Source organism: Neolamprologus brichardi, chromosome 4 (assembly GCF_056152115.1).
Source record: "Neolamprologus brichardi isolate AB-2024 chromosome 4, ASM5615211v1, whole genome shotgun sequence".
Taxonomy (NCBI): Eukaryota; Metazoa; Chordata; class Actinopteri; order Cichliformes; family Cichlidae; genus Neolamprologus; species Neolamprologus brichardi.
The window spans coordinates 9,966,618-10,027,565 of record NC_142107.1 but is presented as its reverse complement, the minus strand read 5'-3'; the positions used below and the strand labels follow the sequence as shown (position 1 = coordinate 10,027,565).

General features: G+C 39.4%; 1 protein-coding gene across 1 annotated transcript; it reads right to left on the bottom strand.

Moving 5' to 3' along the window:
- Positions 1-1,249: 1,249 nt before the first annotated feature.
- On the bottom strand, positions 1,250-47,771 carry fam20ca (FAM20C golgi associated secretory pathway kinase a). The gene is made up of 10 exons (XM_006791522.2): positions 46,299-47,771; positions 45,665-45,849; positions 42,061-42,139; positions 8,695-8,787; positions 6,083-6,198; positions 4,765-4,945; positions 4,522-4,631; positions 4,358-4,439; positions 3,477-3,536; positions 1,250-2,936 (listed from the first exon to the last, which is right to left on the bottom strand). The coding sequence occupies exons 1-10, from the start codon at positions 46,847-46,849 to the stop codon at positions 2,678-2,680; spliced, it is 1,716 nt and encodes a 571-aa protein (XP_006791585.1). The 5' UTR covers positions 46,850-47,771; the 3' UTR covers positions 1,250-2,677.
- Between the last annotated feature and the right edge of the window lie 13,177 nt (positions 47,772-60,948).

The following is a 60,948-nucleotide window of genomic DNA, read 5'->3' as shown; positions in this document are numbered from 1 at the left end:
TCAGCTCCCAAACACTTGTGCATTTATTTTTTGGATTGTGTTGCCACTTGTATCAAAAAAAGATAAAAGGAAATTGTAGGTGAAATGCTGCCGTCAAAAATGCAAATTGAATTGTTTGTAGTTGTGTGTATGGCCTGGACTCTGCTCACCCTTAAAGCTGCCAGCCTATATTATGGAAATGACCAAGTGGGGTCATTTATGATCCCACTTTATGAGCCATTAATATTTTTTAATGGTTCTATTTGTGTTTGTCAGTCTGTTTTCTTCATGTGACAGATATTCTATAATGTGCTAATGGTTCTAATTATAGTTTTCAATCATTTTTATGATTAGTTACTTGCCTCAAGCCTTCTGCAGCAGTAAATATTGGTATTTGAGGTCTGTTAGCTGTGGTTCACTGCGAACATTAAAATGTCATTATTAGAAATGATGAATTACAATTATATCAAATAACATAATGACAAAGAAAACAAACAAACAAAGACTCATAGATGAGCCACAGCTTTTCGTTATCTAAGCCACACCAATTTATGTAAAAGTAAAAATGACAACTTACATTAAAAATGTAAGTTGTTTTTTTTTTAATTTAAATATCACAATAGCCAGTTATTTATATGGCAATATCCTTATAGCTCGAGTCCTAAATGACACCACTTGGTAACTTGAAGGCTGAGTGATTAAACAGCCATGATGAATGTGCAGTTTTTTCATTTAATATTCAGAGGTTGAGCGAGTTTTGACTGAAAACTCTTGAGTAATCCCAGCCTCGTTTCGATGAGGATGTTAGTCCTCACGGGCAAACACATTTACATCCACCCATGCGTAAAATAAAGAGCAGTATAAATGACACATCTGCAGAAACATGCAAACACATGCACACGCTTTCATGATCCTGGTATCCGGTTGGTTTGGATCTTTCAGTCTTTTGGTTACTTTCTGTTTTGTTATTTGCATTTGCCTCCTTTGTGATTGGTCCGTCCTCACTGTTTATACCTGTTTTTAAGTGTCCCCACCCGTGTCTGTGTATAGTCTGGTCTTTTCCTGTGTTAGGATTTCTGCTTAGGCTACCTGAGTTAGTTAGCTGCTCACTCCATGTGGCTGTTTTACTTCTGCATGTTTCCTTGTGAGTTTAGTTTAGTTTTACTAATAGTTGTTGCTGTTGGCCAATAAGAGCTCATTCTGCTTCGTCCTCCTGCACTTCATGGTGCACTCTTCACCATTGCTACTCTTGACACACAGGAATTTGTCCTCACTTTTTGCTTTTATTGCACACTTAAATCATTTAGTAAACAGGTCTTCACAGTAACAATGCAAGAGCAGAAAACAGAAGCAAACCACTGTGCAGTGCAGCTTGATAGATCTTCAAAGTATTTATCGGTATTTACAATGAAAATACAAAAAAAGGACTTTGATGTCCCCGTGTCTATCCCTGGCATTTTAACGTCGCTATCCCTGCCAAGCGTTTTCCAAACTTGACATCAGCCACTCAGACTTTTGTTGCTCTGTGAATCCGGTCTGTACTGCCAACCCCAAAACATTCAAGTACTGTATTTCTGTCATTGCACAGATACTGGGTTAGCCAATACAGAGGACTCTTAGAAGGAAAGAGAAAATTCTACTGGTCCCATATCAGCAACTTGATTGGTTTTTCCTATCATTTCAAACATAAAAAATATACACAATGGCAACTTAAGTAGGATCCAAATGCAAAAGTATCCTGGTTAATAATTTTCCAACTGAATGCAACAGGAAACAAAACCAGGATGGAAAAAACAGGCTTTTGTGATGCTCCGAGAGCTATTTGGACACAAAATTTGTAACAAGTCTGCATCACAGAAACTGCGATGTTACATCAGGTTGCCCTCATGAATGGCTCATTTGATGTAGGTGACCATCATGTCAGTGTGGTGCCGAGTCTTAACATTTGAAGTTTTTTGGTAAATATCGTGCTGTTGTAGTGATGTGCTGTACGTAGTGCAAGCTTAACTTTCGTGGGAGGAAGGGGGTGACAAAAAATACACAAAGCTGAAATAAGGCAATGTGAAGGTACTGTTTGAACTACAGTGTGAAATACTTGCACTTATGTTGTCGAGCTTGTGCCAAGACAAAAACCTTATAAATATAGATTATTGGAAAACTTGATATTCTCCTGGTTGTCGTTTGTGCCAGGAATGACTTAAAACTTGAAAACATTCAATGTAAAACACTGAATTCTGACACATTTTGCAAAAATGAAACGTTTTCATACATTGTCATAACTCATAAAGCTTATTGTCTGACCATATATTCCCTAGTCAGTGTAGGTTCTCATTTGGTTATGTTCTAATATAATAAAACACACAAAGCAAACCGATGCCCTCCATACTCAGGCCAAACAGGACAAAGTCAGAACACAGCAGTGGTTCCTTGATGTCTCATACAACATCTGGTAGAACAAAAATACATCTGTATCTAACAAATACAAAGTGCTGCGTGTGGACAGTCTTTTGTGGTATTTGTAGACAGTTTCTTCCATATAAACACACTTAAAAGCAGTTTCCATATAGGCAATGATGGCAAGTCTTGGAATTCACTGAATTCAGCTTGATATCAGAAGTAGAATTTTTTTTTTTTGTGTGTGTGTCTAATCCCATTAGTTGAACAGCCACGGTCCATTGGTGTCAGCTCTTCGCACTCACTACCTGTGGCCAGGGCCCCTGTGGGTGGCCGTGTCCCCAACTAAATCTTCCTCCACAACATTAACATATCCTTCTTTCTCTATGCAGCCAGCCACGACCTGCAGCACCAGCCGGAGCCTGCGGTCCATGGCCTGAAGGTGAGGCTGAATTAGAATAGGGGATAGACGGTCACGCAGCAGCGACTCCTCCATCATGGAGCTCAGCTGGTACTCCTCTTTGGCCAGCAGCTGGAGACGCAGGTAAGTTGACTTCCTCATCCTTGAAATGTTGGAAAAGAAAAAGGGTTATTGTCCATCTCTTAAGAAAATAGAAACTTTTTGTGTTTAACACGATGATCATAAAACACATGAATCTAGTAAACCCACCAACTAGTACTTTTTTTAAAAAAAATTTAATTAAAATGAATTTTATTTATATAGCACAAAATCACAACAGCACTCTCCTCATGGTGCTTAATACTCTAATGTAAAGACCCTACAGTAATACAGAGAAACCCCAACAATGAGGTGACCCCCTGTGAGCAACAACTTTGGTGACAGTGGGAAGGAAAAACTCCCTTTTAACAGGAAGAAACCCAAAAACATGCTGTGGAAAAATAAAAGTGAAAAGTTTATTTTATACTAACAAACCTATTTGTTCCACGGGGACCGTTGATCTCTGGATTTGACCTTAATACTTGTTTGTTTTCATCCACAATATGACTTTTTGATGGGGCAATCAGCCTCCTTTAGTCCTAAAGCTAGGAGGAGAAGGAACCTATCAAAATGACTGTCATTCACTAACTAACTAAAACCTTACCTGCAGCACTGACTCAGAGGTACCAGGATGGAGAGCTCATCGTGAGAGTGCTTTCCAAACCTGCAAGTGTGGGGATAAAAAACAAAGAATGAATTATCACAACAGTGGATTTAGTTTGTTAGACAAATTTTGAGTTTATTTCCTTATTAATTGTGAAAATGTCCTCTTGAAATGGTTTTTAAAATACTCTATAATGAGAAGAACGATTATGAGGTAAGGTCACAAAGTTCTGCAGCTAGTAGCATAACAATAAAAACAAAACATACTTGATTTAAATCTTATAGGCTTTTCTACTCTACTGGAGCACTCAAAGCAATTTATACAACATGCCTCATTCACACAAGCACTATTTTCTATTCCCAAGTTCTTTCTATCTAACAGTCACACTCTGATGAATCCACTGGAGAGCAACGGGGGTTCAGGATCCTGCTCAACAAAAGTTTGGTATGCAGACCGGTGCCTTCCAATTACTGGATGACCTGCTCTACCTCTGCAGACACCCTAGGTAGTCACAGAGGGTGGCGCTGTATTGCTTCCACTGCTTCCAGTTTTCAGATGACTCCCTTGTGCACTTGTGCTGTATCTCCTTCAGCATGTATTCTATTCACTGCTCATGATCCAGTGAATCCAGAAAAAATATTGGAATCCTCCTCTTTAGGCTCCTGAGCTGATACACAACTGTCGGGTTTGGAACCTGTAAACTCGCATTGCTGTTTGGTCACACTTTATGGGCAAAGTTACATATACCACAAATTTATCTTAATTACTGATTATAATCTGCTACTAACAGCAAAACAATGATGTTTTCATCCATTTGGTGCCGAAGTAGATCAAACCTAAACTGGTTACCAAGACCTTTTAAATTAGTTGAATATCTTTACCCTCTTCCATTGTCAAGGTGAATGATGAAGGTGTCGTTTCCAAACTTCTCAAAAGTTTCATAATGATGGCGATCCATGTTACCTGTACAGGGAGAAATGGCACATTAGAAGACTCACAAATACACCTTTTTATCATTTTAATGTTTACTTGGTTTTCCCCTTACCCATTAAGAAGTCAAAGATGGTCATGTCCATGATGTCCAGCAGTCGAGTGCCTCGGTCATACGGGGGTGTTTGCTTCACCTCGTCACAGTAATCTGGATCCACCTCCCACCTGTGAATATGCAGAAAATCACTTAATACTTAATGAGTAATTGTTTTTAATGACTCATATGTTTGGACTGGCTAAAGGCATGACTGTGATCACAAACATATATGAATGTTGTGTCTCAGTATAGTTTTCTTACTCTGCTTTCTTGCGTTTGTGGTAGGAGCGCCTCCAGGGGTTTCTCCAGGTCTTGCGTTTGGCTAGGTTCAGATCTGGGAGGAAGGCTGCGAGTGAGCCTTCAATTTGGTCCGGTTTGCCACACAGAGCATGCTCGGTGGAGCAGTAGTAAGAGCATTCACCATAGAAGCAGACATTATTGGCTGGCAAAAGAAAAAGTGAAGGCACGGATTTAGAAATGCTGATTTAGTTCACACGGAGACACAGAGGAGAAAATGATTAATGGCGGCGATGAGGAACCGCTGACCCCGGTACAATCAAAGACAACATGCGAAAACTTTATTCACGCCCTCATGCTGAGAGGATGTAAACAAGCATAAGCATTAGACTGACAAATTAAAGGAAAAAACAGAACCAAAAAACACTTCATTTTGCTGGGTGACCAAACATCTGAAGTACACATGTGTTGCTTCTTTAATTTGCCTCATAAGACCTGAACAAGCTCCAGAAACTTATAATAGGTATTTAAAACGTAGACCGTATGAAGTACATGTAGTTTCCTCTAATTTCTCATTTCTGTTTTACACAAAGGTCTCTATGTTTACACTGTAAGTTTCATTATGATAGCTCCTTTCCAGAAGGCATCTGTGAATTGGTAGCTCTTGATCCACTGACACCATCTCAGTCTTCCTTGTGAAATTTCTTGAATTGACTTTTCTTTTCCTCTCCAGGCTGCATTCGTTTCTGTTGCTTGTGCATGTTTACAACCATGCTTTTTTCAGTCAGGTTTCCATTAACCTGGTTTGATATAGTACTTTGTGAGCACTGACTTCTAGCATACTCCAAACCTAGCTTACTATCTCAGAAAAGTTGTGTAATACTTGTCTTTACATGTGATGAACACAGAAAATGTGAAAGTTTATCTTTTTAAATGAAGTCAGAAAAACTGACTTTTTCAAGATCTTATTGTTATTAGATGCTGGAGTGTTTCTATAAAAAAAACCCCCAAAAACATCCTAATTCCTGCACTGATGAGGTTTGTGTGTTGTCTTGCAGTGCCACCATGTGGAGAGTTCAGGCTATAGCTTTATATGACTTTATTTTTTTCCACACTTGGCATTTTTATTACTTTAAAGAGGAGACCAGGGCACAGTGACTGACACTACCCTAAGCTACAAGTCCATACTCCACTTTGCAAATTGCAGTTTACAGTTTAACTGAAGTCTTACTAGATAAGTCAGTGAGTTAGGGTTGCTCTGTGCTGTTTCCAAGTTGGATTTATGATGCAGTCAAGTAGCTGCATCTCTCTGCTAAGCTGCAGAGACCACCAAAGTCTCTACCTGGTGAGATGAAGAAGGTCCTCCACAGCTTCTTATCACGTGTCAGGTCTCTGATTTCTCTCGTCATGTTCACCAGTCGCCCTGCTACTGGGGGAACTCTCCGGAAGTCAAGAATCCTATAGGGCAAAAGAAAGAAGTGCAGAAAAAGTGAATCATTCAGTATTTAAACACAAATGATGATGCACAGAAGCAGATTTTGCTATAGTGGCAAATTGGAAGACTAGGTCCACATTTTACTGCCTTTAAACCATCGGGCAAAATTTACTTTGTACTGAACAGATGATGCTACAGAGCAACTTCAGCCTGCAGCTCATTCTCCTGTGGTGCTCCAGGCAGTGCTGAGTATTTCCAGCAAAGCAAGAGAGCTCTGAACGTTGAGCACCTGCTTTGTTTTAACGAACAGCTTTGAACTTCCTCTTTTATCCTGCTTGCACTTTATCTTTGATACACGCACGCCAACAGAGGCTTAAAAGGAAATATTTTCATGTAAGAAGGCGTCATTCTGCAGATTAATACTATGCGCTCGATCAAGTAAAAAGGTAGGTTGAAGCATTTATAAACTGCTGCCATAAAACACATAAAAAAAACTATAATTTAATAAAACTCATCCAGTCTGGATCAGCTTGTGTGCATAAACGTGTAGCCAGACTCTTTCTCTTTCTCCGTGGCAAACTGCTGAAGGCTCACTCACACGTATTGTTTGCTTATGTAGGTATGTCTCGAAGAAGCAGACTCATATATATTAATATATAATAATAAGAAACACTTCACGACAGTTGTTTTTAAACACAACTGAGATGGGTGGTTAAAATGTGTTATACATGCTGTAAAAACCATTGTAAAAAAAAGTTCAGCTAGAAAGTTGTTACTAGATGTAACTCTGGTTCTACGAATATGCACAAGCTCCCTAATGGGCCTGTGGTTGTGTGGGGCTGACCAGAGGGTTGTGAGAGACACTCCATGGTTCTGCCCCTTCACACAAGTCCATTTGTGAATGAATAGAGACTGGCAAAGTGAGACATCAGGAGTTTTTCTGTATTTTGATATTATATTTAGTGACTTCCAGTTAAATTTTACACTACATGACATCATTTTTATGACTTCAGCATTCAAGATGTAGCAATAAATTATTCATCTTTACTGGACAATCTGTTTCCCTCTGTGAATGGCACCAAAACAAAATCAATTTATTTGAACCTGTTGACACCTTTTTTGTCTTTATTTAACTTCCAATACAAGATATACACAGACCATTCACATGGTCACGTTCTTTTCTCACCACCAGTATTCAGATCAGGGTTGTTCTATGTTCCTTGGCCCAATTCTTCCTTTCTGTCTCCACCTTTCAATATCTTCTTTTCTTATATTATGTCACATAAGGCACCTATTCAACCCCTGTTTAGCCTCTCCCATTATATGTTTGCCGTCTAATAGATCTTGATCTATTTGAAACTAAAGCTAAGCCTCCTGGGAGCAGACAGACACACACAGACAGGCTCAGTGGAACAGAGTTGGCGAAACTTAAGCCCACAGAGGAGAGCATTCAGGAGCGACAAAATGCACCGTCATTTTGGGCCGTGACGACAAAAGAGCACCTGTTCTTCTACATGCATGTGTGTGCCAGTGTGTAGTCTCTGTGAGAGCACACTCAGGCTTTTATTCATGTACACTCCACCTTTTACACGCCCTTGAGTCATGCATTGTTCAAAACAGATGGCACGACAGTAGGCAAAGAACAAGCGGACAAATTCCCCCGAGGTTTGAAAGTAATCACTGGAAAGCGGTTACTTTTCCTAGTATCTTCAAGACAGGGTGGTACAATTTGTAAGAAGTGTCTAGTTTTAGCAGGGCCAAACAACCTCCTACTCTGCATCAATATGAAGTAATATAACAGTAGTAGCTCAGTCTGGTATCCAGAGGCTGCAGTGGTCGGGCAGCTGCACTATAACTCACAGGCAGCCCCACATGGTGAATGTGACCTAAAAACAAACAGCTCTTTAGGGGTAACACAGGCACCACCTCCCTGCAGCAAATAACCATGTTCTCGGTGTAATGGCATGTTTGCGATTTTCCTATTTGGCTCTATCTGTCTACCCACATGAACATGTGTTGGCGATCTCATCTAAAAGAGAGCGCGATTGCGTGTTTGTGAGCATGTGTCAGATAATTACCGCACCCTCAAGAAATCCTAAAATGCCCAGTAGTCCATTTATCATCCTGTCCCAGAATCCCAAATGATCAAATCTGTGTGCTCTTCTGTTGATATATTTTTCTACCTTGTCAGCTTAAGTCCTCAGAGCCAAGGGATCATGCTGAAATCAATATACTCAGCACCAACTAGAGGAGATGATCCCTGCTTTTGGCGTGTTATCTAATCCCTCGTGTACTTAATCCCTTTCAGATTTTCACAGTTTAAGTCCATTATGGCACACCTCCGGTTTATAATGGGGTAAAAGTCGCGGTCGGTGTGACCTGTCATTCTTTCTGGAACAGGCTGTGAGGGATGATTAGAAAATGGGCGAAGTAGGGAAGCACATGGGTCACATTCTGGCACCACATGTATGTTTCCTTTTCTTTTTTTATAGTTGAGTGGTAAAAGATGGAAAACTCACCGATCCAAATGAAAAGCAGCGATCTCAGCATTGTGCCTCTCGAAGTCGGAGAAATAGAAGAAATCTGGAGGCGTTTCCTGCTCCCGCGTCTGCCTGAAAGATAAAACACAGCATAAAGCACCGCATCAGTAGGAGAAATCAAAGCAGTTGCTTTTTTAATGTGATTTCCTTGCATATATATATATGTCTACACACACACACATATATTTTATATATATATATATATAATTACTTTTTGCTTAGGAACATGACGATGTACATTAAAAATTCTGAACGACAAAAAATCAACCCCTGCTTTCATTTCTTTTCAAGATAATTCATCAGGAGGGTGATCTTATAAACAAGTCATTTTATGAATCAGATGTGTTTTAATTTGAATTATGCAGCCTTTTGATTCGTGACATTCTCTTTCTGTCTATGCAAATCTTTTCAACTTTCATCAGATTTTTGCTTCCTGCAGGGCCAAACTCATCTAAGCCTCTGCATCCTTTTCTAGGCCAGAATCTGACTCATACGACTGTAAAGCCTGTGTGGACAAGGCTGCTGAAGGGAAGCTGCACGAGATTCTCCCTCGCATCCTTCAGTTCCTCTCAGCAAACACAAAAAACTCGGAATCTCTGCCAAGCAAGCCATGGATCTGAATCAGGAAATGCTAGAAGCCTCTTTGTGCCGGTCTTTGTCTTTGGCTCTCACTGTCTGCTCAACCGTCTGGGAGAAGAATATTATCTCTCCACTTTCACTCACTTTCTTTGTTTTTCTCCCAAACCGCACATATATTGACGCACCTGACAACAGCCTGTGCTATAACTCCTCTGCTTGCGCAATCCACACATGCACATACTTGTGAATGCTAACACTTTCTGCTCTGCCCTGCCTTGTTGTTTTTTCTCTCGTCTCGTCTCCTCTCAGACTTAAGGGCAGAGTGTCACATTATCCCCACTCCACCCTTTCTATTTTCTTGAAAATCTAAAGCGGTGACAACAGAAAATGACCTGTCCTCCTTCTCTTTTACATTTCAGGGAAGCAGCCATTTACCCATAAATCAATTGCTGCCATTGTAATCCTTTCTTTCCAACCCAGAGGAGGGAGGGGAGTAATGGTGTTTTCATTTTCAGGGTGCAGGGTGGGGGATAAAAGATACCGTGTAAGTGGAGAGGGAGCTGAATAAAGAGCAGCAAGAGTCTTGGATTTTAAAGGTGACCCCGTGAGTCATCGCACTGAAAGCCGCTGTGATTTCAATGTGACATCAATTAAATAGTTTGCAATTGAGGCGGACTTAAATGACTTGAATGCACTTAGAATTACCAAAGGGAATAATATTATTACCTTTTTTCTGGCATTAGACAATTGCTTTTCCAAAAGTATTCATTTTCAATTATACTTAAGTGTATATTCTGGTTGTTTCTGTGTTCGGATGGGTATCCATACACTTACACTACTGTAAAAGAGATTTTTAATCTCAACAGTTTCCTGGCTAAATATGGATTAAATAAAATCATAGATAATCAGGTTTGTGGACACAGCTTGGGAATCCAGAAAACTGCGCTTCCGAGATGTAAATGATAAGTTTTACTACAGTAAATTGCTCTGCTCTATCGGCAGTCAGCGAGGGAGCCTTTTGTCTTCTGTCAGTAGCCGTGCAGATATATTTTGCTCCAAGCTTTTTAAGCATGCATAATATTTCTGCTTCTGCTTTCATTTTCCGCCGTGTGTAAAAAAACGATTGTGATATAAACCCGACTGTTGGGTATTACTTCATCGCCGAGTTGCAAAACCATTTCTGATAAAAGGCTATGGTAGGTGTGTGATGGAAAACCTATAACACAGGGCACAAATACACCGATACAGATCTGCATACGCAAACAGTATTCAAAATCTCAAACAAATTTCCTCTCACACTTGTGTAGACCCTTTATCAGTGAGTGTCCTTGATAATAAAAAAGGCTTTTTATCTGAAGCCTTGTGTGATTAGGCTACAGCAGACCTACTGTATGCAGTTCAGCAGAATGTGTGAGCATGATGAAGCTGAACTGCTTGCCTATGTGGACTCAGTTTGTGCTGACTCAACCGTTTTAATGCTCTTTCATGAGCTTAGGCCTGCACAGTGGAGGGTTATATTAGAGGAAGATGGGAGAGGGAGGGGTGAGAAGAACAGCTGTGTCCCAGACTCTTTTTCCACACACACACACACACACACACACACACACACACACACACACACACACACACACACACACACACACACACAAAATTTCATATTTTAGTGAGGACATCTAGTTGACATAATGCTTTCGCTAGCCTGTTACCCCAACCCTAACCATTAAAAATGAATGCCTAGCCTAACCATAACCTAATAGAATAATTAAATAACCATAACCTAAACATAACCCTGACACTAAAACCACATTTTGAGCCTCAAAAATGCCTTCAAACTTTTGGCCCCATAAGAGACTGATGGTGCCCACAAGTATAGTGGCATGCCATTTTTCTGTCCGCATGTGTAAACATGTACACACATACACACGCACACACATGCACACACACGCACACACACACGGACAGAGCCAGGCTGATGATGCATGTTTGTGACAGACAGAGGGCAGTAGAGACAAACCCACAGACAGAAACTCAACCACCTGGAGCACCATTAAACTGATGAGGAAATAAACAGCTCTGTTTATATTTTCCTGCGAAATAAAGATTAAAGAGTTTTTAGCTTGTTTTTACAAGCCAGGTGTAGGCAAAGTGAAAAGGATGTTTAGGGATGATTCATCTTCATCACTTACCTACAGATAGAAATAGAAAAAAACCCACATGCAGCCACAATCAAAATTATTCAAACTTGCATGTGTAAGGCTTTACAGATACAGTGTTTTCTAAGAACATTAATAAATGGGCATTAACCTAAGTTTGCAAAATGGCTATGTCATGATTTAAATCATATTTATTACAGCTGTTTTTTTTGATAACTTATGGGTATGTGAAGCTACCGCAATGTTCTAAAATCAAGTTAACCTTTCACGATCTGAATTGTTTGAAAGGTATCTGGAAGCTGAAATAAGAACACGCAAGATGATTCACATTTATAAATAAAAGATAATATGCAAGTGTAGGACTCTTGGCATGAAAGAATGAGAAATTTATCAAAGGGGAATCAGATGTTTGAAAAGAACAAGTGAGAAAAAATGGAAGGTTTCATTGAAGGCATGAACAAAAAGTACAGAATCATTAAGAGACTTCAGATTGCAGAAAAAGTGCTTAAAAGTTGATGAAAACATAAAAAACTGGGATAGATTTAAGAACTTTTTGAGTGATGAATGTTTCTGTGAAACTATTTATATCCTCCTGAGGTCTGCACTCTTCACTGTGATGCATTTTTAATTTCTCCTAGCTATTTGGGATTAACTGGACCTGATAAAGTTTAAAAACTAGGCATGACCTTTTTCTAGAAAGTAGAGCACAACACAATAATGCCAGCACCATATAAAGGATAAAACACTTTTCTGAGCCCAAATCTCAGTTCAGAAACTGTTACCTGAACAGCTGAATCACACTTTCTTTAAAGCAGTGAAATTCAAAGAAAGTAGCACATAAATCACAGAAAATTTAATAAGCTCAAATATTTTGCACATAAACTGTCAGCTGGCAAAGTGTGTGAGAGGCTGTGAGACACATATGAGAAAATCACTTAATCTAGGTATTAAGGATATGTATGCTTTCATTACACAAACATGAGTTAACTTCACATTAATAACTTGCCTGTATTTACAACTGCAACAGTTACATATACCCCCACTAATCTGGTTTTGTAATGTTAGCTGGATTCTGATTCAAAATAGAGAATAGGAGAAGGAGCAGGAGAGACAGAGGGAGGATGGATGGGAGATCTCTCATCTATTGGTAATCCACAGCAGATTTCAGCCCTCCTCTGACAGGCTTGTTTGTCTGTCTGTCTGGCCCTTTGTCCTGTGGGTAGGTGGCTAAGAAGACATGGACGGGGCTTTGCCATTGACACACATTGTATAATATGACGCTGGGATTAATGCTACAGCGCACACATATTACACTGAATGCAATGTATGTATGAGTCAGATGCAAGCATTTGACAGCATCAGACTACAAACATTCATAGTAGTTGGATTATATTTGAATCAAAGGTTTCACTGGGTGTTAAAGTTACCATTTTACATCATATCTGATCCCAGTGAAAAGTGATCATGGCATTAAAACATACAAGGACACAAAATAGAGATGCAATGTTAAAAAATGTCATAATACTCCAATATTAATGTTTAATAAAACAGAAATTTATGTGGCTGTCAATTATATTACACACTTGATGTCTTGCAGAGCCCAAAGTAAACATTATACTGTAGGGCCAGGGGCACAACACTGTAGATTCAAGAGTAAAACTGTGAGCAGACAAGTAATGTGCATACACATGTTATTTCTGGTCATATTTCTTTAAATATGGCTACACATGCTTGGTTTTTATGATTCTTAATCATCACGAATTTGTGTCCATATGCACAGGCCTCCCCTCTTTAGCTATGAATGGAAATAGATGCTGTTTACATCACAAGTTTATGAGACATGGCGGTGGGAAAAACAGCCCAACATTGCCAAGTATGCAAAGCAGAGAACCGTGATTTAATTCTGGGGTTTTCTTCTGGACTCACAAAGAAAATAAAAACTACTGAATGGAAAAAAGTTAAAGAGGCTATACACTCTGGAAGTTCAGAGTGTATGGTTCGTGCAGAAGTAAAGAACAAATGGTCAGATTATGAATGAGAGTACAAAAGTATCAGTTCACACAGGAAAGGAGACTCAGTAGGTACGTGTGAAGTTCAAATATCTCACATTATTTCTTTATGAATAATAACAGTTTATGTGTGAGGAGACGAATCCCTTTGGAGTTGTGTCATGAAGGACATCCAGCATGGTGGTGACTCCTTGTAAATAAGGGAGCTATATTTTAGCAATAAAGAAAACTGGAAATATTTTATAAATTGGTACAACTGTCTCTGTAAATGTTCTACACCACTGGTTGGAAACCTTGGTGTCATCATTGGAAACCTTACTTTCCAAAGCTGCATCAGCAGCATATTTAAAAGTTGTTAAAAAAAAAAGCTCCTTAAGCACCTCAACTTCTGTTACTCCACAAGACAGCTATCAGTTTTAGCTTAAATATGATCATACCACATCTGTACTGACTAATTATATTGGCTTCCAGTTACATTTAGAATTGATTTTTAAATTTTAAAGGTCATTTTTAAAGCTCTGCATGGTTAAGAGATACTTCTTACATCTATCTATACAATAAGCTAGATCCCTTTGGACCTTAGTGTTCTGTGGGTACTCAAAGCACTTTATACATCATTTCTCTTTCACTCTAACATTCGCAGTTCAGTGAAAGCATCAGGAACTCAAAGTTCTGTATCTTGCCCAAGGATACTTTAGCATGCAGACTTGAAGAGCCAGGGATCAAACCACCAACCCTCTGATTAGTAGATAACCTGCTCTACCTCCTGAACCACAGCCAGCATAGTGGCTGGTAGTCTAGTTCGTAGTCTTAATTATCATTACATTTAATTTCTGTTTGTTTTATAAATTTTGGTTTAGTTTTGAAAGGTTAACATGTTCTCCTTGCATGCAAAAGAGCCCCTGGGAGACATAAACACACTCTTAGGGGGTGTAAGCTTCTGTTCTCCTACTGCTCTTTCAAGCCAGGTTAAATACATCAGGAATGACATCCAGCGTTTCATCTCTCTCAAATATGCGGACCTCTTGGGAAATAGGGGAGCAGCCAAAACTACATTTCTAATTTTGTGGTTATGATAAGTAGTGGTGGTGGTGATACTGATTATTATTAGATTTAATTTCTACTTCTTTTAATGGTTTTAAGACCTGTATTTTCACATTTTTGCTGGTCTGTTATTGGTTTTGATTATTAACTCATTAGATTCCTATTTGTTCCATGGATTTAACTTAATCTTATTGCTGCTTTTTGATTGTTTTGTGTGCTTTCGTACTTACTATGAAATCCTCAGATAGGGATGTGCAGTAGTTTAGTGGATATACTAAGAAGACTAAAAAACCCGAACAATCACTTCACCTAAGAATGATCTCAAGTGCTTCAAAGAAGAAAAGTAGAAAGAAGACCCTGCTAAGTGTTTTCTAACCTGCTTTGATTTACCAATTGTTTGGTTACCATGCAGCCAAATCCAATTCCCTCTCGCTATCCTGACCCTACTTAACTCCAATTATCAAGGATCCTGCTGCTTTTCTCCTTTTTCCTAACATGTTTTTTCCACATACACTTCTATGGTTTCATCTCATCTCTGCTATTTGTCTTATTGTCTCCTCCTATTTTGATGTTTCACAAGCAAATTTGAACAAATCACATTTATTTTTCATCCTTCTTGGGATTATGTTTTCAAAAAGTGCTGCATTACAAAATGCCTAATTCACTATGAAAATAGTCCACATAGAGTATTTTTAGTATACGAGGCTTTTCGAGGTATACAAGTGATTAGCGTGACGTATTCAGGACACTCCTGGGTAAATGGCACCTTGAAGAGTACTCACAACACCTCTCAAGGTGACAGACAGGTGGAAGAATGTAGGACCAGAATGAAAGATTGGGAGATAAAACCTCTTCAGCCTGGTGATTTGTGTCAGAGTGTGCTCGTCTGTCAGCAGCACTGCACACAGAAGAGAGAACACTGTCGAGGCTCTGTGTTTGTTCTTTACATCTGCAAACAGCAGCTTACTCTGTGGGTATATATACATTTTCTGTGCATTCTTGACTCAGTGTCTGCATTTTTCTCTTTATTTTCCTCCACCACCGCTATCGGCGAGCGATCTAAAGAATCGGCCCAGGGCGCCAAGGTAGCTGTCTAGATTGAATTTCAAATCAATGTTACACAAGTTGTGTTCCAGCCTCAGCTATTTTCAACACGCAGGGTGAGACACTGCCAGGAGGGAAAGGCAAGTCATCTGCATGTGTGGGAAGTGGTATGTGAGGTATTATCATAAGAATGCTGGGGAAAAGACTTGACTTGAAGAAGATGGATGTTAGCCTGAAAGCAGTGCTTCATTTTTAAAGTTATGAGATACTAGCAAGGTGGGACAGCGTGGAATTAACACAAAGACTGAAATTCTCAGTGATCAGGTTTCTGGAGCCCAAAGTTTTGATGCAGGGTTAGAGGTTATTCAAAAAGTGCACATTTTATTAAACATCCACTGAACTACCAAAAGGAAAGATGCATATTATTTGTCAAGTTGTCCAAACTGGCATATGCCGTTCACCGGGAGGAAACCCAATGATTAACAGTTACATGTTTGCTTCTTAAAAAAGTTCTTTAAATATATTACAGGCATGTTAAATTGACTTGTTTGCATGCACAGCATACTTTCACCCCCTTTATGCTAACTTTAACGGTCTTTTACTCTACTCAAATATGCATCACCATCTACTGCAGAACAGAGTTAAAAACTGGTCAAAAGCTCCTCAGCCTGTGGTTTACTAGACAGAGTTTAAACCTCAGCTGTAAAAAAAAAAGGTCATTTATTAAGATTTTTTTTTTTTTATATACATTTGTCAAAAATTCTTGCAAGGAAGTCATATGACTACTAATACCCTAATTACCCTAGCTCTGTATTAGCAGTGATGATTGATCAAACTCAATATTTTTGCTTCCAAGCCATTGTGATTTCAAGCTGTGTATGTGTTTGTTTTTTTTTTCCTTCTGTTTTTAAATGTAGGGAATGTAAAGTTGATCAAGCAGCAGGCCCGAGGGCAGAAATGAAGCCAGTGCATAAGTGCCAAAAAGTGCAGTTTCTCTAATGGCCACTTAAAGCGGGCTCTATTCCCTGTAGACCCAAGTGTTAACATGCTCAAATGCACAGCATTTACAGCCGGTGGAAACAATGGTTTGGCCTATATGCATAGCTTCCCTCTTTATAACCACTGTTTGTGGGGTGAACTCACCTGTTTGGATACTTGTGAGGGTTAAAAACAGTCATGTGACAGGTGGACAGAGAGCTGTACCCTTACTTCTGCTAACTGGATTATGCAACAAATAATACTGCTTGGTTATGGCGTTATTTTTGTGCCACTATTCTGAGCGCACGTAAAAAAAGTTTGCAGGTGCAAGTGTTGCATTTTGAGGAGAAATTTATTTTGAGCGAAGAAAAGCTGAATTTGAGTGAACAAAATTCATTCCTGCGTGCAAAAAATGTATTTCAGTGTTTGCTATTATCCACACACACACACACACACAATAGCAGCCCCTCTCGCTCAGTTTTTGCATTTGCGCTCGCTGGCAATGTGTTGCTCGCGCTCTCAACATTTCTGCCCGTGCGCGTTCAACTCTTTTTCTACACCGTTATAGTTGTGCCACAAAACCAGCCAATCACAGACTTGGATGCAAAAATATCTGATTGGCTGTTCTGGTCTCCAATCAGCTCGAAATGATGAAATGCAATATCCCAGAATCCATTTAGTCCAAAACTCAAACGAGGCAGTGGCGGAGGAACACAGAATGGTGGAGTTTAAAATATTACTCTTTCTGGGTCACAAAATAAACTTTTAAGATATTTTCATGCGAGAATGGTGCTGTGTAAACTTCAAATACCTGCTCGATTCCTCAAGACATCACATATTTGCATAAGTGCTCTAACGTTTTCGGAGATGCCTGTTACCCACCAGCTGACCGGGTGGTCACTCGGGTTAAACATAATATATAAGGCTGAACTGACAAAAAATCACCAACTACACCACCAGGTATTATAGGAAAAACCATAAAGCCTTTGAACTAAAACAAACGCTGTTGTGACAGTGACGTACACTGTCTTGTTGGTATATATGTATGATTTGTATCACCTTCATTTCCAAACCGATATCATGAGCAGCACCTTTTACAGCTGTGGCTCCAGCAAACATCGGCTGATACTAGAAATTAATTTTAAATAAATTTTAAAATTTATTTATGTGGTTTTGTGGCACAAATATAACGGTGTAGAGAAAGAGTTGAGTGCGCACGGGCAGCAATGTTGAGAGCACGAGCAACACATTGCGAGCGACCGCGAATACAAAAACTGAGCGAGAGGGGCTGCTATTGTGTGTGTGTGTGGATAATAGCAAACACTGAAATACATTTTTTTGCACGCAGGAATGAATTTTGTTCACTCAAATTCAGCTTTTCTTCGCTCAAAATAAATTTCTCCTTAAAATACAACACTTGCACCTGCAAACTTTTTTTTTACGTGCGCTCAGAATAGTGGCACAAAAATAACGCCATACTTGGTGTTTGGTATGGGTTGTGCAAGAAGTTTGTGCTGGTCTGGTATTTTCTTAGTTTGTTACTTAGCAGGCATACATGTCTGTCGTAGTTCAGAATACTTATAAGTGCTCAAACGACATGCTTAAAACATTTCTTAAAAAACACTGAGGTGACTGAGGTGATTTGAAAAGTAAACAATTTCTTATCTAAAAGTATGTTGTTAAAGTATGTTACTGAGTGTCTAATTAAGTATTAAGTTTTAAAATGTTAGCATGACATCTTAATGCAACCTTTTAAAGTTATAGAGTGTGTATTACTCTGTGTCTTCACTTTATCTCGTGTCTCCTTCCTCATTCTTTCATCGATGTCTGACCTTCTGTCTACATTAAAAGCTGCAAGCATGAAGTGAGCCCTTGAAATTATTCTCTAAATGTGGGGCTTTGAGGGAAGCTGCATAGCTCTGGGCTAGGTCACTATCTGTGACCACCAGAGCTCACTGGCAACCCTTGAGATAGATGACAGAACCCCTCAGAACCAGTGTAAATCGTGTCTGTGAGTTAGAGGGAGCGTGTGTGTCTGCACGAGTGTGCGGTTGAGTCACGACCAAGAGTCAGGGAGTGAATGCGTCTGTCCGACTATCTCATCTGACCAGATGACTGCAAATCTCTGTCTGTGCAGCCCTTTGCAGACCGAGGATATGTAACATCGCTGGCTTCATCACTTTATTAAAGTGACAGCATTCGATCAGTCGGACGTAGGTCACTGTCACGTTAATGTTCTTGACATTTTCATTCAGACATTCCCGCAAGATTGAAAGAGAGAGCCACTATACGCAACGCAATATGTGACAAATGTGCTACAGACAAGTACACCACATTTAGTAGTCTGCACATTGCCACTAAGAACCGGGTCATTCTGTATGTTCCACACAACGGCTAATGTCTATTGCAAATTAAAAAGAGATTCGTTTTAAGGGCATTCTGCAAACAATCATGTTGTGGATGCAGTTCAGACATCAGTGTTGAGCACCGTAGACGAAAACACCCATGTGTAAATCTTTGTTCCCGTGTAGGATAATTTACTGACCTAACAAGCTATCTCAGATATCATGCTGGGCAAATTAGTCACGTGTTGCTATTTTTTTTCTACATTAACCGCCGTGAATTACAGGCTGCACACACTGATTATATAATAGCATATATTATCCCAACTATTAGTTCTTTAAAATAGCAGAAGGTGTTTTTTAGGGGTGGCTGTGTGCTCAGGTGGTAGAGCACGTTATCCACTGATCGGAAGGTTTGTGGTTTGCTTCCTGGCTTCCCCTAGTCTACATGCCAAATATCCTTGGGCAAGATACTAACCCCAAATTGCTCTCTAATTCATGGGAGTATGAATGTGTGTGAATGTTAGCTATGAAGCACTTAGAAAGATGTGCTTGTGCGAATGGGTGAATGCACAAGTTGTGTAAAGCGCTTTGAGTGCTCAGATGAGTAGAAAAGCGCTATATAAGAACCAGTCCATTTACCATTTATTTTCTTGCTGACCTTTGGCTTGTCCTGGTGAAAACTTTACACACCTCTGTGACTGTATCGGCAATGATGGACTGATTAAAAAGTTTGACCATATTGTTCAAACCTAATTGCTGATTACTGTGACTTTTATGGAAAAGGCTGCTCATTTAGACATTAAGCAGACACATTCAGTTGCTGCCAGATTAATAGAAAGGAGTGCATCTCTGATAGGGGCTTATGTGTCAGGGATCGCACCATGGCTTATAGGTCTGCTAAGTCCTGCTGCTTTCTAACTACTTTCTGGCTATTCATTTCAACAAGACAGGCCAAACATAGTACAGATGCGTGCAAATAAAGCACACAAACTATTGCGTGAAAGACTCAGAATCAGGGTTAACCACAGGAGTACAACTTTAATATCTAACAAAAGCTCTTAACAAAATTTGACAGTCAATGATTGAAAAGCTTTTAATGCCCCGAGGAGGATTAGTACACATACAATAAGGGCACATTAAGCACATTAACAGCAAAGTACTTCATCAATTTAAAATGAGTTTTATCATAATCCCTTCCTACAGTTTCTCTTCTCAAAGACTTTTTTTTTTACAGTGAAAGAGAGAAATGGTGTACATTTCTCTCTTTCACTGTAATATGTCAAATGGAAACTTCTTTGCATTGAGGTTTTAGAAAGGAAAATGTTCCAGAAACATCAGGGCATCAGCTTAAAGTAACTTAACAAAAAAGCTAAGCAGTTGTCCTGCTATCGGTCACATACCTATATTACTTTTGCATCTGATATGTATTTTCCCCCAAATTTCTACTCCATCATCATCTTTGACCAGGTCAGGTCTATGGCTAAGTATTCTTCATTTCAAATATCCATTCGCTTCCGCTTATCCTTAGGGTCGCGGGGGGTGCTGGAGCCTATCCCATCTGTCATAGGGCGAGAGTCGGGGTACACCCTGGACAGGTCGCCAGTCTGTCGCAGGGCTAACACACAGGGACAGACAACCATTCGCACTCACATTCACTCACACATTCACACCTAGTGGCAATTTGGATTATCCAATTAACCTATCCCCACAAGCTGCTGCATGGACGGCGGGAGGAAGCCGGAACCCGGAGAGAACCCACGCAAACACGGGGAGAACATGCAAACTCCACACAGAAAGACCCCGGCCTGATGTCGGAATTGAACTCAGGACCTTCTTGCTGTGCGGCAACAGTGCTAACCACCGTGCCACGGTGTTGCCCACCCACCACGGTGGGCAACACGGTGGGTGGGTTGTACCAACTTGATTTAACAGTTGGTACAACTGTTAAATCAAATATTCCACTGTGAAGCCCAATGCGTCATGCTTCACAGTCACGTCAGTAGTGATGTGTCGGTCGCGAACGAAACGGCTCTTAGAGCCGGGTCTTTGAAATGAACGACGCGAGCCGGCTCCTTATTGGGAGCCATGTTTTTTTTTCTTTCTCTCACCCTCTCTCTCGCACTTTTTTTCCGCTTCACTCCGCAGGCGAGCATTGTGCTTTGCGCTGGGAAGAGGGGGGAGGGGCGGTAGTTACACTCGCAGTAGCACAGGAACAGAGCAGGAGGGAGAGACAGAGAAAGAGCCAGGGACAACAACGTCACATTAGAAAGGTATAGTAATCATCCACAACTATTTTCAGTTGCGGATGATAAAGGATTCAGAAAGTGTATTCCTGCAGGCCCATATGACAGAGAATATACATCTTCTTTTTGTTTTCATATTTTAATTTATATTTAATTGTGTTGTGGTTTGCAGTGTTTTCTGTTGTTTCACTTTAAATTTGTTTAAAAGGAAAAAGATGAAAATGTAAATAGTTAAAAATTGAAATGTGAATAGTTGGTTTTTGTATTATATGACTTATTTATTACATTTTATGTGGAGTGAATAAATAAAAGTATATTTACGGTGGCCCCTACAGACAAAGCCGTACGAACTCCAAAACACGTACGAACGTACAAAACACAACAGAAGTGCTCCAGAATGCTAGGCGCAGTGTTGAGCTTTTGTTACCTAGTGGCTACACAAGCCAGGAAGTACCAACGACCGTATTTGGTGTGTGGTAGTAACAGGTAAATTAACTTTTTTTTTTGATTATTTGAATATATATGAGTGCTTGTGTATAAATACACAAACAATACACATATGCTATCAATTGTGTAATTTAAGTGATCTAGGTAGCTCTGTTTTGGAAGTTCAGTTAACGCTAGAAATGTGTTTTGGAGTTTGTACATGCTTTGGAGTTTGTACGTGCTTTGTCTATAGGGGCCAATGCATATATTTATATATAAACATATATAAATAAAACCACTTTTTTTTTACATTAGTAATTCCTTTTGTGCATAATTTTATATTATGGTTAATAATAAATTAATTAAAGCAACAAAACAACCTGAAGAGCCGGTTTGGAGCCGAAAGAGCCGGCTCTTTTTAGTGAGCCGAGCCAAAAGAGCCGGAAATCCCATCAGCCTCCCTGCTGGAGGTTTTTTCCTGTTAAAGGGAGTTTTTCTTTCTCACTCTCGCCAAGTGTTTTCTTGAAGGGGGTTATCTGATTATTGGTGTTTTCTGTATTATTGCAGGGTCTTTACGTTACAATATGAAGCGCATCAAAAGGACTTTTCTTGTGATTTAGTGCTATTTAAAAAAAAAATTAAAGTGAATTTCAAGTGTTCATATTCGTAGGGAGCTAAATTCGAATCCAATAATAATTGTACAAAATCACTGTTATGTTTTAATGCACCAGGTAGATGGAATGAAATCTTCATCTTAATCGATGTAAGTGGCATAGATTGCACAGAGAGGACATGTCTGATCTGCAATGCTGTTACATTTGAAAAAGTCAGCTTTCCAACTTCCTTATTTTTTCTCCCTTTCTCTACCAGCGTTTGGTTTGTGCATTTCTTGTAAAAACACACAATGCTTTCTAACTGGTTGATTTGTAGTAAGTTTGTGAGTATTGGAAGCAATGTGAAGTCAGTTTGGTTGATATTCTTCAGCTGGTCTTGCACTCTAATCCCAATTGGGATGTAGCATCACATCAAAAACTGAACTGCAGATGGGCAGATGTTGACACTGTTTCCATATATAAGTCAGGCACAACAACAAATACCAATCAGGTTATTACTATGAACAAGTTAAAGGCATGTCTGTTTTTTGTGATACAATCATATTTGCTTGACAGCGAATCTGGCAGCTAAATGGTTGGAAAAAGCCACACATTGTTTTCTCCACATGCTTGTATTACCAGATCCTATTTTTCTTAAATACAAGCAACATTTCTTAGCCATTTATGCTTATTTATGTAAGTGTTTTAATATGTAATATGTAAAACTGTCAAAAAACTGCACCTTGCTTGCTTCTTTTTCTATCAAGTACAATATTTTATTTCTTTTTTTCCCCTTTCAAATCAATAAAAGGACAATATGAAACAAGTCTTGAACACAAACTTTTTTCCCCAAAAGTCAACAAGGACACCAATAACAATGTTCAAAAAGGTTGCTGCAGTAGACTTTGTTTTGTTAGTCTATAGTAGACTTTCTGTGTTGATGGTGATGTTTGAGAGACCAGCCTGCTGCTCTTTGCCACAAAGATGGCCTTTCTCAAAGTTTAACCAATCAGTAATCTTACATCCTTTAACATTTTCTAGGGTTTATTTTCCTCTAGGGCTGCTTTCTCTAGAGTATCGCAACCTTGGGCTGGTTAGAGGGCACGTATGCCTTGATGAACCTGAGCGCTATACTGGTGGGAGCCTAGTGCTCCTGGTAGGGTCACCCATGTTGGACAGATCCGGGGGGAGAGGCCATACTAAAAATGATCCCTGAAACTCCAGGTCAGGGGTTCAGCTCACGGATAACAACCGTGTGTGGTTAAAAAACACCTTGGTAACAGAAACTGGATCAGAAAAAAACTTTGTTGCTGTACTAAGGTCCAGTGGGTACGATAGGGGTACCAAAACTACTTCTAAAGTTTGTAGTGTTGAAAAAGGTCCTAAAAAAATTCATACCAAGACAGAGGTTTGGATTATTGTGAAACAGCCAAATAGTGTCTGGGGTGGAAAATGGCCTATAGAGGATAACGAGGCTTTCCTCATGTTCTTAGTCTCTGAGTCTCAGCGTCTACTCTGCTCCACATTACTTTTAGAGCTATTTTTGAATTGGGCATGAGTTATTTTTTTAACTGCCAACCTTAATTGACTGGCACGACACATTCAGCCTTGTTCCCCTGAGCTTACTGCTTCATAGAGCTTCAAGTGTTTAAAGAGCTGAAATCACCAAAGAACCGACGCAAAGCTGCAGAATTAAATCTGAGCATTTTGGGATCTCTTCCCTACTATCATCTTAACGGGCTCCCCTGAGTTGTAAGCAGACTTGGAACATATATGGAAAAAAAGTAAATCTTATTAGTATCACTTTGTTATTTTGGTTTTCATAAATCCGTTTTAAGGGAACGCTTCTCTGTGTCAAAATGAAACTGTTGTACTTGTTAATGGATAAGTATATTCACTGGTGCTTTTCAATAAGAAACACCACCAAATAGCAGCTTCGTGATATCAGTGGAATAAATGTTTGATGACTCAAATGCTTCAGTTGCATTTCATTCGCTCAGAATAATTTATGTACAGTTTTTTTTTTAATATTAACACAGCTCAACATCAAGAAGATTTAGTTTTTGTTTTTTCAGTGACAGATATCGGAGATAAAAGAATATTTTTGTCACTCAGAAAATATTCTTTTAATTATAAATTATAATTATAAAGCAATAATTGGCACCTTTTTCTTTCGTTATATCACTTTACATGATGAATATTAAACACCAATTTTTGCTTAACAGATTTTTACAGCTTTTTAGAGATTTCTTAGTATCTAGTCAAAGACATGTATTTGAACACATGCCATTTTCCCTTTGTATCTTTGGTAGTATCTGAAGGATTCCTTCTTTTCTTCTACGCTTGAATAAACTGATTGAAATATGTATGAATGTGTTTGTCTGCTTACATGTCAGAAATGCTTCATGGGTATTAGTTAAATGTAGCAAAACGGCTCATTAGTGCCCCTTCTAAAACTTTAAAGTTGAACTTATAACCAAATATACCAGTTTCTACAGGAACATGAACCATTTCAGACTTACAAAAAGACTATTGAAGTCATACTTCAAGCCCCACAGAAGCTTTTGTACATTAACAGATTTATCCCAAAAACTGAACCAGAGTAAATTCAAATATATCATTTATGGAAATTTGACCTTTTCAAAACTGTTAATGTTTTTACTTTTCATTGTGGAGATAATGAATTTCGAACTTTTGCTTTGAAAAAAAAAGAAAGAAAAGGCAGGTGACATCATCAGATTTACGTAAAATTTGCATGTTGTGTTGTAGGCATGATGCACGGCATCATGACCTATAATTAGGAGGTGAACACAGCGAGAGATATGTGGTGTCTTTTTAAAACATAAATCCAGGCCTGAAGATACCTCCATGTGCAAATTAAAACCGTCACTGTCATACAAAAAGGCTTTATTATCATTGAAATACCATGGCCTGTTTGTTCTCCTGTTTCAGATGAGAACAACAGATGTCACAGTACTAGAAATTGAGTAGTCATTACGATTACCAGCAAAATTACAGTACAAAACAAAAATAGTACAAAAATGTTAAATGTTATATTTTGTTGACAGGAAAAACAGATCTAAACCTTAGAGTGGTTACTGAGTAGCCGACTAATGTTACTTCAAGGTATAATGATATTTGCATTACATCAGCATTAATATTTATATGAAAGTACTTTCTTTTTTTTTCTTCATTATGCAAGCATAGACTAGAGATATATGTGTTTGTTTGACTACATTTTTAAACGTTGCTCCTTTGCGAGCTAGCACCAGAAATACCCAGTTGAACAATGCTATTTTAGTAATATACGATGGCAGTTACCAGTTTAAAGGTGTTACACCAACCCTCTCTTACGCACTGTCTGTGAATGGAAGTTATAACTCAGGAAAAAAAGCAAACAGATGACAGCTGTGTTAACCAGCGCTGTTCTACAATTCTTTAAAGAATTACCACCTGTATGTCTGCTTTGTTAGAATAAATTGGAATGTAACCAAGCAGATGCGTGACCATGTTCTGTACCGGCCTGTGGACTACTGCTGCTAGCTTTAGCTAGCGTTTTGCAATTCTGCATAATTTTAAAAAGTTTAAATTTGTTCAGTAGCCTATTGAACAACAGAAATGAGGCTTTCTTTTCGGGAGTAAGTAAAAGGAAAAAAACAGCGGCCGATAGAGCTGTAAACAACTGTAGACTTGTGTGTAACAAGCAAGCGAATAAGGAAGAAAACTGATTTTTAGACGGGAAACTGTTCTTGAAGTACAGAGAGAGAGAGAGAGAGAGAGAGAGAGAGAGAGAGAGAGAGCTGTGCATGAAGTGTGATTTTTATCAAAACAGCAAAAGTAAGGAATTCATGACGATGTTTATGTGAAGCGTAGTTTAGATCTTCTTTTGCTGCTGCTTCAGTCAAATAGTTTGGAGAGATAAAACCTGCAGCTTTAGAATCAGCACAAAAAGGGCGTAAACACAAACGTAACCACAACCACACGTAAACACAAATCCACCTGAAACATCAGAATCTGTCGACTTTCAGCCCCGACCATGTCCGTGCCGTCGGGTGAGAAAGGCGACATCTCACTGATTCTGATCTGTCAGCGGGTCCATGCTTTGTGTTTACGTCTTTGTGCAGAATCCGTGTACCTGCTCTCATTTAATGTTTTAGCTGTTTGGTGGTTGTAGAAATTTTGTGAGGTTTAACCTGAGATTCTGGTGTTTGGGCAAAATAAATTTATATTAAAAAAATCGATTCAGGATTTTAATGAATCGATATCACGTTATCCAAGCTAGAATTGATTTTAATCGATAAATCGATAATCAAAACCCACCCCTACTTTACGCTGTGTATACTTCAGTAACATTTAAAACATGATTGAATTTACTAGAAACCTAATCAGTTTCATATAGCTCCAATTTCTTTAGCTAACATTTGGTTGTGTTTTTTTTTAATCCATTTAAAGTAAATGCGCGTGCTTTATATGTGTTCTGAGAGTTGATTAGTCAAGTCATTTTTTTCTCTAGTTTGCATGACTGTCAAATTAGTCACCAGAAGAAGAATTGCAGCCTCTGTATATATGCTGCTGACCTATTAAAAACAAGTACTGTTGCATTTTCAGAATTTTGGTGTCAAAAAAGAAAGTTCTAGTGACAGTCAGTGGTATCTGAAAGAAAATCAAAGAGAAGCTGTAACCTAAAAGACAGATAAAGATCATTTCTTCAAACCTTTTGCTGTCAGGAATGAGCATTAAGCTTGCAATAGTACAAACAGTGCACAACACACAACTGGTCGATGATGACTGACAGTAAACAACCCACAAATCCCACAAGAAAGGCAGTTTTATCAATATAAACATAGCTTGTAACAGACAACTTGTATTGTTTACATGAGGTGTAGTTTGGACTGAAAAGGCCAAAAGCTGAGGGAAACGACTTTAAAATCTAGGTGAGACACTGAATAAAGGGCAACACAGACTTTATTGCCCACAGAGGGAATTTGTGTATGAAACGTGCTTTATAAAATACCCGGATCTGATCAGTTGTCACATTCAAATTGTATTCAGAATTTGCTCAACAGTTGTAATGTTTGCATCCTGTAACCATGTCCAAGTTTTGTTATGGTTGAGACACCCTTCCCCTCATTTCTTGGAAGTTTATTTTCATAGTTGTTTTAATGGAATAACTGACTAAAAGGACCAAAAACTACCTAAATACAACTATCATCTGTGCATACGTCTTTAAAAACAATATAAAGATTATAAAGAGAAAATCTAATGGCGTAACATGACATTTACTCTGCTCTTACTGTAGATTCATATACTGGAGTAAGACTGTTTTTGTTCATGTACACTATGTATGTTGGCTGCGTATTAGCTATGTGGATTATTTACTCAAAGGACAGGTCTTTATGCTTATAGTTACATTTCGTTTTGTCCCTCTCTTCCTCTCTCTCCCACACCATCACCCACAACAATTCTCAACAATCAGCAGTGTTCCAGCAGCACAGGGCCACACTTCGCTATATTTACATATCCATCCACGGTGGATTAGCTCTTTTCAATAGCACAAGTCTGAGGCAATCCTTCACGGGGTGTGCAATTTATGACAGGCTTTGCACAGAATATGAAGTATGAATTATGCAGAACATACACAAACACCAAGGGTATTCTTGGGTCAACAGTGATTAGATGTCAAAAGCATGAGCGTGGGAAGGTTTAGAACAATAAGCTTCAAAATATGCCAGAGTATTTTGATATTGCATACTGACAGTCTGCTTTTCACCTTCATCTGTATGTTTTTTACATAAATAGGCTTGCTGAATATTGAACGGCAGCTCCAAAACCACCTGTTTCAAAAGCATTTTCAAGACGCTGACAGCTATACCTAACTGCATGTGTATCCACCATGACATGATTTATGTAAAGACTGACTAGGAACAGTAAAAACAGTCCCTTCACACCACTGCAAATATCACGCACACCCACACTCTAAAAAGTCACAAAGAGCATTCTTACAGACCCTTCACAGTCTTCCAGCAGAAAATTCCCACTCAAGCCTCTACCAGTTGTCTCTATCCCTCAGAGCTTCAGAAATTGTGAAGAAAGAGGCGATGAGAATAGGGAGGGACTGAAGCTTCAAACAACTCTGTGATGTGGTAAAGTCTTGACACTCTGGTCTTACTAAAGAAAAAAAAAGGTCAGCTAACAGCAAAGTCCAACATTACTTCTATAATCAAAACAAACTGGATAGCCTGGTGGGATCGATGAAGATTTTATGAGCTTTGCTTGTATGCATGTGTGCGCAAGATTTTGTTTATGCTGGCAACTAAAAAAGAAAAAAAAAATCAATGGGTATTACCAAGTCTTCATCTCACAGCGAGTGAGTAACAAGCCTCAGTATTCAGCATGACATACGAGCTGGAGCTCTGAAGTCTGAGAGTGTCAGTAAGGTGCAGAAACTGCAGAGTTAGCAAAAAGAAAGACTGAGAAAGATACAGGGAGCAGCAACAATTCACCATGTGAATTATCTCCTATTTACTTTGCCCGATGCTGCGTCTTACTGGAAAGGTCTTGATGACTGCATGTCAGCATTCATAAAAACAAATTGAGGTTATTTAAGGGGAAAGAAAACGTCTCTGACAGAACAGAAACGGAGAAAATTCAAGGCAGAGTCCCTGACTGCAAATTGGCATGTGACGGAGTCAGAAAAAGTGCAGTGGAAGGAATACGTTCCAAAACCATATAAATCATCCACTTAGAGGCAAGCTGGTCCATCCTCCTGAGTAGCCTGCGGTACAAACCATTAAGAATTTATTTGATTATTGCTAAGTAGTTGCTCAACAGCAAATGTCAATTAGAGAAAATTATGTTAAATCTTGGGAAGCATTAATTTTCAAGCCACACAACCCCATCACATTTGTACAACCCCCTCAACAACATACACACAAACACACATCCACGCACGCACTCGCTCATCTAGGACATGCCTGTGTGGCTTGGCCAAGAGAAGTTAATTGGATTGTCTAAGCATTTTGGATGTCCACTATCTTATCATCTGTAGGGGTGAATATCTAGAGATGTCCCATCCAAAACAATCTCATTATCTTGACCCAAAGATAAGAATACACACTCATACTCACTCTTTGTATAAAATTATATTTGATATCACCTGCTGCAGTTGCAGATCTTCCTTCAACTGCCCCAAAATGATCTTCCTCTCTACTGGTTATCAGTCAAAGTGCAAAATTGATGACCTTAAAGGGTAATGAGTTTACTCCAACTTGGCATAACCCACAAGATATTATGGCTCTGTGGGTCTCGCTAAATTTGAACACACTAGCTATGCTGGCTCAATAGCCACATGCTGGTGGTGGGAAATACACTTGGGTTTGAAATAAAATGTAATTATCCTCTAAGGTGCTCTAGCTATTACCCAAATATCCATGTATCCACAAACACATCTCCATCATCCTCTTCTTTTTCTCTTCATCCTCCGTCTTCTGATTTTATCCTGAAGGACACTGTGGCTGCCGGCCAGTCACTCCCTTTCCCATCTGTGTTTACTTAAACTGAATGTGAACACACCACAAAGATTGTTGGATGATAACATATATACACACACTAAAACAGCCACAAACATGCATGCACACAGCAGCAGACCCACAGAGAAACTTGGCATCGGTTTATTTTTGATCATCTCTGAAGACTTTGGTCTATAATAGCTTGAAGGATTTGGTACTATTTCTCCTAATTAGTCCAATGTGAGGTTTGTTAGTGATGGATGACCGTGATGTGATTTGATTAAGTAGTCCCATGGTTTTTTTCCATGTTTTTTTGTGTTTTTTTCAGTTCCCCAATGAATGTGACTGTTAATTACTCGAGAAGCTTTGGGGGATTCCCAACAACCTGTTCTGTTCAGAGCTAAAAGTTACAAGCCCCAACAGTTCATCCATCACAAACAGCTCAGTTTTTAAGGGTCCTATCAGTCATTTTCAGTGCTTTCTCCACCATAGAGTGAAACCTAACTACATAAAGCTAAAAACTTTGATACCTACGCCGAAAAAAGCAATCAAAAAAGTCTATCCGGAAAGCTATTTTGTGGGCGAGGCCCCCGATTCGAGCCAACAGTGTGCGTGCTTTGTTTTTCCCACAGCTGAACTTTTCTATTTAGACCTGTCAACAGTCTTGTTGTGCTTAGTGGTTTGTGGTCAGATGTCGTTTCCTAAATAGAAACCATCTATCAGAGGCTAAGTGGTGGCTGAGAGATGTCATTGTGGTCATGAGTGGGTGACAGCGGCAAAAGAGGAAGTGGGGAAAGGACTGGAAAAACAGTTCCAAGGGCTGCATTTTATCCTTGTGTACGAGCTAAGTGGGATGACCCAAATCCAAAACACTTGAGGATAAAAAGAGTTAATTTATATGTGAAAGGAGTGAGGCGGAGATGTCACACTAAAACCAAGGACACGTTTCAGGTAAACCCCTGTATATTCAGTTTCTAGTGAAAACATTGCTCAAAGGATACACAACAAAATATTTAAGTGCACCAATGAGACATCGATGGGTTTATGAGACTAATAAAAATGAGAAAAAAAAAGAAGTGGAGGACTTGGTCAAACATAAAAATGAAAGAATTACAGCAAGATATTCTAAAACTTTCTTTTTTATTTATTACTGCTCATGCATCATATTGCAAGTTGTGTTCAAATGCAACATCGAGTGATAATGATGTGTTCTCTGAGCATTAATTGGTCTTTCTTGTCTATATAGCTTAGAAGAAGGTACAAAAGATCAGAACAGATCAAAAGTTGGTGCTGGCTTTATACACTCAGTTCAAAACTCATGGGGATTGGGCTTTACGCTTTAAAGACTCCACTGACTCTTATAAAAAGCATCTGAAGAAATGTTCTATACAGAAAAGCTTTTCATTTGTTGTTTTATGTTGTATTCTGGTGCTTTAAATTGTTAGGATATGTTATATCTTTATTTCTTAATTTTATTGTGAAGCACGTTGTGATTTTCATCCATGAAAAATCCTATATAAATACATTTTTCTTACTAACTTGATAACACAACCACCAAGCACCAAACCCCAAAACACAGCCTTTACTAAGTTCAATAAAGAACCCTGCTTTACTTCTCTCGCAGGCTGAAAAAATACTTTTGCACAGATTGCAGAGAATAAATTACAAAATTTATGGCCAGACAGACAGCAAAGTCAATCAACTCCTCCATAATCAGGATTTTTCTTCTTTTCTTTTCTTTTTCTTTTTTACATTTTTGTTATTTAAGAACTACTCAATACTATTCCATGAAGGATAATAGGGAAACCCAGCAGAAGGTGCCTAAAGGAGGAATCCTAATCACTTTATCCCTGGATTCTTCCTCAACTACATCCATTATAAGCGGAATGTCCACATAATTCCACAGAATTCATAGTGAAGACTATTACTACATCCTCCGGGTGGACTCAGTTTCCTTTAGCGCCATTATAAGGCAAAATATGACCTTCATCAGCCACTGCTGTATTGTTTTGTTTTGTGCTGGTTACATAGTGTCTTTATTCAAGCTCCATGCCATACTTGCCAATTATCAGCAGCTTATGTCAGTATCTTATGATGTCAATATGAGCTTGTTAGGATGCTGACATGGCTCAAAGCACCACTAGCTGATGGGTCCACTTGGAGGTCAGCTGTCATGTGAAATTGTAAGTCTGCCCCCGTTTGTGGATACATCCAGTCTCTGTCTATATTTACTGATGCTCTGTTCCCCAAAACGTTGTATAACATGAGGAGATTAAACAGATGTGAATGTTATTTTCTCAAAAGTAAAATAAAAAAAAGTTTTACGCATACACAAACATCAGAGTGACTGATCTCAGATATCTAAGGTTGCAGTCATTGTGTGAATAATCTTTCTAGCAGCAGCAGCAGCAGCAGCACTGCCTCAGTCTCCCTACACCTTTAGCACAGAGACTCCTCTGTTTGCATCACCGCTGCCAGAGCTGCAAAAAGGAAGGTAAGAGGGTGAGAAGGGAGGAAGAAGCCCAGGAAACCCCTGGATCAAATTCCTGCCTCTTGGTGAAACCAGACCTGGCTTCAGCCCCTCCCACTTCCTGCTCTGACAATGGGCAAAGGCAGGGAGAACCCTCTTTCCCTCCTCTAGTATAATTGATAAACAATGATTGCGTTCTCCTCCTCTTCTCCTGACCTCTGTCAGTAGAACAGAGGAGTCACACATGGTCTATTTGCCACCTTGGATGGCAGAGACCCAGACAAGCACAGGCCTTACCCACTATGGATGCATTACCTCTGTGTGTGCTACTACAAAAGGCCCAAGTTACAGAGCTACAGTGCTTTCTCTCTGTTTCTGTTGAAGAACTGTTTCATTCATTCAGTTCGGAGAGGCATTCAGCTGGACTGTGATAGATCTATCTGGGAAAGGTCGTTATCTAATCACGGTGCTCGGTTGTAAGGGGTGGTGCGATGCATGTGGTCCCATTGTTAAAGGGCAACAGTTGAGTTAGTGACAAAGTAAGAATGAAACAAGTGTTCTGTGTCATTCACCAACAGCTGTAACAAAAAAAAAAGAAAACAACAGAAGAAGAATAGTCCTCTTTCTATCTAAGCCTGAACAATTACTCCCATTAGAGCAAAACCAGAGATTAAAAATGTTAAGGCTTGGAAGATTTTATGTCACACAGTGAGTGGTTATCTTTTGTGTTAAGATAAATGCTGGGTCTTAGTCACAGATTGTGGAGTCACCAAAGCATTTAGGTGACAATCAGCTCTTGCAAAGCTCCCTCAATCAAACACCATGCTCCTGCATACTCATTAAGATAAACAATGCAATTTTGTGTAATTTCAACAGCTATTCCTGCTCATAGCACAATAAGCACCCCAACAGGAACTCAGCACCTGGCCTGCTTTTCTTGCTTCACGAAGAAATGTTTATTTGGAATGTCTAGAAATCACCTCCTGAAGGGAAATGAATTTCCAGCGTGCCAGACAAATGCGGCAGCGACATTCCTAGCGGGAAGCTTAGGAATTCCCCCCATCTAGTATTTTGGACTATAATGATATGTTAGCACACATGATCAACATTGCCATGCACAGCAGTGGCAATGTCAGGAGCCACAACAAGAATACATAATTACAAAAATATGATATGCTTGTATGTGGTATAGCACATACACTGGCTGAACCTAGAGGCAAGGATGCAGAAGTACTTGTAGTAGGTCTGAAATTCAAATATTTACTTTCTTTTTAAAAAAAAATCTACACATTAAATTTAAAACCTATTTGTCAAAAATGAGGATCTGTCTCATGAGGAAGTGTAACAGTGAGTAAATGTGTTCACAGCGTGGCTTTGGATGATGGTAATGCATTGTAGTCACTGAGTTAACTGCTGACAGCTGAGAATGTGCCAGCAATGTGGTTAAAAACAACAACAACACATGACCATTTAAGCAATCAAACATCAGTCATCTCCTGCAACTCGGCTGGCCTGTAATCGCATTACGATTAGGCTACTCGCAGCTCTGCCTCATTACGCTGTGAGTGCCTAAACACTTGTTAAACAGAGAGAGGGAGAGAGAAAATGGAGAGAACCTAAAAATACAGAGCAGCGAGGCTCTAAACAGAGGCGAGTGACAAGCCGAGGATTAGTACTGCCTCGGCGAATCAAACAAACAAGTCCAAAAAGGAGCGCGGATGGAAGGTGGAGACAGAGAGAGGGATGGACAGGGAGGGAGGGAGAGATGGTGATGAAAACAAGACTTCCTCAGGAGTTGACCTAGTAAAACATTCATGAGAGAAGTCTTTATGTGAAGTGTGTGTGCGTGAGCAGGGAGGACGTGAAGGGGAGGGAGTTTAATACTGGGGAGTCTAAAATAAGACGGTCCTCTGCATTTTAGTATCTGTGTTGGGAGCCTACAAGAGTGTGCCTGTCAAAACAAATAAATAAATAAATAAGTTACTTGAGATTTGAGACGACATGCAGGCCCGCTTGGCGCCAGCTGCTACACTGCGGACCTCTCGAATCGAGAATAGACACCGGAGTGAGACAGAACCCAGAAGTAAGCGAGACACGAGAAGAAACGAGGGACATGAAAAGAAGTGGATCCTTTTGAGGACGTCCAGCAAACAAATGGAAGACTAAGTGACTCAGTGGTAATTATGCAGAAAAGCCGCAAGTGCTGTGGCACCCAAACACTTCCTTTATTGGTGGGACATAGTTAGATAATAAACAGAACACACAGAAATGATTGACACTTCAATCAAATCATTTCACAGTAAATGTTCTGCTAAGACCTCACTAAGCTATCTTACATTCCCAACTCAAACAGCACTTATAGTGTGTGCTGATGACTAGGAAAATGTGATAAATTACTGAAGGCAGGTGGCTGTACAGCTGTTAAAATACAGCACTAATTAACCAGCTCATCTCACAGCCTACAAAAGGTCAACCTATCAAAGAGCCCACACACTGATTACACAGCACACAGTCACACATCGAGAGAGAGACTTTGAATTTGAACGTCTAAATATAAATAACCCACATTTTCTGCTTCAACACAGTGCGTAGCTGAGAAACTGAGAATTTCTTTAAGGGGTTTTGCTTTCATAGAAAAGAAAAATATGAATCAGAGCACATCTGAGGGCAAAAGAAAAATACTGGAAATGTATGTATGAGATAGAAATCCGTGTTTAGTATTAACTTTTATGATAGTATCAGCCCGAAGCTTGACTACACAAAGTTTTTGATACAACATCTAATGAAGAAAGGGCGGATAGGGGATAAAAGAGGTGTATAGAGAAAGGTAAAGCAGAAAAAGCCTCTGTAATATAAGCAATCCTGAGCCACATTAAAACGGCTTAAAGAACAAATTAATCTTAAAGACCTACAGAAGGAGTCAGACATGCTCAGAGCCTGAAGAAGAGCCGCTGGGTTCAGGCCCTTGCAGGCTGCCTGGCTGCGAGTACAAAGCTGCATGAAAAACAGATGTTGTGAATGCCTGACACGGTAATACTGAGCGTGTATATCTGTGTGTGTGTAGACAATGAAACATAAAAGACAGTTAGAACCCTCCAGATAACGTTTGATAGCAGATGTCGTTTGCAGAGTACAATATATTTCTCTGTGTTTGAGTTCCCCAGCTTATGACACAGAATAATGTAAAGTTTTATAACAGGAGAAGAAATTACAAGTACATTTACTACTTCAGTGGTACTGCTATACATTTAGACAACAGTCACTTAAAAAGTACATTTTATTCCAAGTACCGTTGCTTGTTGTGCAAAACCTGGAATCTTTTTCAATGTCCTATGCCATTATTTCCTAAATGTCCATATATACACTCAATGGCCACTTTGTTAGGTACACCTTTTCAACTGATTGTTAGTAATACAAATGTCTAATAGGCCAATTACATGGCAGCAGCTAAATTTATTTAGCCATGTAGACATGGTTAAAATAGCCGGCTGATATTTAAAGTTAGATAAAAGATGATTTAAGTGACTTTGACATGGTTGGTGGTGCCAGGTGAGTTTGAGTCTTTCCCAAACAACCATCTCTAGGGTTTACAGAGAATGGTCAGGGTGGTATAGAAATATATCCAGTGAGCAGCGGTTCTCTGGTGAAAATGCCTTGTTAATGTCAGAGGTCAAATACCCACTCATTATAACCAGGGTATGCAGAAGAGCATCTCTAAATGAACCTTGATGGAGTTTTGCTACAGCAGCACAAGACCACACTTAGTGCCACTTCTACAGTAGATGGCTGCTTGCAGCTGGAGTGATACCGCTGATAATACCTCCAACCACTAGGTGGAGCTTTGCATTTTCCTTCCAATTTAGTGCTTGAAGTGGGAGAAAGTTGATCAGTTACTTGTGCTTTTGATTAGTGAAGAGCTAAGTGGTTTTGTGATTATGCAAATGTGCCAGAGGGCAACACTGTGATTGTTGTATTTTATTATGTTGTGTTGTGTTGTGCCTCTTTGTGGCCAATTATACAAATCAGCAAGAGGCAAGCTGATTTATTGCTAAATTAAATGGAACTTTGATCATACACAAATTGGGTAACATGCATCGTTAAATCTCACTACAGCAGACCCTAAGTGTTAAAATAGTTACTACTGTTTTTTCAATCTGTTTCAGAAGCTAGTTCTTGCCTAATACTTGCACAATAAACCAGAACAATGAGATTCAGTGCTTTTGATTTTTCACTTTAAAAACTAATCTACACTAATAGCACTCCAATGTGTCTTAAAAAAACTAACCAATTTCACAACATTACAAAAAAAGCAATGGCGTCAACATGAATGTCAACACAACTGAGGGGGTTTCATCGGAAACATTGCACAACATATAACCGTTTCTTTGGCTGGACACAATGCAATCAGGTTTTCCACATAAATCTTACATTATTTGTCATAGTGTTTCTTCTGGCACACACACACACACACACACACACACACACGCACACACACACACACACACACACACACACACACACACACACACACACACACACACACACACACACGGTTTGAATATCAGTTAGTTCAATATTCTATATATGCACAATGAATGAATTATAAACTCTTACATTAAAAACAATCCAATCACAGACACATACACACACTTAGCAAAGAAAGAAACCTCCAAAACAAACTACATAGTGGGCGTACGTCACACTTCACTTGAAATTTATAGCCTCCTCTATTTCTGTTCCCTTATAATCTAACCACAGTAGCTCTTTTCAGTTTCTCATTGATTGCAGCATCCCAGTCAGACAAATTACTTGGCATCCCAAGGTGCTGCTCTGTCCCCTGGCACCTAAGACAGTGCTGCAGGGGCAGCTGAAAACCTGATGAATCCCTCCCCGCCAAGTGCCCTTCATATGAAAGGGCTGATGAAGCCACTAAATCATGCAGCTAAAGTTTACATAACCTATCAGCAAGTGAAAAGATAGATTTGACAACTCAGCTGAAGCTTTTCATAATATGCAAGATTGAGGTCAGAATCATCATAGAAAACTTCATCACGGACGAGACGACAGGGGTGTTAATGTGAAAAGATTTGACGTTTCATCACATTTAAAGTCTCTCTTTGCGCTTCAAGGCTTTTTGACTTGTCACAGTGAAAATCATTAGGGGAGTGCTAAATGGTGAGTGGTAGGAAGTGAATGAGCTAGTTTTCTTTTGTGTGTGCAGGCAGAGTGTGGCCTTGCAGTCATCACCTTCTCTGTAATATACCCACAGCTCTGAGTGAGTGGCTACAGCTGCAGCTTGGCTCACTGCTCGCGGATTTTCCAGTACCAGCCGTCCCTGATGGCAGGAGCACGAACTCTATAACCCCCACAGAGTCCTTCTCTTTGCAGCTTGTCTGTGTCTGCGTACGTGCGTGTGTGCGCGCTACAGCTATCTGAACATCTGTCTGTAGTAACATGCCTGATTTGTGTTTGTTCATACAACCTTGAGCTCAGATGGCACCTCTCAATATCTGTCCATCTTATTAGAGCCCAGTATTCTCGAGCCCACAGTGGCTATGTTTACAAAGGAACAACCCAAGACCAAGAAAATTTGATAAGATCTCAGAAATAGTTTTTGCCTTTTCCACCAAAATTGTGGAAAAGGCTTCAGTTAAGTCATGGTGTTGAATTACAGATGTTTTTTTTGTGTTATGCTTATAGTTACAGGTGTGCACTTTGAGTTCATGCTTGCAAGCATAAACAAATCTATTAACCTGCATTTGTTGAAAATACTTTACCTTTTCAGGAGCTGGACTGCACCCCCAACCCCCCCCCCCCTTCTAGGTATACGTCTGCAAAGTCCTACTTGCATTTACACCACACACCCCTTTTCTTGTTGTTTGCATGGTCCCCTCTTCCTCTCCTTGTTATCAGATTGTCAGACTCTCTCAAATGTATCAGGACCTGGGCCAGATCCTCAATGAAGCCTTTCCCAAACATCAGCTTCAGGCCTAGCTCTTTGCAATCATTATTAAACTTTTGTCATCCACATCTGTGGTCGGAGTCCTTGCTACTGAACTGTCAGTTGGTATAAAGATGCTCATTATCTGAGTCAATGAACATAATTGTTGTCTCTTTTTGGTTTAAATTACAGAAAATAGCTATAATAGCTATTAATAGTTGGGTTTGTATAAGGGAACTATTTGTAGGCAGTGCCCAGCATTAAACCTCCCACAACAATGACAAGCCATCTGTTTTTGAACAATACCCTTCAGCACTTTACAAGAATACATGTAAATCAATAGTAAAATTATTCATCTTTTGCAGTCAAATCAATAACAAGAACAGCAAGAAGTTTTTTTTCTTTAGAGGACATTAAATGGATTTAGCCCTAATAGAATTCTCCATCTGCAGAGAGGATCCATAGAAAAATATAAGTTATAACATAACAGTAGGCGTACAGCAGCTATGATGATGATGATGGCCTACAATGAACCTGTGGTTATAAAACAGCCTTTGGATGATAAAAACCAAACAGCCTCTTGGGTGTTGCAGCTATGAGGCTTCCGAGCCAACCATGTTGGCTTTACTAACGCTAAGAGCCAAAGCTTGTCAAATTTGATTCAGTTCACGCAGATGAGGACATATTCAGATTCCCTGTGGTTGCTGAATGCCTGTCCTATATACAGTATCCTGTAGCACATGTGTTGACATGTAGTGAAACTCATGCCTTCATAAAACAGCTCTCAACAGGACTGAGGTTTGTACATTATCAAAGGTAATCAGTATCATTCTTGCAATTCTGAAACCATTCTGAAATGTGAGACTATCAACAACATCAAAGGGAGGGAGTCGAAACAGAGCTGTCAGATAGGATGTGAAGGAGAAATCAATTCTTTCTTTGCATATCAGAGGCTTTTACCTCCTCTCTCAAACTTTCAAACCTCCATTTGACAAATCTATTTAGCATTACATAAACATTATAGCTCTGTATACACACTGTAACCGGGATCTTGACAGGGAATAGGAAGGATAGGCACCAGGGACATAAGCCAGACAGACATGGAGGTTTGGCATGGAGTATTTTCTTTCAGCCTGTAAACATGGCTCTAGCTGGAGGACCCAGTTCTTTGACAGGTTGGCAGTACAAATTCGCCCCAACCCTCTGGATTACCACAACTACTCATTTGTCTTCCATTGTCAGTACTCTGTCTTTTCACAAGCCAGTTTCCCCTATTTCCATAACAGCCTTAGAACATTTTATCTTACAACCATCTTATATTCCTAACTTCAGTTTCTTTAGTCTATTTTCTATCAATTTTCACTGGCTACAGGAAAGATGGCCACAAAGTTACACCACCAGAATTGGACTCTTTTTGACTCATACATTTCATACTTATTTGGAGACATGTCGGTTTGGAGACAAATATGTCTTGAATATGATAAAAGACTAAGTGTCGATCTATTGTTATCAGCATTTAAAATGACTGATAAATGAAAATTTAAAAAGTAAAGATGAGTTGGTAGAAACACCATTCAACCACGTTATTAGTGCTGACGTTGCAGAGTTTGTCCACCAGGGGGTACTCTGCAACTTGCCTGGTATGCTACTGTATAAACACAACAACCAGCTGAGCAGAGTCAAGCAGAGTGTAAACAAGTAAATAAATAACTACACATAACAAATGTTACAAAAATCTGTTTATGTTTTAAAGAATAAAATATGGCCCAATGTGTTGGAATCACCCAATACTGATATCAATATCGGCCTTAAATATCCGGCCTTAAATATCCGTTTTGCTCTAGATATGATTTACAACAACCCAAACCAAGGACATCTGTACATGCTTGGTAATGCAGGATGTTACACACATTTGTCAAAGGTTCTTGGAAGGGAAAGGTAATGACATCTTTTTGTGGGGAAAAACAAATTGTAGTTTGAAGACTAAATTAGCACCTTCTACTCCAATCTGGGATCATACTTTAAATCATCAAACATAATTATAAAGTCAGTATGACAGATTTAAAAAAAAAAAAAAACCTCTGACAATTTTTCTGCACAGGAAAAAAAAATCTTGTGGAGGTGTCTGGCAAGCTGTCAGCTTGTGCAAGCTCCTGGCCTATGGCAGTGTAGAAATTTGCATTTGGCTCAAAGGAGGCCTGAAACATCAAAGTCTCTCTGATGCACCACTTGATGCTGCACAAAGGGACAGGTGAAGAAAAACAAGTCGACACAAGAAAGCACTGAACTACTGTACCCAGAATGCACTGGTTCCTAAAATAAAAGTGGGACACATCAGTGCACTGACAGAAACAACAAAATGCCACACCGTGCTTGAACAAAAGCAGAGACAAAGGTTATGTTTCTACATTACGACTCTCAGTAAGCACTGATATTTTTGTATTTTCGCTCTGTGGAATTTTGTATAACATCTGTAAACAGTTGAGACAGTTTTCGACAGTCAAAGCAAGAGGCTTGAATAAAAAATATGACAGGCTAAATAAGGAGCCGTGGGAATCGGTAGCATGCGATTCCAAAACTGTCAAAACTGTTTCTGATGGCAACTGACTGCTTTACTTATCTACTTTAAGAAATTACAGATTCTTTAACATTTTAAAGTTTGGTAGATGGTGTAGATATTTAAGCTTCCCCTTTCCTTTGACTTATTTCTTCATTAAACTTAGATACTACCCATGCAAGTGCCCGTATTACCTAGCAGCAGCCCCTGAATGATTAGACCAGTAATATCAGATTTACCCAGCCAGACACATAGAAACCCAGGGTAATCACCGAACTTAGTTTACTTGACTATGACTAGATGATCCCTGCTGGGTGTTGGCTCCTGCTGTGTTTAAAATACATACTCAGACCGCTGTGCTTTGAACCACATATTCTCTGAGGCTAATTTTGCAAACAGTGCCACATGTTCTAAAGTTTATCCACTAATTGACCTTGAAATAATTTGGCAAGCTGGGACACAATGACCAGTTGTTTGAGCACACAGAGTGCCACTACCCTAATGTAAAAAGAAGACAAATGAAGAGTTTGAACACCTGCACTTGCTGAATAAACTTTGAAAACATGTTGCAGGCTCTCTCACCATAAATCAGTCCAAAACAGTTCCAAACTTTTCACAGTTCATTGTCAAGCTAGCACTGCATTCACATGTCTGCTTTCCTAATCCTTCACTGTTCCTCTTATTTATGTGACTTTGGTTTATTTGGTAAAGGGCTCGGTACAATTGAAATAAAGAACCATCCCGAACTACACCCGTACGGTTTGTTGAGTTATGACAATATGAACTTGTAAAGCTTTACCTCTCTCCCTTCCTCCCTCTATCCCTCTCTCTCTCTCTCTCAAAATCTAATACTCTCCACTGAGGCTCTCATGTAGAAAACCATTCAGCGTTTCATAGCAATCAAACCTGGCTCGTGAGCAATTACTTCTGATCGCAGCCCAGTTGGCCTGGACGCTGTTTATCCATGTCGTCATGGGAATTCATTGGGCAAAACTCAGACAGCTGAGGGAGGGGGGTGGGGGTATTTCTTTTTCAAATGCAATGTGCCATTGCCAGTATGTATGCCTCCCCAAAGACGCCTTCACGATGGCTCAATGCTCGTTTTAATTAACACATAAGCCTGCTGATGTTAATTAAAAAAGAAGACAGACAATTACCCATCAGGAGAAGATCGCAAAAAAATGAGGGAGGAGGGGAGATGTGTAGGTGAACACGCAGCGAGATGCGATGACAGTGCTTGGCACTTATTCATCTGAGACTTGCCCTCTTTAAAACATATGCAACCAGTAAATCAAACCGAGTGTATCAAACAGACTTTTTATAGAAAAACTTGTATAAGAGTATAATCTGCATTTAGATGTTTAATAAGAAAGTTCCAGGAACAATTGTTACACCTAATGTATATAAAATGTAGTTTACCTGTGTTGTCATGCAGTCACTTCATGTGTTACTTACTTCATAGGCTTGAACAGTGCTTGTCCATAGTTCTGGAAAGTCATGATCAGCTTCAGCTGGGTGCCTCCAGATTTCATGGCTGGGAGGAAAGAAAATGAGCTGTTAGATCAGCATCTAAACTAAACTGTCTGAGGCATAAGCATACATGCACAAACACATGGATGCACTCAAAAAAACAAAACAAAACAAAACATGCACAGCTGTTTTGTTATTTGCCATTATGGAAAAATGTAATTTTGCATGAATGCATAATAGAACTATCACATCTGCTGGCCAATTTCCTAGACACTGTAAATGCAATCGTGCCAGTCAGGAGCTGGGTGTGACCGAGAGCAAAAAGTGGCATGAAGAGCATCTGCTAAAAACTCTGGCTAGTTCTGGATTTAACAGAGGGTTGAACATGAAACGGACAGTTTATCTGAATGAAAAAGAGCGACTGTGTGTTCTCGCAGCATGCATGCAACTTTAGAAGAACATGGTGCTCTGAGAATGACAAAATATCAGTGATTGAGGAAAAGAAGCCCCTTCAATTTTAGTACATAAAGTTCACATACGCTGCCTCAACAGGAGCACATTGTTGAAAATATTTTAGGCACATAGCACATTATTATGGTTTGACTCCAGGATGCCTGAACCTGTTGTTCCATATCAATCGACCCTTCACTATCTGTCTGTTTGTCCAATAAAGTGACCTAAATGTAGACTTCCATCCATGTGTGTTTAGCTACAAGCTACATAATATAAGAAACATGAGTCTCACCAGATGTTTGTCTGTAAGCCTTCATGAATTGAACGCATTGTCAGCAAGTTTCTTGTGCACACTGGATTCACTGTAGCGACTTCCCTTTTCATTCCCACAAATTAACCTCCTGTACTCAGGGAGATGAGCCAGGGCATATGTCACTGACTATCAGTCATGTCCATGGTGTCTCCCAGAGGGTGATGGAGGCTCACTGTGAGATTCCTGCTTTCCTTCGACTCAAACAAAGAGACCGCCAGGCCTGCCCAACTGCTTTGTGTTTCTGTCACAATGGACAAGCTTTCGGGTATTTGCCCATTTATTACAGCGCATTAACTTGATCATATTACACAACACAGCACTTTTGCCTAACCCCAATATCCACATAAGCCCCCTGTAGTGGACCCACTTACTGACTGGATTGTTGGCTGAGTAGCTGACTGAACTCTACCCCCTGCACCGAGCTGTCTTTTGTCTTCATTGACTCTCTTGTTGTTTCTCTCAGAGCTCTCACGGTGTGTTCCTCTGCTTTTTTCCCCTCTCTTTTTAGTTGGATATGTCATCCTTGTATTCACATTCTCTCTGTTATGCTCTGTCTGTCTGAATTCATCATACTCAGTGCTGGCAAGCCTCTCCATTTACCGTGACTCATTTTCAAAAGCTTTTGGATTTTTACATACACTGTTGCACACAACAGTACAACCTACATAACCTCAGGTCAGTGCCTTTTCTTTATGACAGAGGATGAATGCTGAGTGAATGCAAAGCTAAAAAAAAATACACTGAGAGCATTTGGCCTTCACATATGACAGATTTGCTGAAGCCAGGTCAAGTGAATAGCACCCTAGAGTAATCCTCAAACTTGGAGCAGCTATACAACGAATCTAAAACCTTTAAGAGATTGCAAATGACTGAACTATGATTTAATGCCATGACCTTGAACACATAAGCCACAATTCTTGAATTCATTGCTCAGCGCAGGCCTTCATAAAAATCCACCTTCTAATCGAGAACTAGAAAAAGGTAATCCGCAGTGAAAAATCCCGCTAAAGCTTGGCTGATTGTTTCACTGGATTGTCTCTGCACTGACGTGCAATCACACATGACTTGAACAGCAACAAACCCACAACAAAACAGTCTTAAGATTCTCCCATCTGTCTCAGCTGTGCCCGAGAGCATGCATTTGTGTTGATCTAACCATCTATCTTGCTCTGTTTCTCCAGGAGACCACAAGTGAATCGATGTCGCTGTCTTATTCTCTACACCTTCTTTCAGATATGCTCCAGGCCTCGCCCAACGCTCTGAGATTCCCCCTCTCATGCGGCAATGATAAATCCATCTTGCTCTCACCTGTATCACCTCATGTTACTGTGCGTATGATTTATGAGTGCAGCTGAAGACTGAACAAAAGGCCACAGCCTGCCCCAACAGAGAGACAGACACAAAGGAGGGAAGAAAGGGGGGGGGGGGGGGGGGGGGCAGGGCACCAGTGAGGAGAAAATGCTGATGAAGAAAACTTTCTAATGCTGTGTCTGATTTGTCATTTTTGTTGAGACAGCTAAGTGTTTGTGCTAATTATGGGGCACAAATGCTTTAATGCATGCCTCCAGGGCATGCACGCTAACACAAACACACACACAGACATATAAACACACATAAAGCCACACAGACATACAGCACTGCTTCACTGCAGACAGACAGTATCTTTGTAGGTATGTCTGGCCCTGAGCAATTATATTGTCTTTTGTTGAAAAACAGAAAAGAAGGGTTAAAGGCAGAGAGAGTGCTAAAGTGAAGGAGATGTGTAGAACGAGTGTTCTTTGAGAGAACGAGGATGTAGTAATATTGAGACACCAGACAAATACAACAAGTATTGGAGGCTAAATAGGCATAAGTAACTAACATTCCCCACAAGAACAACAACAAAAACATCAGAAACATAAACAATAAACAAAAATTTTCATCCTAAAGGGAACAAATGGTCTCAGTTTGGGATTGTGGTCATGATTATTACTCACATTTACTCAAAGGAAGTTTGGCCACAGTGGTAACAATGTAATGCACATCTGCCTTATAACATCTGATCTCATTACATAGAGAAAACGACAACTTTTTTAGCAACTCTTACTGTTGCGCTCATTTATAATCTGCTTTAAAAGAAAAGCATTTCCAAAAGAGAGTAATGGGTGTTTAGAAATGAAAACAATGTTGTGACATTCAGAGTTGATGGGGAGGAAGTTCTCCTCAAATGTTTCTTCCAGTTTTTCCCAGTTATTAAGCTTGTCTGATTTAAGATGAAAAAAAAAACCCTACAACTTTTTAATTATAATTTTTTCTCAGATAAAAAATTCCTGGCGCTCCACTTTAATTTTTAGTGACACGGTGCAGATCTCAGTGAAATACTGTGATTGAATGGAACAAAAAACAAAAGGGAATTTGAATACAACACTATCCTTCCAGTGTAAGAGAGTCAAATGAATTTCTATCAAAAATCCCGATTATATAATTGTTACACTTCAAATAATTTAGGAGTCATTAGAAAAACAAGCAGGTCCAGAGGCACTCCACTTTTTACAGTTTTCAAATTTTATGTCAAAGGTTTTTTTTGTTCATGCCAAGGTGAAAAAGCTTTCCCAAGTTGCATTTTTCACACATTAGTATAACATTGAACCTTGAGTATAATTAGGGAAAATATCTTTAAGTTAGTTGGGACATTGCTGCTGTAGGCCAAAATGACAGGCCAGAATCTAACAGTTAGAAATTGATCAACACAGACCAGATAAAAGAGTTTAACTGCAGACCCCATCAAATCCTCAACTTCACACACCCACACATACACCTTTTCAGCATAGCTGACTGACTCACCTACGCTGGTGAGCCTTTGTGTGACCAGGTCCTTCAGCAGGGCATCGAGCACAGGGCTGTGTCGGGAGTAGAGCTCATAGCGGTTGATCCCGATGTGGAATCGCAGCCAGTTGGGGTAAGATTCTGCTGTCACCTCTTCAGTTGGAGAGAACTCCTCTTCGTCTTCGTTTCCATCCTCATTGTGCCTGACAAGCAAGTGAGGAGAAGAGTGGGAAGGTATAAGTGATGGTGAAGGAGTAGACAAAGAACAATACAAGCTTATAACAGGTGGTTTTTTTTAAAAAACAAACAAACAACAAAAAACAAAATGCTGCCTGGCTAGCTATGGATAATCCAAGACAATGAAAAGAAAACCAAATCCAGCATGATGGAAAGCAGAGGCCAAGTTGGGTGCTCAAACAAAGAATATAGATAGAGAGAGAGGTGAAGACTGATAAGGAAATAAAAATAGATTTGTTGTTCTGAATGGACATGATAGAATAGAACAGGAGTAATTTTAAACCTTATATAAAAGTAAAAGACCTGGGTGACAAAATGACTTCTTAATAGAGCAAACATGTTGAAGTCAGAGCACTCTAGCTGTTCATGGACCCGTTTAAATCACACAAGTTTAATTTAAATCTCGTCGGCTTACCATCCCTGGTTCCCTGTTGCTCTGGGATAAAACCTGATGTCGTTGTTGACGTTAAACAAAGTGTCATCGTCCGTGAGAGGCGGAAGCTCAACCTTGTATAAAGGATGCTCAAACAGGCGAGAAAGTCGTGAGACAGCACGGGAAGGGACGGTCCGACCCCCGCTTGCGTCTCCCATCAGCGGCTTGTGGTCATCTGCCTTCCCCGCCAACGTTTTCATCCGCCGGAAAGAGTCCGCCCTGTCCCCGGCGGTGGTGATCTTTTCCAGGGAATGCGATGTGAGGTTGGAGCTCGGCTCGTTGCTGAAATCCTGCAGGATTCGCAGCGTGTGCTTATTAGGCCAGCCGGCTTCAGCCGCCGTCCTGGCTCGCTGCTTTCCCCAGCCCTGCGACTCCCCGCCCGTGTGGTGTGCGCACTGGCAGCCGCCGTCCCCGCTCTCCGCTCCCGTCGCCCGCTTCTCTAGTTTTGGTAACAAGTCTATCATGATGTGCATGGTGCACGCAACCAAAAACACCATAAGTATCAGGACTCTGAATTTGCGAAACAGGATCATGTTTAGCCTCTATAAATATATATTTTATAGCAAGCTTTAAGCGCACCTTAGCTACAGCACCGACATTGGTGTCTAACACTGTTTTCTGAGGACGAGACAACGATGTTACTTTGGGAATTCTCTATGATCGCTCCACACATAATGAGCGTCAGCCTATGTTTAAAAAGCCCATTTTATGTGCGGTGTTTAATATTTAAAACAGTCCCAACGATTCATTCCCAGACAGGTGGAAAGACCAACACATTGTGAAAACCCGGACACTTTGCTGGCTCAGGAAGTGCTCTTCATTCATTGCCTTGTTGAGCAGGATAGCCTATAGTGTCAGGAGGACGAGTGACTAAATAAATCTCACTGAAGATGTATCTTAGGCTAAGAGAAGGGAGTGGGGTCCTGCTAAAAGCATCAATAGTCTTCTTCAAATCTGCTTCCCTGTGTCGCTGCCAGCACGGAGTGAGATGTCAACCGCGTCATAACTGTCTTCAGAGGAAAGTAACAGGATGACACTGATATAACGTAGTCCACAAAAGAACAGGTTTCCTAACATTTACGATCAATTTATAAACAGAAAGAGGAATAATAATAACAATAATAAAAAAAAACAAAAACAAAAAAACCCCAAATAACAGGTGATCCGCTGCAAGATGCCTGGATGCTGCCCCGCTTCTTCACAAAGCTGCTGCTGTCTGCAAACGTCGCTGAAGTCAAATCAGAGACTGGCTTGGCAGGCTGGCCGGCAGGTGTGTGGGATCCTGGTTGTGATTTCTCCTCTCAGCACTGCCTTGTCTTCCTTCCAAGTGTCCATCCAGAGTGGGTGTGTTAAATATTATGATCGAAGCCCTCTGAGCCCAACCTCGGTGGCGTCATGAGGAAGAGATTGGCTGCGTCTGCACATACAAGTAGCACTAGTGACATGAAAGGCGAGCTTCGGGGATAAAAAGCTGTATGCTGAAACCCTGTAAGGCTGCAAGTCCCCCGCACACAGCCAGAGGGCGTTGGAACTACCTGAAACATTGTGGATCCTGTATCACACGGAGGGCAATGGGTATGTATTCCTACTGCATGTGCTTGATGTGTTCTTTTGGATCATTATCAAAATAAGGAATTGGGTAAATTAAACTGGGACATTCAATAGAGGGATGAAGGAAATGAGTGTTTTAGACGAACTGAAGAAATACAAGAAATTAATTTTAATTGTGAATTAGCCATGACTAGTATTGTTGTTATTGTTGAGGTGGTAGTGGGTGAGTCCTTGCTATTTCTTATAAAATTTATAGAAACATGGAAAATTGTCATTTAGGTCAGAAGTCTTGCAGTGGCATTGTTACAGTCAAGAAAAGGTGCTTGTAAATTCCTGCTTTGACATCCAAGAGTCACAGGGTAATAAGGAGCTGGAGCGGTGTCCATGGAAACCTTAATTGAAGCGTGAGCATAAAGTCGTCATTTACTGTAACTCTGTTTTTGGTTACTGGCATCAGAGGAAAAAAAGAAATCCAACCCAAAATGCTTCCTCGAAATTCTGTTTCAGAAGAAAATGTACTTCCCACATAATAAAAGTCACATAATCCCCAAATGTGTTGGCATATTTATCAAGCTATCATCTTGTTTATTTCTTTTTAAATGCGCTTGGACATTTGGAGTCTTTGACAGCACGTTGCTTTTGAAGCAAACAGCAAGTAGCAAGTAATAGCTTGTTTGTCAGGATTTGTACATTCTACTATATAGAAATAAAATCACAAGAAAGAAATAATCGCTGCACAGAGCTGCAGACGTTTTAGGCTTTCAAATTACATGGATTGTTTGTTTGATTATCAGAAATCTATTTTAATGCATATTTAGGTACATGTAAGCCACACGAATCATGAATCAAAAGGAAATTAACCTAGATTTCCACTTGGTTCATCACAGGTTCCGTACAGATCAGTGGAAGATCCCTGCTGAGTCACTCACAGATCCTCCCTTGATGACCAATGTAAATGTCATTCTGACTTGTAATGGGGTAATTTTGAGTTGTGATGTTAAAGGATTAACCAAGCCTGTTCTTATTCCATTATGTTCCCTTAAATTCTATTTTAGAGAGCAGCAATTTTCATCCCCTGATTAATTTGTTATGTTCAAAAAGGTTTTGGTTATTTATTGTCCAGAAGTAAAAACTCACAGCTGTGGAAATTGTGCAGTGAAAACACACCAGCTGGTCTTCTGAGAGGTGATTTTTTTTTTTCTATTTAGTGAAACATATTTTATCTATAATTTCACAGGGACAAAAGATTTACAGCAATTTCTGCAGCTGGCACTTATATCTGGGACTAGACTTTCTCCCCAACTCCGAAGGTGCTATTGAGTTCAAATTGTAAAATCTATACTTTTTGACTGACAGAAAAAAGGGAAATATGTTCTATTTAACTTTGCTATATGATTTTAAAAAAGAAAAAAGTAAAGTCCTTAGCAGTAAAAAAATACACAAAGTAATAAATTGAACAAATTAAACATGCTTCTTTGGCTTGTGCTTGAATGGTGTAGAAGGCTCACCAAGTGGGCTCAATTGGAAGAGCTTCATTTGGCGTGTGCCCCTCTTCCCAGAGGCACTGAGCTGGAGTTCATGCCACTGCCAGATTTGTGCATCTAAATAAAACAAGATCTTAAAGCTAACAAGCAAACAAATTGTTCCCCCAAAGCAGGCCTGCTGTCCCAGTTCATCTCATGCTCCAAACAAAACAAATTGGCACGTGCACACATGATAAGAATCCACTGAAATTAGGAAGATATTCAAATTGCAAGCAGTTTTAAAACCTAACATTATGTGGAATTATAATATCAAGAAACTAATTAAAAACATAAAATGTCCACCTTTTTTTGAAGAAACAGTAATTGATGCACACTGATGTGTTATACATTAATTGGTCATAACATTATGACCACTGGCAGGTGAAGTAAATAACACTATATATCTCTTCATTGTTCCACCTCTTATTGGGTGGGATATAATAGGGAGCAAGTGAACATTTTCGTCATTAGACGCAGGAAAAATGGGGAAGCATATAGATATGTTTGATTTAGGGGCTAAGATGTGATGGCTAGACGACTCAGTCAGAGCATCTCTAAAACTGCAGATCTTGTGGGATGTTCCCCAATCTGCAGTGGTCAGCAGCTATCAAAAGCGTTCCAAGGAAGGGACAGTGGTGAACCATGGATGGGTTCATGGGCGGGCCAAGGCTCATAGATGCATGTGGGTAGCGAAGGCTGACTCTTGTGGTCCGATCCAAAAGACTTTAGCTCAAATTGCCAAATAAAGTTATTGCTGGTTGTTGTTTTTTTTGCTCTTTTGGAAGCAAAAGGGGAACCAACACAACATTAGGCAGGTGATCATAATGTTATGCCTGATTGGTTCAGTATCTTAGTGTAATAAAGGAAATCCCTTTGGCTGTGTGTTTATTTGCTTTTGTGGCTGCAAAGTCCTTGTATATGATCAGAATTTGAAAACTTTGCACACAGGCACATCTTTGGTCCTTGAAGGTTCACATGTGCAGTGTATCAGCTATATGAGACATTATCATCTTGCTTAGCAACCACCTAACAATGGGCGTTTATGTATATCTAGCTCCTAATGAAAGCACAGTATCATTTTTTACATGAACATCTAATTTCTATCCACAAAAGTTCAGTTATTCATGATATATCATGATGTCGTCACGTTACCTGGCAACCATGAAGCAACAAGCTAATATATATATATATATATATATATATATATTTTTTTTTTTTTTGCTTTTACGCACCTACAGCACCTACGAAAACATCTTATCATTTTACTTTCACAACAATGGCGTCTCATTTATATCCACAAAAGCCCAGTAATATGTGATACAGCTTATTATGACGTAAGTAGCAGTCAGTTACGAGCGCCCCTTGTTTTTTGGTTTTTTTTGCTTTTATGCACCTAGAACATTTCATAAAAGCATTGCACCATTTTATTGTCATGGCCAACAATAAACAATAGTCTGTGTACTGCTATATAAAACAATCCAGTTTCACAAGCACATCCAGGCTTTTGTGACATTAGTTGTCTCAAATAACTCCCAGTGATAAAGTATTTAGTAATATACTCACTACAACAATAATATCATGAGATATGAGAAGGAAAGGCAAGAGGGCTGAATGACCTATAATAGAATTAGCAGCAATTTATTCAGGTTTTCACATGGCCTATTGTGTTAGGTTATAATAGTTACATTTTTTAAGGTTCCTAAAGCTACTAATATTGCAGCAGTTTTTTCAGGTTACACATACAATATTTCTTGGTCCTGAGGCATCATTCCCAGTGCAGTTTCTCTGCATCTAATTTGTTTCTGGAAATAATGGTAACCTTTGACCCAAAGAAGGAAAAGTGACTGAAGATGGAGAAGTTCAGTTACTTGGGGATCCACAGTCATGCTGCATTTCATAGTGGAAGCTGGTCTTATAACATTTTGATTAGCTCTGGGAATTGAAGAATGAATCGCCTTATGTTTAAAATAAAGGAAGGGAAGGAGAGGAAGGGAACAGATGGAAAAAAAAATCAATGCATAGTCTGGTCTAGTGGGGTCCATTGGAATCCACTGATGAATATTTTTTTTTCTCTGTCTGTGTGTCTGAATATTTGACCGTAGGGCTCGGCTGTTCCTTGGGTTGGAAGTAGACTTTCCAAAGTTCAACTTGAGCTTCCAGACTATACTAACATCAAATTAATCTATTTATTTAACAACATAGGTTTTATAACTTTAGTACTGGATGAAGGCAAAACACATTTCTGATCTATTTATATAAATATACATCTTTTTTTTTTATTACTGCTATCCATAAAAGCACAGGTAGGTTCAGTCCCATATAACCCTGGTAGGCAGTTATATGAGCCTGATGATTTGTTACACAGCTAATATCAAGATGAGGGAGAAATGGCTGTGCAAATGTCACAAGTATAGATTATAATTAGAGAACAGTGTGACCAAGTAAAAGCAATAAAAGCGCTGTTTTGACAAATGGCGTGTCACTGAACACTGCTGCCAGGATAAAAGAAAGGAAGGCGTGGCTGAGGGAATCTGAACGCTACTGACAGAAATGGAAAGAGAGAAAATTATTGTGAGGGTGGCTGCTGAGTAATGGCACATTTATTCACATGACTGAAAACAGGTTGAAAATGGTCTTCTTTGGGGACATATGAGGAAAATTGTGTGAAAAGGGCCCATTAATGAGGCTAGGTGTCTGTACTTCAGGCTAAAATAATTCCACCTACTAACTCAATAAAACTTGTTTTTGGTCAGACCCATTTTTATTAAAATTCTTTTCCTCTAACTTAGCAGTAATATATTGTTGTAGGGTGTTTACGTGTGTCTGTGTCTAAGTACGTGACCTTAAATTGAACCCTTTTACATGCTTTCAATTTCAGTTACTGCCCAATAATGTCAAATGGAATACAGTGAATGCATTCATGTTATGGTCGTTTTAGTGTGCAGGATTTCTATATAAAACATTACTCTACCACACGGGTCACATTACATCTTTCATTTGGACCCTTTGCTAATCACAGCACGCTGCATAATTACAATAATGAGACCACTGGTGCCATGAGCAGCTCTACAGTGGTCCCGCTGTGTTGATCTCTTTATCTCAAAGACTCACGGGGTAAAACTGAGCTCAGGGATTTTCAATTTGAAAAACACAAGGGTGTGACCTTGAAAATGAGTCATAGAAAGGATATATGTTTTGTGTGAACTGGTAGGTGTACATGGATAGATTTCCTAAAATAGACTTGACAAGGTAACAACAGCCACTGGTCCATCTGCCATCAGAGTGATTGACCAGTGAACTCTCAACTGTCCATCGTTCATCAAAAATGTATTGTTGTTACTTAAGGTCTCACTTCATACAAAGGCCAGCTGACAGGTCTCCATTTTTTCCACTTATACTTATTAATATCAAACATACTCAGTTTTAATGATAATAGTTATTTCACATGTTTTTTAAATAATCTTTTTTTAAAAAAAATGTTGATTTCTTTCATTAAGTAGAAAAAGCTACCCAAACCTAGTAAAAGTAAGTAAGTAAAATTTAGTTATATAGCGCTTTTCACAGATAAAAATCACAAAGTGCTTTACAACACAGGAAATGGGAATATAAAAACAATATAACAGTAAATAAAACAATGTAAAACAATAAAACTATAAAAACAGCATAAGAAGAAATTAATCAAATGCTTTTCTAAATAAAAATGTCTTCAGCTGTTTCTTAAAAGAATCAATGGAGTCCGTGCAGCGAAGAGACAGTGGGAGAGAATTCCACAACCGTGGTGCCACAGTCTGAAAGGCCCGATCACCACAAGTTTTAAAACGAGTGCGCGGTACCACCAGCAGTCTCTGATCTAATTACCTTAAAGCCCGAGAAGGGGTATGTGGTTTCAGCAGGTCAGATAAATATTGAGGAGGCTGACCATGTAGGGCCCTAAAGGTTAGAAGTAAAATTTTAAAATGAAACCTAAAATTTACAGGCAACCAGTGAAGGGAGGCCAAGACTGGAGTGATATGCGATCTTCTCTTGGTGCCTGTTAAGAGACGTGCTGCAGCATTCTGCACAGTCTGAAGATGATTTAAGGCTGATTTGTTAAAACAAGTAAAAAGGCCATTACAATAGTCTAAACAAGAAGAAATAAAAGCATGAATAATCATCTCAAGTTCAAGCTTTGATACCATTAGTCTGAGTTTAGAAATATTCCGTAAATGATAAAAACAGTTTCGGACCAGCTGCTTAGAATGTTGCTCGAGCGACATCGAGCTGTCAAATATGACACCGAGATTTCTAAGGCTTGATTTTACATAAGGGTCTAAGAAGCTGATATGCTGTCTAATTTCTGGGACCATGTGGTCTGGAGCAATAATTAGAGTTTCTGTTTTATCAGAGTTTAGTTGGAGAAAATTGTCATATAACCATTTGTTGATTTCTGTCAGGCAATTACTTAAATTAGACAATTTATAAAACTCAGACATTTTGAAGGAACAGTATAGTTGGATGTCGTCAGCATAGAGATGATAGGAGATATATTTATAGCGCTTAATAATATGGCCTAGGGGAAATACATAAAGTAAAAAGAGAATTGGACCCAGGACCTACCTGTTTGAAAAAGTATTTGCCCCCTAAACATAATAACTGCCTGCACCAGACTTTTTAACTGTTGGTATTATGTTCTTTTTATTAATAGCATGTTAATTTTATAGATACAACTGGATTAAAAATTCAAGAAGTTAAGTGTGACAAATATGCAAAAATATAAGAAATCTAGAACGGGGCAAATAATCAACATTTCTGGTTTTGACAGGTTCTATGCTCCACTGTTGGATGCTCAAATAAGGGAGAAGTAGATACTATATCATGAGCACACTTTTGCTTATCAACCTCACTTAGAGGTTCTTGAAGTGGGCACACTTCAAGGACACACTTTTTTGTAGTTTGACATCAAACATCAAGGTTAAAGTGCAGCCTTTCAGTTTCAATTCAGTGTGATGAAAGGTGTGCGTGGATATCAAATGCTACGTTTCTTCCCTTGAGATGCTGTGCTAGGCCGTTACCACCGTCACCTTTGGCTGCTACTTATTCATTGGTCACTGCCTTCAGTTTTACATTTAATACTGAAAAACAAGCTCTATAGTGTTGAGATCTGGTGGGTGACTGGTCAGGCTCTTGAAAAACTACTCTGTTTTTTTGCCTTGAAAAATTCTTGGGTTGGCCTTTCTTTTTTGTTATGCTGTTGGGTCATCAGTAAAAACTGCTGTCCGATCAGTCTGGCTGACTCTGAGCAGAGAGTATAGCCCTGTTCTGTCGGCCAGAATTCATTCTGCTGCTTCTCGTAGTGATGTGGGAAGCTTCAGATCATGAGCAGTTTCTCTCTGTTTTCTTCTCTTTTCTGCCATTCTGATACAAACTAATTTTGGTTCTATCTGTTCTATTTGGTTCTATCTTTTAAAGTTTTTTTGTCAGGCAGCTATTCTGGCCTTCTTGTTCTTCAGTGTAAACAGTGCTAACACTCAAGTTAGATGTTGTGAAGGGGTTTTTCTTAACCAGGAAAATAATTCTGTCATCATGCTCTTAAGTAGTCTTATGTGGTCTTTCGGGCCTTTTTGATGTTACAGTAAAAAAAAGTAAAAATAACAAAAACTGGGCCTAACTGTACAAGAAATAGAAAGCCTGCTGTATTCTTTTCTTTTCAGTGGCTTGCTTAAATATTTTGCTGATGATTCAACACATTCTCTAAGAGACCACAGAGCTTTTGTCGGCTAAACCTACATTTAGGATACAAATACCAACTCTGGTGTCCTGTACTTTGCATGCCTATTATCTATCCATGACCTTGCCTGGCACACATATCAAAGTGTGCAAATAAAACTGCTGAATTTGAAACTGAATTGCTCTTTCTTGTTGGTGTACAATACCTCTGCTCTCACTGTTTGATAACTTCAACCCTACTTATTTTCATAAATAATTTAATTGAAATATTTACCACAACCTTGGCAATTAAAGACCAATTGTTGGCTGGAGTTTTCTTGACTGAAGATCATTGCAATTCTCAATGTTGTGTCCAATACCTGATTAATTACCAGGTAGAGCAGGGGTTCATTTCCCATGGAGCCACATGAGACAAAAAATCCATAGTAGCAAACATTTTATCACAATTTCATTAAGATTCCCCAAAACAATCATAAACAAAATGTCCATGGTTTTGCAAAATTTCAAATACTTAACTTTATATAAAGTGCAATTGCTATTTTTCCTTGTAAGTTAGTTACCCAGTATTTTATTTTTGTTCATTGAGAGAATTTTTTTTGTTTTGGACCTGTGCAAAACAGTGCATTTTAATGTGAGAGCTTTAGAATGTTCTTGCCTTTCTTCAAAGGGGTGATCGTGGCTCAAGAGTTGGTGGTCAGAGGGCCCGGTGGCGCCAGTGTCCAGCAGCCTTGCCTCTGTCAGTGCGACCCAGGGTGGCTGTGGCTACAGTGTAGCTTGCCATCACCAGTGTGTGTGTGAATGGGTGGATGACTGGATGTGTAAAGCGCTTTGGGGTCCTTAGGGACTAGTAAAGCGCTATACAAATACAGACCATTTACCATTCTTCTTAGAAAACTTAAATTTCTGCTCTCAGGATACACACTTTCTTTAGCACTTTGCCAAAGCTGAGCCACTGGACAGGTGTGTGGTAGCCTATGTTATCATGTTTAATCTCATGCTCCTCCAAAAGCGTAACAAGCTGTCTGTAATTCAGTGCTCTTTCCCTGCTAAAGTTAACTATTTTAATTTCAACATCAACAGCATGGTTCATCTTTTTTTATACATTTTTTTTAACACAACTTACACAACACCTGCAGTTGTACATTATAATGCCCCCCTCCCCCAAACAAAGCAAAGCAAAGCAAAGCAAAACAAAAAACAAGACATTTTTCCTTGTCAGATCTGGGAATCTATTGGTTGTAACACCTTGTAGTTTGTTCCATTTCAGGCCCAGCCTTCACTGTCTGTTGTAGTCTCTCTTACTGGGAGCATTGTTTCCAGCTCCTCAGTAATCCTCCAAAGACATCCCAGCTGTTGTCCATAGTCATGGAAAAAAACTATTCAAAATTGTCTGCTTGTCCCTATCAGACCATCAGAGGATGGCTTACTGTTTTTTGTGATTCGGTGGGAAATCACCTAAGCTGGTCTCGAGTGCTCCATCCCTCAATGTGGAAAGCTTTGATAGGAAAGGTTCTTGTATTTTTCTGCGTGTTTATTCTCAGAATGACCATTCAAGCTGTAATCCTGAAACACAGCAATCTACTCTGCACAAACTAAGCACAGTTATTTACGCTTGAATCCTAATTTTTCATTGACCTAATGTGGGCCGGTCAGGGACAAACAAAGGGGCAGATGTGGCCCAGAGGCTGTACAATGCCAAGATCTGAGATAGAAGATAATCTTTCCTCTATTGACGTCAAGTACCTGAAGAGAAGCAGACTAATGACAATGAAGGCCACGTCTCATTATAACGTTTGACAGTATTTGTTCTCTTGGTGTGCAGAGGTCAGATTTCACCCTTTTTGGCTCTTTGTGTGTGTGTGCGCATGCTTTTGTTTATGAATCCTATTTCTCACCACAAAGAAATTAGAGCTTTATTAGAAGCTTTATTAAGCTTCTAACAAAGAAAATATGAACACATAGTAAACTCACTGGTTATTATGCTTATTATGCTTATCACAGAGACTTGTTTTGTGTCTTTGCACTTGAGGACATAGGAGAATGTGATTTATTGTTGTTGCAGCTGTGGCTTTTTTATAATGCATATTGTTTACATAAAAATAACAATCACTGAAAATCACATTCAGCGGCTTGGAAGGTTAAATTAACACCTTGTCCAAAGGTATGACAACAATGTCCTAACAATGAAAAAGGACAGGCCTGTGACTGCTGACTGTTGCAAGCACAGGCTTATATTTCAGTGAGGTTATTGGTTAGCTATGTAGCAGTGGTAATATGCTGTCATATTAGCTCTCTGGACATTGGGATGTGATGCCTCAGAGGGATATCGCGGGGCTGTATCTCCTCCAGCAGGGCTGTAGCTGGATCGCTGCTCAACCAGACAAAAGTAACGCGCACAAGTGAATAATGATGATATTGTTAGTGAAGTGTCACTTCAAATAATATATTTTTGTTTATAGCTTTGGATATTGCCTTTAGTTTGCCATACAAAAGCCTTGGAGTCACACTACTTCAGCCTTGGTTTAGGATACAGTGGAGAGAGAATCAAGCGCATCGAAGAGAAAGATAAATTGCTCCCTGTGGCCAGCAAGAAAATTGTTGTCAGATCGATGTCAATGTAAGATACAGGTAATTAATGGATCAATGCATTATAGAGTGTGCAGTCCCAGATATTGGGGACATGGTCTAATCAAAGGCTACTGAGGTCCTATACTTAAGGTAGCGGTGCTAATTTCAAGGTACAGGACCACAAAGTACTATATTTGACTGCTGTTTCCCAACCTCTGCAGGAAGTCCACAGTCTCCAAAAGAAAAACAGCAAAAGCAGTTGTTTCAGAAAGGGCCTCAAATCGTGGTGGCAGCTCTGGGTGTAACTTGTTTCACACATGACCGCGAACCTTAACCAAATGTTTATCATTGCAAGAATAATGATGAAAATCCATAATAAAATGCCAGTTTTGCTTTCCTATGCAAATACCAATTTTACCCCAACGTATGATGTTTCCCTCACATAAAAAAAACAAAAATAAAAAACCTTTCATTATCTAAATCAGTGACAGTGTGATACATAAGTGTGCCATCATAAGATGAATGTATTTTCAGCTGTCATTTGTAATGCTCTATGTCACTCTAAGAGGAATTTAAGTAAATTAATTTCATGCAATATGAATCTCTTGTTTAAATCCTTCTGTCACTATAGTTTTAGAGAAAATTGTATAATTTATGTAATTTTTAGGCAAACAAGACCAGACGCTGATTGTTTTGCCATTCTCACAACCAGCTGTGGAGATAGAACTAAAGACTTGGTCAGCCCACATTTGCCAGGCTGAAAGCAAGCGAGTAGAAATGAGCCTGTCTGGTAGGCTGGGTAAACATGGACAAACTGTTGTATAGTATGATTTTCCCTTTGAAATGACCTTCAGAACAGGACAACAATATCTGGTGACACACATGTGCACACCCATCCTATTGTTTATAATGACTCAATAGTAAATGTATACATATTTTTACACTCCCAAGAGATTAGGAAGCAGGGTCGCACAATATTTCTAAACTATTGCTGAATTTTATTTCAAATTTGAAGATGACTCCAAAAATGGTGGTAAAAATCATTATAAATGTTTGCAATTTCAAAGTTTGCTACATGGATCAACAAGATGACAAAGAGACAAACTTATATCATAATTTATCATAAGATCATTAAATTGATGCGGTGTATTGTGCTTTATAAAACAGACTTGCTATGCTCTGCCTCTTATTGGGATGACTCAGCCTGAACATTATTTTACCCACAGTGCAAGGTTAGCATGACATGTTACAGGTCACCAGGGCAACCAAGAGTCTGGTAGTATGATGATGTGGCTCTGTTCACTGTTTTGTGTATGGTAGACACTGGGGCTCACTCTCTCCTCTTGGCTCTGGCTGTTTAACAGGCTGTTTGTTACACAAGTGTTTGGCATGGCTCTAATCCCTCATGGGCCACATCCTGTTACTGCTCTGCTCCCACTCGCATGTTCACACATGGGTCATTGTAGGGCGTTGGCTAGACCTCCAAAATTTAGACGTTAAAAGTCATGGCAGACATCCAAATATAAGAAAAACAGATACGTGTGTTTCATACAAAACTCGGCTTGTCAATTGAGAAGCAGGCAGACTTTTCCCTTTTCATTACAGTGCCACCTTGTTTGTGATGATGGCTCTCCTGTTTGTGGAAAATGTTTTTTGGCCAAGACTTTTAATCCTGAAAGCCCATAATTAGACAGCACCGGATACTGTAGAGGAAGGATGAGGTTAAAGAGTGGGAGCGAGTGGCCTGTTTTGCTTGGTGGTTTTTGTGACGAGATGCTTAATTACAGGAATGACACCCCCGCTGGACCTTGACGACACATTTCCTGTGATTAGAGGAAATGATCGGTATCGATTAAAAGAGCAGAGGAAGAGTCATGTTTAATTGCGTTAGAGTAATTGCATATTGATGGCTCCACTTGGCCCTATCCTGACTGCAACATGTCAGGTGTGAAACTTGTTTACACCACAATGTTCAGAAAGTTGCTTAACATGCAAACATTGTTTCCTGTAAAAAAAAAAGAAAGAGCAATTTGTCTCTATGTTTAATGGGAGCCTGCTAAGAAGCTAAATAATCTTTTTATCTACATTTTGCAGCTGCCACAGAGAATCCTCCTTAAGATTTTCCAAGCACAACAAATTAGGTGTAAATTTGATTAAGGTCACATTGTTTACTGGTGACCTTTGGGTTACTTTGGGCAACTGTCAGTACCTATTTAAAGTTGCAATGTCAGGGCTGATTTTGTGGTTCCCTTGTGTTATGAATTCATTGATCTCTAACTTCCTTCTTGAGAAATATTGACAAAATCCTTGTGCTAACTTGTACAATATAGCTGTTCTGCTGACTCTGTTCTGCTGATGATATTTATCATTCTGCACCTAATCAGTTTTGCACTGACAGAAAAGACGTAATTATTAATAAAAAGAAAAACAACAGAAGACATGCTGATTAAAAACAAGCAACAACAAGCAATCGCTTTTGGATGTTTCTTTGGAGCACTACTAAATAACAGTGTATTATTCATTAGAAACAATCGGTTTTCACGAAGCAGGAGCACAGTTATAGACATGTTTTTGTGTATTTTAATTTCCCTGTCAACTGCCTGTTTCGCTCTCGCCTTCCTACATAGTCTGGGTTCTCAGTGGCTGTGTTTTGAGCAAACCCAGACAGCCTTGATCTTCAGCCAGGGACAGGGGCAGGCGAGGCCGCTGAAAGTTGCCCTGCTCCCAGGTCACTGTGGTCTGGAAGCCAGCATGGGATCACTGAGTAAACAAGTGGTTTTAGTCAGGGGGTGGCTCAGAGCAGCCAGCAGCAGGGCGTGTATTTGCATGGGCATACATGCGTGCGTCTGTGCCAAGAAGTTTTAAACATTTGGATATGTCCATTGTATTCTGTCTCCTGAAGGGTTTTTTTTTTCAATTATTTTTATTCGTTTTATTTTTTTAAAACATGGACTGCTTCATATTTCAACTGGGGGCTATGTTTTGTCTTATATGTTACCATGAAATATTACTGGAGACAGTCTTCTGACCTCTATGTGCTGGGGGTGGGATGGCTGTTTCAGCACATCTCATCAATATCCTTTTTCAGCACTTCCACTGGCACATATTAGAGAGCTATCAGAAGATATTACTGTATTAAACTGTTCTTCATGTATATTCATGCTCTTATTTTACAGTGGCAAAGGACGAAATGAGCTTTGTACCCCCAAATTAAAATGCAATTCAAATAGACAGAATGATTTTGATATAATCATCTTAAGTATGACACTGCCAACTTAGGGAAT

Coding starts and splice junctions, on each gene's coding strand:
- fam20ca (XM_006791522.2), bottom strand. CDS start 46,849: ATGATCCTGTTTCGCAAATTCAGAGTCCTGATACTTATGGTGTTTTTG. Junction 8,788..42,060: donor GCACTGTTCAAGCCTATGAA/GTAAGTAACACA, acceptor TTTATCTTTCAG/GCAGACGCGGGAGCAGGAAA. Junction 3,537..4,357: donor CACCTTGACAATGGAAGAGG/GTAAAGATATTC, acceptor CCACACTTGCAG/GTTTGGAAAGCACTCTCACG.